Genomic DNA, 70,342 nt, shown 5'->3' with positions numbered 1-70,342 from the left:
AGTAACCCGGGAAACGATAAAAGAAATCAACCGGTTACCAAAAGTAGAAGCTATACAAGCGATCATAGAAATTGCCTCCCCTAAAAAGTACATTAGGGGCACCCAAGGCAATCAAATGAACGTAAAATGTAAGCTTACTACACTAGATACTCTCCAAACAGAAATAGTTGAAGCATTATTGGATAGTGGACGCACGGGGAGTTGCATCGACTCCCAATTTGTAAAAGACAAAAAATATGAGACAAAAAGGATACCTAGACCTATTCCAGTTTATAACGCAGATGGAACTCTTAACAGAAACAGAGCCATCAGTGAATTTATAATGCTACTCATGGAAATTGATGGTCACATCGAAAAGATACATCTAGCCGTAACCAATCTGGGTAACGGAAAAATGTTTCTAGGACATGAATGGCTAAGCAAACACAATCCAAAGATAGATTGGAAAGAGTCAAAGTTAACCTTCAAAAGAGATGTCCTGAAGAATGTAACCCAAGAATCCGAATCTCTGATCCAGAGGAAGATCCAGAAATATTCTTCGAAGAACTTGAAGCGGAAGAGAGAATGATACAGGTGAATCTCCAGAATTTCGAAGATGCCACGATCGACGATCAATATTACCACATTAGAGCTCAAGGCACAATGGCACAGAAGCTGGCTGAAGCCGCAGGCAAAGATCGAAAAGAAGGAGGATTTAAAAAGATAGTACCAGAACACCTTCATCAATACAAAGACATATTCGATAAAAAGGAGTTTGATACATTACCTGAAAGAAGACAATGGGATCACGCAATCGAACTAGTACCGGGAGATCACTCCCTAGATTGCAAGATCTACCCATTAGCAAAAGGAGAACAAGAAGAACTAGATGCATTCTTAAAAGAAAATCTAGAATTGGGACAGATAAGACCATCAAAATCCCCATTTGCATCACCCTTCTTCTTTATAAAAAAGAAAGATGGAAAGCTAAGACCAGTTCAAGATTATAGGAAGTTAAATGATATCACTATAAAAAACAGATATCCACTTCCACTGATCGGAGAACTCATGGACAAGTGGAGTGGAGCTAAATACTTCACAAAACTAGATGTAAGATGGGGATATAACAATATCTGAATAAAAGAAGGAGATGAACCAAAAGCGGCATTTAGATCGAATTGGGGGTTATTCAAACCATTAGTCATGTTCTTCGGACTGACAAACTCCCCTGCCACGTTCCAGACAATGATGAACACGCTCTTTAGAGAGTTGATAGACGAAGGATTAGTTATCATATATCTGGATGATATCATGATATTCACAAAAGATATAGAAATGCACAGAGCAACGACGCGACGTGTATTGGAAATCCTGAGAAAAACCATCTCTATCTTAAACCAGAGAAATGCGATTTCGAACAAACAGAAGTAGAATATCTGGGACTGATCATCTCAGAAAACGAGATTCGCATGGATCCAGTGAAAGTAGAAGGAATTAGCAAATGGCCAGAATGCAAAAATAAAAAAGACATACAAGCATTTTTGGGCTTTGTAAATTTCTACAGAAGGTTCATAGAGGGCTTCGGGGAAGTAGCCAAACCATTGACCAAGTTAACGGGAAAAAAGGACTTCATTTGGGGAAATGAACAACACAAAGCATTTAACAACTTGAAACAACGCGTAGCGTCTGCCCAAGTGTTAGCTCTCCCAGTACCACATGGCCAATACAAAGTAGAAGCAGACAGTAGTGACTTCGCAATGGGTGCGGTCTTATCACAAAGACAAAAAGATGACTGGAAGCCAATTGCATATCTCTCCAAAGCGTTGAATCCCACAGAACACAATTACGAGATCTATGACAAAGAACTTCTCGCCATCATGACGGCACTTAACAAATGGAGACATTACTTAATAGATGCGGAGGAAGAGTTTAGTTTGAGATATGGACAGATCATCAAAATCTGTTGTATTTCAAAGAACCAAAGAAGTTGAACAGGAGACAGGCATGGTGGATGACAGAGTTAAGCCAGTATCATTTTACGATACACCATATGCCTGGAAGGAAGCATATAAAGGCAGATCTGCTCTCGAGATGATCAGATCATAACAAAGGAGAGAACGATAATGAGGATATCATATTGTTAGATGAGAAACTATTTGCACGAATGACCCTCTCATCAGAACAAAGACAAGTAATTGCGGACAGTCAAGAAGAGGAATTAGTAATTTCAAAATGGATCCTAAAAAGGAAAGGGAACATAGATGATTTGATAAAAAAGATGAAAGGAAAGATAGAGAGGAGAGAGGATGGATGGTTCGAGGAAGAAGGCTACATAGTGTTCAAAGGCAGGATCTACGTACCAAAAGATGCCAAATTAAGGGAAGAGATTATCAGACGGAACCATGACTCTACCACTGCAGGTCATCCAGGAAGATATAAAACAAAAGAGTTAATCACTTGACAATACTGGTGGCCTTACATGGACAGAGATATCACGAGATATGTAGATGGATGCGAAGTCTGCCAAAGAACCAAGACAGACCACAAAAAGAAAGCAGCACCGCTCCATCCAAACAAAATTCCGGACAAACCTTGGCAGATCATATCGGTAGATCTGATCGGACCACTACCAGAATCAAACAGATATAACATGATAATGTTAGTAGTAGATCAATTTACAAAAATGATCAAGGTAATTCCCACACAAATGGAGATCACATCAGAAGGAGTAGCACGACTATTTAGAGATCACGTATTCAGAAACCATGGCATACCCAAAAAGATCATCTCTGATCAGGGACCGCAATTTGTTTCTAAATTCATGAAAGATCTACATACGCTTCTTCAGATAAAGGCAAATCCATCAACGGCATGGCACCCACAAACAGATGGACAAACAGAGAGGATCAATCAAGAGATAGAGCAGTATCTCAGGATCTTCATAAATCATAAACAAGATGATTGGGCGGAATGGCTTACCTTAGCAGAATTCTCATATAACAACAAACAACATTCTGCAACAGGATATAGCCCATTCTATCTAAATCATGGACACCATCCGAGAACACAGGAAGTAGTGAAAGTGGAGGTAAAAAACGAAAATGCGGAAGATTTTGTAAAAAGAATGACAGAGACGAGAAAGAAAGCAGAAGAGTCATTGCAAAAAGCAGCTGAACAGATGAAAAAACAGTATGACAAAAAGAAAAGAGAGGCAGTGGAATACAAAGTAGGAGATAAGGTATACATGGAAGCAACCAATATCTCAACAGATCGACCAGCTAAAAAACTGGATGATAAGAGACACGGCTCATTTGAAATTCTGGAAAAAATAGGCGAATCAGCCTACAAACTAGCACTACCACCAACATGGCGACCTATTCGTCCAGTCTTCAATGAAGTAAAGCTTACACCATACAAAGAACCACAATTCCCTTCTCAACAAAGACCCAAACCGATACCACCGGTGATAGTGGACAAGAAGAATACGAAGTCGAAGAAGTTTTAGACTCACATCTCAAAAAAGGAAAGTTAGAATATCTAGTACATTGGAAAAACTATCCAAAAGAGGAACGCACATGGGAACCCGAACGACACCTAACCAACTCACCAGACAAAGTGAAAACATTTCACAATAACAACCCTAATGCACCCCGACGGATACGATTCCAACTACACTTCCAACCTTTCGAAAACTTTACAACGACAAGAGTCCGAAAACAATTGTTCAACTGGGAAAACGGAAAGATGGACCCTTACTTTTGAGACGAAAGTCTTAAAGAGGGGGTAATGTCACGACTTGAGTCAGAGCACTAGTTTCTTTTTTCATTTTTCTTTCATTCTTCTTTTATATCTGATCATGTGACAAACATGAGACAAGAACACAAGATCAGTAATTAGTCACGTGACAAAGCCTAGACTATAACGTAAGACATCGGTAAGCGCCTCATGGCTACTGCATGTCGCATCAGTCAGCATCTCATGGCTGACCTTCAGAAATGTATATATACCAGCACTCATGTACATACTTTCTTCAGTTGTTGATTACTTCTTAATCCAGTACTTGACACTACTTGTTGATCTTCGAGACTTGTCCCTCCGTTAACTCGGTATAGGGGATATGAATCTTACAATAATCTGGATTGCAACTGATGGCACCAACAGAAGCCAAACACCAAGCCAAAAAGCTCAGTAGAGCCTTGGAAAAACTCTACAAACATCATGAAAAACCATATAGCTATATAGCTAGGCAAATTACTATACCAGCTATAACAGCGTCATCTGGGCTTTGAAATACTATATGCAACTATAGCACCAGCTATAGGAGTCAATATTGAGCTTTACAGGTACAGTAGTAAGGCCACATGTATATGAGCTATGAGAGTTGATTTTGAGCTATAGCAGCTGTAGGTCAGTAATTTACTAAAATGTTAATTGTTTACCGTATACTCCAGGAATCTTATGTATGAGTCCAATTATTTAATAAAAGTGATTTCAACATCAAAAACATTACTTATTGTCTGATTACCAGGTAATATATCTATGGTTTCTCTCATAGCTGCCTATAGTGCTATATAGCTGGACTCTATCTATGACCACTCTCATAGTTTACTAATAGTTGTGAAAATAGTCAAAGACTAATTGTCGGAATATTACTTAGTTGTGTTATAGAAAGTACTTTATCAGGTAACTGCTTATTTCAAAGTTCATAAATACAAGGCAGCTTACACCAACAACTTATCAGAAATTTCACTGAGTCCAAAAGTGATTATATATAGTATATGGTTTATTATTTTGTGTAAGCCTACATAGTGTAGTGGATAAGTACTCTGGTATGTATATACTTAAGTAGTAAGCTCAAAAAAGCGGTTAATATGTGGTTGTGGGTTCAATTCCCACAGCTGGCAAGTTTTTTGCTGTCAGCCACAGTCTTGCTATATGAACTATAGGAGCTATAGACTATAAGCAGCTATCAGAGCTGGTGGACTTGTCTACACCAACTATATCAGCTATACCAGCTATCAAAGCCTTTGTAGATATATAAGGGCTATAATAACTATTTGGGGTTTTCCTGATGAAGATAATGTTGTCCTGGAAGAGCATGAGTACAGGGGCGGTGTTAGCTTCATCAAATATATGAAAAAAAAATTGTTCCTTGCTGGTGGGTATTCCATTTGAAGGATGACTCTACTACTGACTCATCTGTTGGCATGCACAAAAAAGCAACCGCAAACACTTGCGTTCAATGTAACAAAGGAATTTAGATAATTAATGCAATCTCAGAATCTCTAAGATGGGCAGAAAGGAACCAGGAAGGTGAGTATCCCTCTAAATTCTTTACCTGTGTTCCTGAAATTGACATCACATAGATTGTATGCCTGTCCCACTCTGGGAAGACACTCTGACAAACAAAAGTGAAGAAGACTTTGAGGAGCATTCCAAGGAAGACCTTCAATAGACTTGGGAGGTTTTGAATGAACATAAACTAGACCATTACATTTTTAGTGAAAACCGATCAGCTGAATTAGAGTATGAGAGATGGACAATGCTGCAGTTCAGGACCAAGGCAGTGTTGATTTATTAAGGACTCATAGATAGGGAAAAACAATTGCATGTTACTCATTGACTAATTGTCACGATCGTACCCATGTGACTCATCTTTTTTATCTAATCGCGAGATAGAGACTATTATCTCACCTAATCTAATCTCTCTTTGATCTTATCTTATCTAGTAATCACGGACACATTAGTAATACTCATTACCAATCAGCCTCACGCATTACACATGTTACTTACCAATACGCTACGTCATACCTCACCGTAACCTCATGCCTTCTTCTATATAACTAGCACGATATCCATGTACATACCCCAGTTGTAGATTTACTCTTATACTTGCTTGTCAGACACTTGTTGTGATTTAAGTCCTACGCTGCTCGGGTTACCGGCATAACAGCTAGGGTCTTTACATAATCTACAACTTGGAACGACACCTGTTGATGAGCAAAAGCACAGCTATCCTAATCATCACCCTATTCCCTCTCATCGCAATCATACTCTTTGGCATTGCCAAACTCTACGTCTATATCACTAAACCAACCATCATCACACCTATCACCCGACCATCTACCATTGTTTCATTTTTCCCTGCCAACGTCTCACCCACAGAGTCGTTTGTCGATATCCCCCTCACTCCCCCTTCCAACCCTTTAGCTAGAACCCTTGACGGCGTGGAGCTGTGAGGCAACGATAAACTATAACAAAAACTAAACCTATCTCCTTCTGCACTTGCAGGGAGTAAGGGTTCAATGAGCTTGAGGTCGACAGACACTAGCAAATATAGCGAGTAGAGGACTTTGAGAGGTAAGCTTCAAAGGTTCTTGTTGAGGAGTTAAGCGGGTAAATTCAGTAATAGAAAGCTAAGGAGCTATACATGAATAGATACGGCTTTATATAGGGAACTGTCCGTTCCTCAGACCGAAAGGAGAATATACGAAAAGTGGTCTGAGGAATTAATCAACCAATAAGAAAAAGGGAGAGTAACTATCGTACGACTCCTGACTTGATTAATCAGCAGGTGAGAGACTTGTACTAATAATAGAAGATTGTCACGCGTGGTCAGGAACCGTATCCTCATGATGAGGTACGATTCTAGATAAGGCGTTATTAGTATTACCAGGCTTTACTGGGGCTTGGAGCTGGTTGGCGAGATGCCTACTACCAGTCCCTACCCAGTGTGCTGGCTGGCTGGGAACGATGCCCAGTCTCTGATCTGTGATATAAAATGGTAACGATGGTTAAGAAAGCCTGTGAGGGCTATGAGAAGTAGAACGGCAAACGATACCTCTAGCCCTAGAGCCAGAGGCGTAATGGGAAAAGTGTTCGAGAACCAAGACATAGCGAAGATAAAGAAATAATAAAATGGTCCTTACATTACCCCCCCCTTTTATATTCTTGTCCCAAGAATCTTAGCGCCGCAGTCCGTGAAGCGGTTTGTGATCCAGTCGAAGAGGCGGGGTTTTTCGGTTGTAGTAGTGAAATTTTCGTAAGGACGAAATCGTAAAGCGGCGGAGGCGATGACACGTGGGGCGGCAGGGTGTTTGCGGTGGAAGGTGGTAATAAGCGAGGGGGAATTTTTTAAATGGTGATCGGGTTCCCACGTCCTCTCCGTGATCGGGTATCCCTTCCAATGGACGAAGTAATCGAGCTTAGCCCCTTTGAGTTTAGTGGGCCGAGAAGCGATGATTTCTTTGGCTTCGTATTCGACTGCGCCATCAACTTGGATCGGCGGAGGTTTCGAGGTACGAGGTTGATTGGGGAACTCCGGCGTGTGATACGGTGATAAGAGGATTTCGTTGAATACGGGATGGATCGCCTTCCAGGATCTAGGGACGTCAAGGAGATAAGCGGATGGGCCGACTTTTGCTTTTACCGTAAACGGGCCAAATCGTTTGTCATCTAACTTCTTCATCGGTCGATCGGTGGAGATATGAGTTCCCTCTAACCACACCTTATCTCCTTTGTGATATTCTCGTGCTTCCGTGCGTTTCCGGTCATAGTACTTTTTGAGGTTTTGATTCGCAAGTAATAATGATTGCCGAGTTTGCTCGTGTAGTTTCGTCATAGAGGTTGCGAAATCTTCGGCAGCTTGCGATCGCCCGGAAGGCTTCTGACCGGTTCCTTTACGAGGGTGAGAACCATAATTTACAAAGAAGGGGGTCTGATTGGTTGCGGAGTGAAGATGATTGTTGTATGTGAATTCGGCAATGGCTAGCCAATCAGCCCAATCGTCTTGTCGGTGATTAATGAACGTGCGTAGGTAATGTTCCAGGTCTTGATTGATTCGTTCGGACTGCCCGTCAGTTTGGGGATGGTAACCTGTTGACAGACCAGGTTCAATCCCAAGGGTTTGATAGAAGTCTTTGGTGAAGTTCGACATGAATTGAGGTCCCCTATCCGATATAATCTTTTCCGGGATGCCGTGTAGTCGTATAACCGAATCTCGTAGTTGTTTGGCGTAGCCTAACAAATCGAGAGTGACGTGTGTTGGTACGAAGTGAGCCATTTTCGAGAATCTGTCAACAAAAACCTGGATAGCGTCGTATCCGTTTGACTCTGGTAATGCTCCGATGAGATCCGTCGTAATTATCTGCCAAGGACGATCAGGGATTGGGTTGGGATGGAGGGGAGCATGCGGCTTTTGGCGATGCGACTTTGTTCTCTGACATATCTCGCATCCTGCGACATATTTCCTGATATCTCTCCTTAGGCTAGGCCACCAGAAAGATCGGTTTACTCCTTCGTGCGTCTTTCTTTCTCCTGGGTGTCCGCTGAGGCTTGTGTCATGTTCTTCTTCGATAATACGTGCCCTCAACTTTGGATCTTGGGGTACGTAGATTTTGTTTTCGAAGGACCCTAACGTCAACTCGTCTTCTTTCTCATTTCCTATCCAGACGATTCCGTCTCGTTTCTTCCAAACTTTTGGATCTTCTTTCAACTTCCTTACTACGTAATCGTCTAGTTTGTGCTGCGAAGCTAGCAGCTCGTCCAGGTAGTGTTCTTCTAACACGTCCTCCATAGTATAAATGTTTGCTTCCGCGAGCTGAGGTAGAAGGACCTGTCCTTCGTTGTCTCTCTCGCCTCTCGGATGGTCTACTCTTCGGCTAAGTAGGTCCGCTTTCGTGTTCGCCGAGCCTTTCACATGCTCTAGCTTGAAATCGTATCTCGCTAGTGTGTCCATCCACCTAGCTTGTCGTCTGTTTACTTTCTGGGGGTCTCGGAAGTAGGTGAGGTTCTGATGGTCGGTGAATATGGTGAACTGGTGTTTAGCTCCCATGAGGAGGTGTCGCCATTCTTCTAACGCATGCATTACCGCTAGCATCTCTTTATCCCAGATAGCGTAATTTCTCTCTGCAGGGTTCATCGACTTTGACAGGAATGCGACTGGTCTCCATTTCTCTTCTTGCTGCTGGGATAACACCGCTCCTGTGGCATAGTTGGAGGCGTCGCATTCAACTTTGAATGGATCTTCGTCGTTAGGGATTGCGAGTGTGGGCGAGGTGGTGATTGTTTTTTTGAGAACGTCAAATGCTCGTTGCTGGTCTTCAGCCCATTCCCAGTCTACCTTTCCGGTGAGAATCGTCAGCGGTTTGGCAATCTTTCCATAGTCCCTGATGAATCGTCTGTAAAAGTTCGAAAACCCTAGGAACGACTGTAATTCCTTTTTGGTTCGCGGTATCGGCCATTCTGCAACTGCCTGTACTTTTAGCGGGTCCATGCGAATCGTATCATGGGAGATGATCATTCCCAGATATTCATCTTCTTTCTTTTCAAACTCGCATTTCTCTGGTTTGAGATATAATTGATTGTCTGCGAGTATCTGAAGGACTTTGGATACAATCTTCCTGTGTTCTTCTAACGAGTCGGTGAATATCATGATGTCGTCGAGGTATACAATAACTGATCCTTCGTTGATTAGGTCCCGGAGAAGTCGGTCCATCATTGTCTGAAAGGTGGCTGGGGAGTTCGTGAGTCCGAAGAACATAACCAGAGGTTCGAACAGTCCTCTGTTAGTTCTGAAGGCGGCCTTGTGCTCATCTCCTTCTTTGATTCGAACATTATTATATCCCCAACGGACATCCAGCTTGGTGAAGAATCTCGCTCCTTTGAGTCGGTTTATCAATTCTGAAATGAGGGGTAACGTATATCGGTTTTTAATCGTGAGGGCGTTGAGTTTCCGATAGTCTTGTACCGGTCTGAGAGATCCGTCTTTTTTCTTGATAAAGAAGAACGGGGATGCGTAAGGGGATTTCGATACTCTGATCCTCCCTGTCTCCAGGTTTTCTTTCAAGAATTCGTCAAGATGAATTTGTTCGTCTCGGTTAAGTGGATACGTTTTACAGTCTAGACCTTTGGCTTCTGGTAGGAGTTCAATTGCGTGGTCCCAGACTCGTCGTGGGGGTAGTTTGTCAAATGACGCTTTTGTGAATACTGGCTCGAAATGATGATAAAACGGGGGAACGACGTCTCTGAATGTGAGTGTTGACTTTGCTCGTTCTGATTCTTCCGCAATCTGTTGGCTTTTGGTCTGAGATACGTTGCTTTCGACGGAAATTTTGTCAATCCTGCTCTGTAAGTCTACAGCGATGACTCTATCTCCGTCTTCAGGGTGATACTCCGTATCATCAGAAGGGTACGTGATGGTGTTGGTTTGCCAGTTGATGTTGGGATTCGTGCGTCGTAGCCAGTCATGTCCTAATAAAATTCTGGCCTCTCTTTGTCCAGTGACCAGGAAGTCCATTAATTCCGTGCGACCTGCCACAGTTAGGCGAAGTGTCACATATTCTGTTAAAGGTCCAGTGCGATTCTTGGTTCCATCGGCGTTTGAGACAATAACACGAGTTGGCAGTGGTTTTGTGGAAATGTTGTGTTGCCGAACAAAGGCTTCGTCAATGATAGAATCTGTGCATCCTGAATCTATCAAAACTGGTATGACATGCGTCTGGTGATCGTCGATAGTGGATAATTGACATTGTAGCGAGAGTTTGTGTTGATGAGATGGGGGGAGGGATGCGAAGTCTTTGATCACATTCAATTGCTCTACGATATACTCTTCATCGTGTTGCTTGAGTAAATTGATTGTGTCCGTCGTGATGTGTGGGTAACACTGGGGTGAGGCCCAGTTCCGAACCAATGCTTTGGCTCTTTCTTCTTTCTGGTCTTTAATTCGTCGAGCCAACCATTCCGCTGAATGTGGCTTAGCATACTTCTCGGCACGTGGGTTTTGGGAAACATGTTTTGATTTATCAGTTACAAATACATTTTCCGAACTGTGCTTACTGGTCAGAGAGTTCGTGCTTACTCCTGACCTTCGAGAAAATCCTTCGTCTTCGTCTCCTCCTGGGTTGTGGTTGCTTCTCTAGCTGCAACTTTCTTCAGAGGGCAGTTCCTTGCGATATGACCCGGCTGGCCACATCCGTAACATAACCTGAACCGACTCTGTCGGTCTGTATCCATGGGTACGCCTTGTCCGGGGAATACACCTCTCTGAGGTTGATCCTCGAACCTTCTTGCATACTGATTCGTCTGGGGTCTCGCCATCTGCTGTGGCTGCGGCTGTTGCACATGCTGGTGCGTATACGTCTGTTGTCTATAGATAGGTCGCGACGGCTGCGTGACTTCTCTCTTTCGTCTTTCGTCTAACTGAAACTCTTCTCTTCGTGCCTCCCATGCGTAGGCTTGCGTTTTCCACTCAGCAAACGTTTTTGGTAGGTCTTTCTGGATGATGACGAAATCACAGATTCGAGAGTGAAGATTCTTTTTGAGAATACGATTGATCACGTCGAAGTGAGTGGTAGCGTCATATCCGGCCTTGTCCATGAGCGTTGTGAAATGGCTAAAGAATTCGTCGCAATGCTTATTCTCCTGCTTGTATGTCTCGATCTCGTTTACCGCCTGCGATCTTTCGTTTGGATTCCCGAATACTTGGGCTAGATCGGTTAGGACGGTCGAGAGAGTCGGCCATACGGGGGTAGTTGCGTCGAGAGCTTTGGTAAGCACGTTTTCTTTCCAGGCTTTTACTGTCGACGTTCCTTGGTCGCTGATCTTGGATAGGAGGTAAATGAGCTTCGTCTTCTCGTCTGGAAAGTAGGATGCGTAGGCGGTTAAGTACAACTGTAGTGCTTGGCGCCATGCTATGAATCGTTCCTTCTCTCCTTTGAATTCGAAGGGTTCTGCTGCGAGAGTTACTTTGCCGTGTAACTGCGTGGGGTTAGACATGGATGAGGGTTTTGGAGGAATTGGAGGTGGAGGTGGGCGTGTAGGTGGTAGTGGTAGGGTTTGTCTGGGTGGAGTCTCCGGTTCTATGGACGGTCTTGGGTTTCGATATTCGGAAAACACTTTGAAGGATTGAAACGAGGTTTATTTAGTTCGAATCGTAATCAAACTCGTCACTCCAATCGTTAGAAGTAAATCCAAAAATATTCTCTTCTTCTTCCAAATCTCTTTCTACCTGTGAGCTAGTGGTAGAATTACTGTCCAAGTTTGAGGTTGTTTCGTCTGGTGAGGGGGTCCTTTCTATGAGAACGTTTCCTTGGATCAACGAGGATACGGGAGGGATATAAGAGAAATTTCCGTGGGTCAGATGGTACCCTGGTTTATACTGCGAGTAGACTCTGTTGTTTTCTCGAATAAGCACTCCCCAGAACTCGGTGTTGATCTCGGTAACGATGAAACGATCTGTGGGGTGGCGGATGACTAAATCAAAAACTTCTTTTCCGTAGTTTTGGTATTCTCTGAACAATCGACAGACGTTCCTGATCTGTCTTTGTTCCCTTTCCCAATTCCTTCCTTCGAGGATTTCGTGTCCAATTTTAAACACTAGTCTGCGAAATTGCGATATACAGGCTACTATCCTTCGTATTGCGTCGCGGCAGAAAGGGGTGACAACTAATACGTGGACTCCTGTCTTAAGATAATCTCGTGGGTTGAAGGCGTCGTTCTGTTCGGGAGTGAGAGGGACGTCAAAAAAGAATGGTATTTCCCGATAGAACTTGATGAGATCGGTTTCGTAAATTCCAATTCTTGTGAAAAGAAGTTCAAGAGGGGTAGGATTGAATGACGCTGTAACGTATACGTCGATTTTGGATGGTTCGAGATAGGGCGTAAGGAATTCTAGGTAGGGTGCGGAGTAGGGTCGTCGGTGGATGATGATTCCGCAGGGAAGTAGGTAGTGGATTTCTCTCCCGTCCTGTTCTGGTGAGAACGCAAGTTGGGGAGTTTCGACGTAGTTCGGGAGGTGATAGATGCGTGGGGAGATTCCGTCGGATAGTATGAGAAGAGCTGTTTTATGTTCTGCCGCTCGTCGTCTGAGGGCTCGTCTTTCTTCACTGTCGTTCCGACGAGGGGGTTCTAGAATTCTCTGTTCGTAGACTTCGATCGATAGGTGCTCTAGGTGTATCAAATTGAACCTGAACAATTCTCTGGATGCTTGATCGGATTCCCAAAAGCAGGTTTGAGCAGCTGCTGATGCGTACTCGAGTAAGCGCAACGTATTGACGGAGTTGGGAGATTTCAAATGCTAAATCGTCGACGGCTAGAACTAGTCCTTCTAGTTCAGAGATGGGGGAAGAGGTGGCTGATGAGTCTTTGTAGTACTCAGTTTCTGTGTCGCTGTGGGCAGGCTGGGGGTTCGTGGCAGCGTCGACAGGTACTGCAACGTGGAGGTCTCGGTTGTTGAGGGCGCGGTGGAATTCCTCGAGTGAACGTCGTTCTTCGTCCGTTACTAGGCTCTCTCTGATGTTCGACAGTTTGACGATTGTAGAAGTGATCAAAGACGACGGCTAGGGTGAGGACTTGAGCAAGAACAAGTAAGAGTATTACTTCGAGGTGGGTAGGAATGTTGGAGAGGACAACTAGCTAGCTTAGCTAGAAGGCAAGTGGTTGTTTTGGATGGAGAGGAGGACGGTGAATGACAACACGTCCGAGGGATGAAGAAAAAGGTGGGTTAGGGCTATAATGGGTTCAAGCGAGATGGTGCGCTGTGAACGGATTGTAGAGTGAGCTTTCTATTTTGTGAGGCAACGATAAACTATAACAAAAACTAAACCTATCTCCTTCTGCACTTGCAGGGAGTAAGGGTTCAATGAGCTTGAGGTCGACAGACACTAGCAAATATAGCGAGTAGAGGACTTTGAGAGGTAAGCTTCAAAGGTTCTTGTTGAGGAGTTAAGCGGGTAAATTCAGTAATAGAAAGCTAAGGAGCTATACATGAATAGATACGGCTTTATATAGGGAACTGTCCGTTCCTCAGACCGAAAGGAGAATATACGAAAAGTGGTCTGAGGAATTAATCAACCAATAAGAAAAAGGGAGAGTAACTATCGTACGACTCCTGACTTGATTAATCAGCAGGTGAGAGACTTGTACTAATAATAGAAGATTGTCACGCGTGGTCAGGAACCGTATCCTCATGATGAGGTACGATTCTAGATAAGGCGTTATTAGTATTACCAGGCTTTACTGGGGCTTGGAGCTGGTTGGCGAGATGCCTACTACCAGTCCCTACCCAGTGTGCTGGCTGGCTGGGAACGATGCCCAGTCTCTGATCTGTGATATAAAATGGTAACGATGGTTAAGAAAGCCTGTGAGGGCTATGAGAAGTAGAACGGCAAACGATACCTCTAGCCCTAGAGCCAGAGGCGTAATGGGAAAAGTGTTCGAGAACCAAGACATAGCGAAGATAAAGAAATAATAAAATGGTCCTTACAGGAGCCCGATAGGTATTACTTAGTTTAGAAGAGCTTCTTTACCCTTCTGACCAGGCCGCTCACTTGAGTCCGCCAGTTGGAAAAGACCTGCACGCGGTTATTCGCTGGGTATCACTGAGACAACCGTCTGGACCTCAGTTACTATACTTTAGAACACCGATATATCAGAGTAGAATTAGTTACGTACATAGTCAGTGCGGGACAGAAGAGGAACCGCTTGACTAAAGAAGGAAACAGATAGACCGGTTGATCTTACATTAGAAAGTGTCAATCCGACTTATCATCAGGTAACTCTTTTGTATGCAACCTGGGAAATTCGAAGAGTGGCTAGCAGAAGAACACTTCCATTCCGAGAACAGATTAGCTTGGGAAATTTACTTCACATTCCCAGAAATAGAACCGATTAGAACCCGATACCACACCCCCTACCCAGATCATGACGACAGAAACATACGGAGAGTGGCGAGGTCCGCGCGAAGAGCTGGACACACCAGAGATGGGAATGGGAGAATTGTCGGATGCGCTCCCACCCTTAGAGCCACAAGCACCAACATCGAGGGAAGCTGGACTGGAACAGTACGTTCGGACCAGAATAGAACAGGAGCAGAGACGGCTCCACGACCTTTACGAAACGCAGCTGAAAGAGGCGAAAGAAGAAGTCGAAGAATTGCTAGCCAAGCTGAGGTTAGCTACGTCGAATTCTTCTACGTCCGCTCCCGCCGCATCCGCACCCACGCCACCCAGTACGCAGCCGAGACGCGTAGATAGAACGAGAACGGCACTCCAGAAGCCTGAGAACTTCGATGGAGACCGAAAGAAATATAAGGCTTTCCGCGAGGCCTTAATGCTAAACTACGAGGATGATGAGGAGTATTTCGCGGATGACAAGAGAAAGATCGCCTATGTGCTTTCTTTCATGACAGGAGGAGCAGCGGCTGCCTTCAGAACAGAGTGGATGGAGACGAAGATAGAAAAGAGGATGCGAGGAGAAAACCTCAAATCCACTTACGAAAGTTTTGAGTGGTTCACCCACAAAATGGAGACTCGGTTCAAAAATGTTCACGAGCAACTCGCCGCCCGCAATGACATCATGATCTTGCGCCAGGGAAAGAACACGGCAGAGAAGCACTTCGAACATTTCGAAGAACTGAGAAGAGAGGCTAACTACCTCCAAGCAGCCAATGAGGACTTCCTCATTTCGCTCTTACGTAGAAACATGAATGAACCCCTGGTCAATCAGGTGATATACGGCGGCCGAGAGCCAGCCAACTACGAAGAGTGGAAAAAGGAATTGATCCGCATTGACTATTTGTGGCGCCACAGAGAGGCGGAGAAGGAGAGCTTCAGAAGCACGGAGAAAAAGAAGCAAGACGGAGGAGGAAAGACCGAACCAAAGGTCGAAAGAAAGAAGGACGGTAGCGGGTACCTTTATACCCAAGCCGGTGACCCTATGAAGGTCAATAAAGCGGAATATCGACAGAAAGGGCTCTGCTACCGGTGCGGAGAAAAAGGACACCGATCCTTCGAATGCAAAAAGGAGGCGCACGCAAAACCCCAATTCAACGTTAGGGAGTTCTTGCAAAATACGAGTGCGGAAGAAAGAGCAAAGATCCTTCAGGGTTTTTGAAGAGGCCAGCGGTAACACATCAACCGGCTGTGCCTAAAGACAATAGTTTCCATAATAGTTTCTCTTCTTTGTCGATCGAAGATTCCTGCTCGCCCTCTACTGTATATTATACCGATCATGAAAATAAAATTGCATTAGCCAAAGACGCAGCAGATCTAAGATCAAAAAAAAAAGAAACTAAAAAAGATGTGAACCTGAATAGGGAACGGGTTAGAAAGATCCCAGATAAAGAGATTACGGCGCACTCAAAAGAGGAAAGCGCAGTAACTAAAAAAGAATTTGTGAAGGAAGTGACTCAATCGGGTAGCACTTCATTGGAAACAACAGAACCACAGAAAGCAGTGACTCAATTGGGAAGCACTGATGTAACTGATGGTTCGACCAGTTCCAAAGAGGTCAGGAACACCTCTAATAAAAACCTAGACCACAAAGAAAGAAAGAAACTGACAGCGGCATGGACACCACTTTGGGTTGCTGAAAGGTTACGAGACCAAAAGGAAGACAAATCCATTGGTATTCTCAACATCTGGACGCACCAAAAGAGAAGCAAAGAAGTCACAATAGAGACAATACAAGAGTTAAATGCATTAACGCTACACGATGCTGAACTCGCTCTATTAGAGTTACACACCCCAAAGAAATACATTAGGGGAACGCAAGGAAATCAGATGAACATTACTTGCAAACTCACAACTCTTGACACAAACCGATCAACGACGATCGAAGCTCTCTTAGATAGTGGATGCACAGGGAGCTGTATAGACTCAGTGTTCGTAAAAGAACAAGGTTACGAGACAAAGAAGATACCGAGACCAATTCCAGTATATAACACTGATGGCACACTTAACAAAGATGGTGCTATCAAAGAATTTATAGAATTACGGATGAGCATAGAAGACCACGAAGAGAACATTCACTTTGCCGTAACAAGCTTAGGGAGTGGACGCATGTTCCTTGGACATGAGTGGTTAACGAAGCACAATCCCACTATAGACTGGAAGAAGTCGGAGTTGAACTTTGATAGATGCCCGAAAGAATGCAAACGACAGGTTGACTTCCTTGATCCGGAAGAAGACCCTGACACATACTTTTCGGAAGTAGATCGCTCAGATGGGGATCAGCTGATCCAAGTGAATCTAATGAACTACGAAGATACTTCTATTGATGATCACTACTACCATATTAGGGCACAAGGCACAACAGCTCAGAAGCTTGCCGAGGCCGCTGGTAAAGATCAGAAAGAAGGAGGATTCAAGAAGATAGTTCCAAAACACCTTCACGATTACAAAGACGTATTCGATAAGGAATCATTTGATGCACTGCCAGAGAGACGCCAATGGGATCACGCTATAGAACTCATCCCAGGGGACCATACTCTGGACTGCAAATGTTATCCACTGGCTTTAGGTGAACAAGAACAATTAGATACATTCATAAACGAAAATCTCGAATCAGGAAGAATTAGACCTTCCAAATCTCAATTTGCATCCCCGTTCTTCTTCATCAAAAAGAAAGATGGAAAACTCAGACCCGTCCAAGACTATCGGAGATTAAACGATATAACCATCAAAAATAGATATCCGCTACCCTTGATAAATGAACTTGTAGACAAGCTCAGGGGCGCGAAATACTTTACGAAGTTAGATATCAGATGGGGATACAACAACATCCGAATCAAAGACGGAGACGAACACAAAGCAGCCTTCAGAACGAATAGGGGGCTCTTTGAACCATTAGTGATGTTCTTTGGACTCACAAACTCGCCAGCGACATTTCAAACCATGATGAATGTGCTATTCAAAGATTTGATTGATGACGGAAAAGTCGTAATATACCTCGACGACATCATGATTTTCACAAAAACAATTGAAGAACACCGCGCAATGACACGCAGAGTGTTAGATATCTTAAGGAAGAACAACCTTTACCTAAAACCAGAAAAATGCGATTTCGAAGAGACCTCAACAGAGTACTTAGGTCTTATCATTTCAGGAAATGAAATCCGCATGGACCCGGTAAAAGTAAAAGGAATCATGGAATGGCCAGAATGCAAATCAAAGAAAGAAGTACAAGCATTCTTGGGTTTCGTGAACTTCTACAGAAGATTCATAGAAGGCTTTGGGTTGATCGCCAAGCCATTAACGAAATTGACCGGGAAAGTAGAGTTTGTGTGGGGACAGGAACAGATCGACGCTTTTAACGGATTAAAAACCCGTGTCGGATCAACTCCCGTACTCGCCTTACCAACTGATGACGGCCAATTTAAGATAGAAGCTGATAGCAGCGATTATGCTATGGGGGCAGTTCTTTCACAAATGCAAGACGGGAAATGGAAACCGATTGCATATCTCTCAAAAGCGTTAAACCCTACAGAACGCAATTATGAGATCTACGATAAAGAACTTCTCGCTATAATGACTGCGTTAGAAGAATGGAGGCATTATCTCGTTGATGCTAAAGAGGTGTTTGAGATCTGGACAGACCACCAGAATCTTCTCTACTACAAACAACCTCAAAAGCTCAACAGACGACAAGCTAGATGGGTCATGGAATTGAGCAATTACCACTTTACGCTCCATCATATTCCAGGTACCAAACACATCAAAGCAGACCTTCTCTCGAGACGAGCAGATCATGAAAGGGGGGCGGATGACAACGAAGACGTAATCGTTCTAAAAGCAGAACACTTCAGAATGATGATTTCACACACAGAAAGACAACACATGGCAGAGCAATCAGCCGATGTAGTGGAATTATACAAATGGATCTGTAAAAGAATGATGAACGTAGACGAAGTAGCGCGGAAGATGATAGAGAAAGGGGAAGACAGAGAAAAAGGCATATGGATGGAAGACGAGATGTTGATATTCAAAGGAAGGATCTATATTCCCAAAGACGGGAAATTACGAGAACACATCATAAAAGAAAACCATGACTCCACTGTAGCAGGACACCCCGGACAGTATAAAACCAAGGAATTGGTAACTAGATGGTATTGGTGGCCGTACATGGACAGAGACATCCGAAAGTACGTAGAAGGCTGTGAAACGTGTCAACGCACAAAGATTAATCATCAAAAGAAAGCGGCACCGTTACACCCGAATGAAATCCCAACCAGACCATGGGAAATCATTACCACAGACCTAATCGGACCATTACCGGAATCTCTCGGTTACAATATGATACTCGTGGTAGTAGATCGATTCTCGAAGATGATCAAAGTCATGCCGACTTATGATAAAGTGACGTCAGAAGGAGTAGCCAGATTATTTAGAGACAACGTCTTTAGAAATCACGGCATACCGGAAAAGATCATTTCAGATAGAGGACCGCAATACGTCTCTAACTTCATGAAAGATCTCTATAAGCTCCTCGGGATAAAAGGAAATCCCTCGACCGCTTATCATCCTCAGACAGACGGACAGACAGAACGGATAAACCAAGAGATAGAACAGTATCTCAGAATATTCGTCAATCACAAACAAACAGACTGGGCCGAATGGTTACCACTAACGGAATTTTCTTATAACAATAAGTCACACTCTGCAACTGGCTACAGCCCTTTCTTTTTAAATTCAGGACAACATCCGAAAGTCGCAAAAGGAATTAGAAGTACGGTAAAGACAGAGAGTGCGGAGGAGTTTGTGAAGAGAATGGAGGAAACAAGGAAAGAGGCAGAAAAATCGCTGGTAAAAGCAGCAGAAAATATGAAAAAACAATATGACAAAGGAAAGAGAGAGGCGATCGCATACAAAGAAGGAGACAAAGTATATGTTGAAGCAGAACATATAACCACCGATAGACCCGCAAAGAAACTTGACGATAAAAGACACGGACCTTTCCCCATCGAAAAGAAAATAGGCGAAGGAGCCTATAAATTAAAACTTCCTGGACAATGGAAAAACATTCACCCGGTCTTTAACGAAAAGTTACTCACACCCTTCAAAGAACCAGATTTCGAAACTCAAAAGAAACCAAAAACCGCACCACCGGTGATAGTGGAAGGAATCAAAGAATATGAAGTAGAAGAGGTTCTAGACTCACGATTGAAACATGGGAAACTAGAATATTTGGTACATTGGAAAGACTTTCCAAAAGAGGATCGCACGTGGGAACCCGAATCCAACCTAACACACTCACCAAAACTCGTAAAACAGTTTCATGATAAAAACCCTAGTGCACCCCGAAGGATAGAATTTACTCTAAATTACCAACCATTCGAAAACCTCACCATCCCAACTCGTATTCAAAAATCCTTATATAACTGGGAAACCGGAAAGCTAGACTCTCACTTTCGGGACGAAAGTCCTAAGGAGGGGGTAATGTCACGATCGTATCCATCTGACTCATCCTTTTTATCTAATCGCGAGATAGAGACTATTATCTCACCTAATCTAATCTCTCTTTGATCTTATCTTATCTAGTAATCACGTGACACATTAGTAATACTCATTACCAATCAGCCTCACGCATTACACATGTTACTGACCAATACGCTACGTCATACCTCACCGTAACCTCATGCCTTCTTCTATATAACTAGCACGATATCCATGTACATACCCCAGTTGTAGATTTACTCTTATACTTGCTTGTCAGACACTTGTTGTGATTTAAGTCCTACGCTGCTCGGGTTACCGGCATAACAGCTAGGGTCTTTACACTAATCTACTAATTTGCTTCATTTGCATTATACTTGTTTTTCTACATAACTGCAAAGAGTTCACCAACCTTGACTTGTAATTGCAACTGGAGCGACAAGGTTTAGAGTGGGCGTATTCGTGTGAAAATGAATCAGCCTGGTAATACTATTGTCAGATATAAGATATAAATGGGTATTTACAAGCTTGGAAGACATATACAGTCCTACAAGAGATGTAATCTGGAAAGTACATAACCTCACAAGTAATCCTTTCCAATAAAAACAGCGATAATGACTTGGAAGTCAATACAACAAAGCAATGGAGGAAATTGAAGCCTTCTTTGCCTCACAAGAGGCTTTTGGACAAGCCCTGAAGGCAAAGATGTCTCCTCAAAAACCCACAAAACAGTCCACAAGGAAAAATATTTTGCACAGACCACCAGGTAAAGCATCCTCTAAGGAGGAGTTAACCTACCTGAATTCTGTGGCACACAATGGTAAGTCAACAACTTGTGTGGTTCACAAGATCTAGGATCAGATTCAGAATGTTACCTCTTAGAAATCATCGAGGACAATACAGTCAACAAGGGCAGGGGTGAGGTCAGTAGGGGGGTTGAACCTGCAAGTGGTTGTAGGAGAAATGTGGTAAATCCTCACCTACAAACTTGATGTCAGCTGGTTGCCTAATAATCTTCTCAGTCAACTCCTCACAAATCATTCTCCCTGGCGCTTTCTACATCTCACCACAGGAATAAAACAGTAACAACCAGACCAGCTTGCTTCTAATATGTAATTAAAAGGTGGACTCTCAGTTTTCATTTAGCCAAGCTGTTATTTTTTTAGTGTTTAAACAACTATATTTATAACACTTTTACTATGTAATTGTTGATTATTTGTATAAAAGATGTACTAGTTCAATAGTAGTTTAATGTTATTATTTTGAGCTTTAGCTTTAAGTTAATGACATTTGTTAGCTTGCTAATACTTAAAACCCTAGCCACAAACCAGCCTTTGTTATGGTTAATTGTTAGTATTTTGAGTTTCAACTTTGAATCTGTGACATCTGTTAGCTTGCTGATACTGAAAAATGTGGTCACAGAATAGTCACATAACAGTCATATAACAGCAAGTGCAACAAAGGCTGTTTTGTAAGTTAGTGTGATTATTTTATGACTAGGTTTTTGTGTATCAGCAAGCTAATGGATGTCACAAACTCCAAATTGGGATTTAAAATACCAATATTAAATCAATATATATTTTTTACAAATAATAAGTAATTATTTAGTACAACTGTTACAAACATGGGTTTTCAAACACTATAAATATAATAGCTTCACTTTATAGAAGCTAAAAGTCAATCTTTTAGTTACATATTAGGACTAAGCTGGGATGGCTACTACTGTTTTATTCCTGTAGTAATCTGCTTCTTATTGAGGTTTCAACTCATGCCTTGTAACTTCACACTCTATTGCAAGGGAGACTTCAAGTTCCTCTGAGTATCATCTCACTGCCTGGCCAGACGCTCCTTACAGTCCTTTGGTACTATTGTGGCCAACCTATGTTTCTTTTCCCAGAGTGCAGAGAATCTTGGACTCAAAATTGGGACAGTGGAAAGAGAGAATGAGTTAGAACAGGGAGGCAATCAAAACACTCTCAAAGGAATGCAAAGAAGCCTACTCTGTGTGGAACGCAAAGAGGAGAGATCTGGTGAAGTTAATAGCTAATTATGATCGCAACATTTACACCAGGGAAATGTTATTGATCAATAAGGCTTTTCATGTCCATCCCATGTAAACTACAGAATAAGCAAATTGAAAAACCACCAAAGGGTGGAAACACTAACAGAGGAGACAAACAGAACTGGAATCAGGATATGATAGCAAAGGGGAAAGACTAGTCTAATTTACAGAGTAGCAAATGAATATGTTATATAGTAAATGTAGGATTCCAATACTTCTGGCATTCAGAGGTATGATGCAACATGACATCATGTTGTCATGATGTCATTTGTGTGAGCCTAGCTTACACCCTCCCCGTCCCTCTCGTTCAAATATTGCTCATTGATCCAGTTGTCCATGGCCTGACAGTTTTCAAGATCAGCATGTTTTATCCATTCATCATGTTCCGGTGGGTAACCCAGCCATTGAGCAAGATACTGTTTTCCACAGCCAATATAACACTTTTTGGATATGTGGTCAATGAATGATTCTTCTTGACCGCCTGCAGTGAAAACAGGGCCTGAGCGGACAAAGGCCCGGGAGGGGAAAAGGTTGTTGTCATTGGCAACATGGGGTTCAAGAAGGGAAGCGTGGAAGGTAGGGAAGGTGTTTGGGGAATCAGGTAAATCTAGCGCGGCCAGTCCTGAGGTAATATCTAGTCCAGCAAAATTGATAGGTAGCAGTGCTTGTGTCGGATGGGCTAATGTTGAACTTGAAAGGACTTGGTGATTGTAGAAAGTAGTAACTATCAGATATTAAGGTCGTGGGTTCATATTTCAATCCCCGTGTAAAGGAAAGCCTCTTTGCTGTAAAGTGCAGCTTGATATTTTGTATCAAATGGTTGGCTTCAATCAGCGAGATCATAACAATACTCAACGGCAAAGGCAGTCCTGGTTCCATCGTTCGAATGGTTTCTCAGGATCAAAGCAAACTTGGTAGCCTCCAGGAAGATGTAGCCAGATTGGTCTTGTCCCAACAACAGATGTCAGAGAACATATCTAGGATGCGCACTGTCATTCTAAATATTGCCAATAATGTTAGCCGGCTGAGGCGAGAGCAGAATGTTATTTATTCAAGTATCTGCTCTTTTCACGTGTCCGAGTCAAATACATCGAGCATTAAAACCCTTCCAAGTCACAAAGTGTATACAAAGGAATTGCAGTGTTTCCACCATCACAAAACCAAAAAAATTCTGCCAAGGTCATGTAATGCCTCAGCAGGAGCCAGCAGCACCAGCAGAGGCAGGATGATGACACCTATGCCAGACCTTGTATGAAACCTTTTATTGGGAATTCCCATCCATCTGCTGATGATGTGCCATCACAAAAATCAAAAAAAATCTGCTAAGCCTATGTAAACTCTTAGCAGGAGCCAGCAGGCCCAGCAGGTTCCGTAATTGTGACGACATCTATACCAGGGGATGTACAAAAAAAACCTGTTCACTCTCCTCAACTAGCATATTGTATTCTGTGTGATGTCACATTTATTTTCTGTCACCCTTTTATTAAGGTGTTGGAATACATTATATGATTTTATTTACCATTGTTGTTGCCTTAATTGCTTCTATTTGCACACTCATAGGATTATTATATTTTCAAATTCACAGGAGGGATTTGAACTAAAGCCACTCAAAGACTTGACAACTCGAGCGCAATACACAACTTAACCACTTAGCAACAATACCAACTTAGATTCATAGTATAAAATATAATATATACCCTTATTTTAAGATTTCTTAGTTTCTGTAAAGTCATTGCTGAGCATCCTAGAGTGTTGAAGCTGCCAGGAGGGTTTTCTACCCGACCCTCTCTGTTAAATAACCCAAAATTTTCAACTTGAATTCTACTATCAGATTTTACGGATGGCAGCCTGGCAGCTATCGACAACCTCTTGACACCTATGACAATACTGCTCTACCTTGTTTAGGTTACCATCCAAGCCATGTTGTTTGATGCTCTCATACCAGACAACCCAACCACTGTTATATATACATACCATTACGTACAAATACATATATTGTGTCACAGAAAATACACACCTGGGCCATATCATGCAATCTGCTGCTGTGTTGGATATTTGGTCCCTCAGGGCGCGGGAATAGGCATGGGAGAAGGATTCCTTTGGCAAACAAATGCCGTAACAATGTAAATACATGCTTCTTATATAATAAACATATGTAAATATCATGTGAAAGAACAATGGTGGCCACAAAAAGCCGGTTATAATCACAGAGTAAATCTTCGGGCGAAGCTCCGAAGTTCGCTTACGTAATATAATTTCTACATGCTGAACCTGCTATATTCTGCTAATCTATGCCAAACTCATCCAATGAGGGTATCTGTATGCTAATGTTTGCCAAACACCATCAGGCAATAGCAGGAATCAACCGTTTTCCTGATGCGGCACTCAAAGCAGGATAAGATGGGTGACGATATCAGGACAATGATTAATTTGGCCAAAGAGAACCTTGAGACTTTTAACCGCATAACAATAAGCTTGAACTTTACTCATGGTATTTTCCAGATGCTAACATGATTATACAGAACGTTTAGACACATCCGGCCCACATAGTTGGTATGTGCTCTAGCCAAAATTCGCGTTTTTGAAGACTTGTAAGGACACTTGAAATCTCCTCCACACTCTCTTAGAGATCGTAAACCCACTCAGGCTCGAGCAGTGCTGCCACCTTCGATTTTGATCTCAATTTTTCGTAATACAGGACCCGCTCCCAAAGCCATCTTCCAGAGTTGCGTTACTTCGCCCCTGCTGACTGTTAAAGGGACAAGTTAGTGGGAACAGTAGTTGTGACCTGTTTTGCATACGTCGCATATATTGTATCCATGTTCTATTCAGTGCCTCAAGTACAGCAAAGTGAGCCATCCTTGATTTAGCCGCCAATACGAGCAGCAATGCGAAACGAGTCAGCGATGAGAGCGAAAGAAAAGCTATCTAGTATGAACAGCAGATGTGATCTGTTTTGTATACGTCGCGTAGACAGTTCCTAATCCCATTTTTTCCACTCACTTCCAGAAGGCGGCTTCACTTCTACCGGTGCCTTCTTCACATCATTCCAATTTGTACTTAAAGTGGTTCCCCCACTTTCCTGATAGCTCTTCATCATCGCACGTCGCGTGTCCTCATCCGAGTCGGCGAATATCTTCTGGAAGAAAGAGTTGACAGCGCCATCACCTCCCACATTTGGGTCCTCTTCTGACGTCTTCTCTTTTTCACCGGTAAGAATCTGGCTCGTGATCCCCTCCCAGTTCTTTCGCTGCCTGGTAGCGGCAACTGTAGGTGTGGGGGTAAATGTCGCCACGGCTAACAGGGAGAAGGAGAGTTCAATGATGCTGGGACGATGTTTATGAGTGAATTTGGACCGCGCTTACGCTGAGGTGAGTCGCCTGTCAGCTGGCCCCACCGCCCGAGACTCGCTTTGACTAGGCGTATTTCAACTTTGACCTTGCCGACCGTGTAATCACTTTTTTCGGTGTCGATTTCGCCTTTCAGGGGCTGCAGAGACAGCGATTTGGTACCATGCTCGTAAGTCAACTAGAGATAGATAAGATATCCAAATATCAGCATATGAAACCCAGTGAAAGCTAAGTGGCAAGAGGCAAGACCATACCGTGCGTGGCTCAAACTTGACTGTCACTTGTTCGGGATCGGCGCCTCGATCGAAGACGGATATCGTGAGCTTTTCTTCAGTTTCGTAGAACTCGTGTCTTTGCAGTAAAGGTTATGAAGTTGAGATGGTTGAAGAATGTGTAGGGCGACATTTCAGCTCACCTCAGTGCCATCGTGGTTGAAGACGGACGCTGTAAAGGTTTGAGCTGAGCTCATGGCTGGACATATAGTGGAATTTTCTAGTACTGTAGTGTGACACCACGTGCAGCCGCGACTGTACAGGACGATTCCACTTTTAGCAGCTACTCGTACTGGTAGCACAACACACAATCCGTCCATATCTGCATAATCATTGGTAGATAACAAAAGGAGTTTCTACAGTTTGCATACAAATACAACAACTAATACTACATTACTACACCATGTCCGAGACAACATCCTCGACTCCAACCGTGGCATCGGCTTCTTTGCCGTCAGCTTTCACACTGTTAGGTTCAGATATAGCTAGAGAACCGTCCAGAGACGTGGTGGGTATATGCTTTGTGTCCGAAGAGTTTGACAATTGCGGACGACTTGTCTGTATACCCCCTGCCAGTGGATGGTGGGTGCCCAACCACGGTCGCTGCGTTGACAATTTGAGTTTCTGGAGCAGCCGAGTCGTATCTTCAGCCTGAAAAGAATTGTATGTTACCGAACGGACACCATGAGGATTGGAGTTGTCGGATGAGTCGCAATGAAAATCGCGAAGTTGTATAATATCGTCAAGCTCCTGCTCTGGCGAGGGCTGGCCTAGTAGTCCCGCAAGCTCTACATATCCATGAACAGAAGCATACCTAAATATAAATGTAAATATCTTGTTACGTATCGAATAATGGATACATACATAGAACAAATGTTAGATAGCAAGCTTCTCTTTTCCTGAGAAGAAGCCAGCGATGTAAGAACTTCTTTTAGCCTTTCATTTTCATCGGGGCCAAGAAGGCTCAAGTTATATTCGACTAGAAATTTCGATCAGCTTGACGTCGAACTAATATGCATAGAGATAACTCACGGAAACACAGGCATCGACAGCTAAAATGGTATTCTAGTTGAGTACTCGAATTTGAACATTAGAGGGAGATTAAGACTTACATGCGAGCTATGAAGACATCACGAATTTCTTCGCTGCAGTTTGGTAGACTTTTCCCTTCATAATGAAGGTGGTCTAAATTCCCAATGATGATATTAGTCAGGTACGACAAAAGCGTTCACAGACACACCAAAGTAGACTTTGCAGTACAGCCTTCTTAAAAGTATCATCATGCACTTTTTGAACCTTGGCGTGAATGTCGTATCTCTGCGAGTGCTATTGAACTGTTCCAGGACGGTAATGAGGGGATTGCGGGGCAGCATAATATCTTTTAACGTAGAGTTCTCCGCAAGCAGGGAGTGAACGACAGTTGAAGCGCACACATGATCAGCAAAGTCACATAAGACATCAAGATTGAAAATGTGCTTTTCTTGCAAGATTTTCCTTTTCAGTGAAGATATATCAGTTAAGGGATAGCTGGGACGGCATAAAAATCTATGACTCACTCAATAACATGAATTCCGCCGACTATCGAGTATTCGTCATTTTCTAGAAAATCCAGGAGGTCGCGAATAATGATCCAGCTTTCTCCTTCTTTGAGCATCCCTCTCAAAGACGAGAAAGGCGTCCTGCCTTTGTAATGTGAATTGATACCCAGGCTCAACAGGCAATGCGGAGTAACATCCAAGCTCAACTTGGCGACTATTGATGCTGTGGACACGAACAACTCATGAGAAGGGTCCAGAGTGCGAAATATATCATGCAGCCACTGTACGAGAACTTGGAATCCCTTTTGGGCCTCCGGTATGCCACTCATACACAGTTTGACAATGTGTCCTGAGGTATGAGGGGAATGAAGAACCCAATACAAACGGGTGATCCAGTTGCTTATCGATCCTTGTTGTAAGTTTGTGTGTTGACATGTAACGAGAACCAGAACTTACAGGTGTAGCTTCCGCACTTCAGGCCCTTGAACGGATCGAAAAGACGCTAAAGTATCAACCACGAGAACCTGTTGCAAGTGCAGTCGAACGTGAGAATGATATACGCCGTTCACAGCTCCATTGATATTGGTGGCGTAATCTCCTTTTATGTGTGGAGAGGACCGAAGAGATGGCAGCAAAGCCCACTTTCCCTCAAAGGCGGAAGTCTCTTTCACAACTCTCGTCCGTAGTCGGAAAGATAAGACTTCTCGATAGAGTCGTTGAAATTCGGGGATGGATAACATATATCTATTGTCGCCAATTTGAGAGTTAATTGAGGCGCTGTGTTTGCATTTGGAGTGCAGGAGAGTGCCCCCTGGAATGATGATCATCCTATCCGATGTGACAGAAAAATTAAAGAGTTTCTGAAGGTGAGGGGAGCGATATGGATCTTCGCTGTGTACAGCATCCCGAAGAAGTTTAGCATAGATTAAAAAAAAGTCTAAGCGTGCCGCAACTTCCGTCGCCTGGAGGGGGTCAACCAGTGTCTCTGCGAGTGCGGCATCGAGGCTGTGTAACGATACAGCAATGTTGTTCTCAGCCAGCTTCTGTCCAAGATGTAACAATGAAACGGAATCTTGGCAGACCATCGCTTTGAACATGGTGATCTATTGGTTTGCAGGGATGAGTAGGGAAAATAATTGATTCGCAAATGAGTTACCTCGTCATTTTCCTCTGTTTCCCCTGGCTCGACATGTAATTGGTTGTACATATCTAACAAGACTCGAACAGCGTCTTTATCAGAATTTGCTGTCCCGAATGACATATGTCGCCATAGACAATGTACTATGCATTCTCTAGCCTTGCATGTCGAGTAGGAACTGCCCGCATCTTCAATGAAAAGCTGAATTGCCTCCAGGTATCGGCCTTTCACCAAATGGAGTTCTGCGGCATCCGCAAACTTTCCCATTCTACACAGTAAGGTTATACGAGGCGCTTCCAGATCGTACTTTGCCATGAAGGACAGTGCCTCATCTTCGCCTTTGAAGAGTTTCATAGCTTCACTGAATTATTGCCCGTCAGCCTCATGCATCCGCAATGAAATAAGACTCACTCAAGCTGGTTCTTCTTGAGGTAATAAATTTTTGAGGCGTGGATGATTTGAATAACAACAGCTCGCTCCATTTGCACCTTATGCATATTGATGATTTCAAGGGCTTCGTGGAACTTGCCTATATCTTCGCAATGTAGCGCAGCACGTGTATATTCAGTTGCATCTAGAAAAGCTTCAACTGCTCTTGCATCATGGCCGCTGTGTACAAAGCACTCCCCGGCTGCCTTCAAATACGCGTGCTCCTCGTTAGTTGTGTTAGAAGAAGACACGCAGTGAATGAATTTTTCAGCTGGAGCCTTGAAATATTCTGAGTGCTGTGGGTGGCTCTGCGGGTTGGCCTCAGCTAGTTTCCGAAGATGATAAGCATGTGCGACGTCCCCTTCTCGTGACAGGCCAGCCTTCTTAAAACAGTGCCATGCCTGAGTGTAGAGGTTTTTTTCAAAAAATTTCCAGCCTGATTTCCCCCAGTCCTCTGGAGTAGAATGAACAGCCAGCTGAGCGATATCTACGCCTCGTGTACAAATTTCAACGAGATCAAGGGTTTTCCAGATAACCTAATGACATTCCCTTAATTCATATTCGGAAATTAGCATGTATAACTCGCACACCTTCATAGGCTCTGCTTTTACCGAGCTATCAACTATCCACAAGTTGTTTCGCGCACGAGTGATGGCGACATATAAAAACTTAAGCTAATCAGGAGAAAATAGGAACCTGAAAATAAAACAGAAGTAGTGCCTTTACCTCGCTGCACACACCGGCATGTCGTAGTTCATCGAATCTTGGTGCTGATATCGATAAATTTTCTTCAAGCGAGTTGAGAAGGACCCGGAATTGAGAAAGATCAACAGACGAGTCTCTGAAAAAATTGTAAAGCAAGACCTGACGTTGATAATAATTAGTACTAGAGGTAGTTGTATATATTATCACACCAACGTCATCAAATTCGGACCCTTTGCTGTCGTACAACGTCCTTTGAAACAGTTAGTGAGAATAAAAACTCTGAGCGTAGATCGACGTACATAACTAATCCCATGTTCTTAATCTCACTGGGCAGCTGTTCCCTGGCAGCGTCATTACGGACGAGGATACCTATATAATCTGTCAAGAAGGAGAGTGATTGTACGCAATATGTCTTACACTGTCGTGCGCCGAGTTCAATCTCGGTGCCACTATAATTACATGATAGACAGTGAGATCCGATTAACATCCGCCCAAATTTAAATTTCATACCTGTTCGTGGAGAAGAAATGGTCAAATTCAACAGAATTCTCGTTCTCTCCCGTAAAAAAGATGGGTTTCGCGCCATCAACCAGTCCTTTTTCATCAGGAAGAACATCTATCGCGTCAGGAAAGAACTGCGTGATAAGTGATACAACCGATTGTGCGCATTCCACGATACCACTATGAGATCGATAGTTGACAGCAAGCTGGAAGGTGCGGGGTGGAATTGGAGCGCGAAGTACTTCATTGATTTGTCGGTAGTACTCCTATAATTCAAAGCGCCTTAGTTGTGAAGGAATAGGTCAGCACGACACTAACCTCTGCTCGGTACAGCATTGCCTTTAAAGAATTGAAATTAAACGCGCTTCCAACAGAAATAGCCTGATCGTAGCGTGCAGCGTTCAGATAGCCATCAGTGTTTAAGTGCAAATATAATCTCGTAGATAACCACCTGTGCTGTGTCTCCTGCCCAAAACATACCCTCCGGGTTTTTGCAGAGTGCCCGAAGTACTATGGTCACGTATTCATGTTTACTTTTCAACGACACACACCGATTGGGAAACTCACACAAGGCATCGATTAAAAGGTTGTCCTGAACTTCATCGACGTACCTGTAAAACGGTAAATCATCGAGACCATAAAATAGCGAAGACATACAGATAGTCGATCCGCTGCCCTGGTAGTCCGTCTTTAGATATGAAATCTAACAATGTATGACATCTCATAGGTGCGTTATCAGTATAGATGCAGAAGATAGGTCAAGGCAACTCACCTGTCAGCAGCATCACGTACACCTTGCTGCTGCTTCCATTTCTGATAATGTTCGAATAGTTCATAAACTGGACCTCGTTGCAATGCAAAAGTCGATTGCGATCGATGGCTAAACTTTATATATGTGTCCACGTCGAGGTACCGCTCTGGCATGGAAAGAGATTCCTCTGAACCCTTGATAACACCTGTGTTGTTCCTCAATTACTACATCAGCATAAATGCATGCAGGGTCACGCGCACCAATGAATTCGCTAAAAACCAAAGAGGGTTCTAGGGTAGATAAGATGTCATCCAACGATTGAATATGAATAAATGGATTCATACCTAGGCCTTTTTTCAGCAGCTGTGGGAGATGACGCCAACAGTGCTGCAGAAAATCATCAAAAGTTATTGTGGAATGATCAATGTCACTCTTTAATCGTGAAAAGCGAGTTTCTCGGTCAGGATACTGATTGGTGCCATTCTGCGAGGTCATCGCATCAGCTTCCAGCAGTGCACAAAGCTATGAAATAAGAGTTTATAGTTTATCTCAGCGACGGTAGTCACGAGAGAGCTTGCTCACGCGATCAAACGTGACAAACAGAGGAAAGTGCTCATCCTGGAGGAGACTGAAGCTCGAGGGAAGGTCACTGCGCCAGTCGATTTCATCAATGTTAATGAGTTCCTTCTCGCGTTGCGATGAAATATGATCCATTTCTGCTAGTTCCTTCGCTGACAAACCCTGTAATGCCAACGATTCCATCAATTTGGTAAAGTATTCATTCACTTTCCCAGCTAAAACGCGCGAACGCGTGACAAAAACTTGGCGTGGTTTCGCCATTGTATCAGCATGGAGTTCCCACAATCGTTCCATACCGAGCATTTTGAAAAGCATCGTCGTAGTTTTGCTATCAATAGACGTTAATCAGGCAGATGGGACAAAGCCACAAACTTATATAAAGACGTACCCGGTCCCGCTGCGGCCTATCACAAAAGACGATGAAGTGTGCTCGATGATTTCATTTTCTTTTGGGCTACATCACGAACGAGTTAGTATATAGAAAAGTCACAAGCCAGAATTGCTGAGACTAACGATACCGCAAAGACATGAGCCACATCACGATCAGCGACAATACCTATGAAAGGCGACATTTAATGACCTGCTGATTGCCAAAGGCGAATGTTACAAACTGTTCAACAGCTCCTAGGATTGAAAGCATGTTAGAAAACAGAAACGGAATGAAAGCCTTAAACATGCGTACTTGAGATAAAATGTATAGTTTATCCCCCCTGTCAGCACGATATGATCAACAGTAATCATCTGCAAAAATATAACAAACATACATCAACAGGGAATTTAGCTAGAACATAGTTATCAGCAGTTACACCCAAATACGATATACGAAACTAGAACGCTCACCTCCTCCCAGTGCTCTTCAGGAATAGCTAACATCGGTGACACAGTTGCCTTTCCTACTGTCTCTTGGGGAGGGAAAGATGCCGGCAAAACGATATTATTTGGCGCATGACTGGGTTCCTTTTGTAACGTACAGCTAAAAACCGTAATTCAGTATGAAAATGCGAAGACGAAGTTCGGATGAAATACCGAAGTTTATACTCCTTTCCTTGTTTGGCGAGGTGATATGATACCGAGTTCCATAGACGATCGTCCATCTGGGCATGTGTATATATACCAAAAATTCGAATCACTGTTGAATAAGGCTCAAGAAGGAGGCAAAGGCACAAAATACTGGAAATCCCTAACCTTGTTGCTCGAACTATATTAAGTGATCAGATGATATTCAGATCACAAGATAAAAAAGGACTGACATCATTGTCATATCTTTGTCTACAATCGATATGATACTGAGGAACAGCGATGAGTATAATTTTGTAAGTCTGATACTAAACCGGCGAAACTTACTACTAGACGCTTATCGCGAGTCATTTTCGCTTCATAGATAGGGACACCAGCGCCAGCGCCTCCTAGCCTTTTCTGATTATCGTTTGAGAAATGTCCGTTCGATAGTTCCCTACACATGCAAACAATCAATGGGAGATATTCACAACTAGCCCTTGCTCAAACGACAAACTTGATCTTTTTGATAATGATGGCAAATGATTTTCTATCTTGCCGACGGGCTTCTCGTAGGTCACCATTCGCGCGAGAAGACACCCATATCTGCCACTCTCCAAAGCCAGTAGCGTTCTCGAAATACAATGCTGCTTTCAGAGGCTGAACGTACGGATGAGCAGAGTCTATTTCGTCTGCGGGTTTGGAGGTGTCGTCCGAGTCGGTGATATCAGTTTGAATTGAGGGACGAGCCCGCGATATATTCCTCAGCTTAGGACGAATGTAACTCTGATACAAGACACCGCAAAGCAGTGGTCGTCTCAGGATATCAAGGTAATACTGTCAACAAGTGCCGATGAACCAATGAGGCACTGATATTGCAGAGATCCGCACCTGCAAAATCCTTTCTTGATCTTTCAGGAGACTTGAAGCCAGGGCGTAGCCTTCTTCGCGGGAGTTGGGAACGTCGACTTTCGCAGCTTGAAAAAGTGTCACGTCTGTGGCGAGATTATCGACGCCACGCTTGCCTTTGTTCAGATGACGCCGATTTCTTTGAGGCTTTCCAGCAGATCTTTCACGGGTTTGCTCAGAAGAGGCTCCCGGACCGCCTGTGAATGCAAGGGAAGGGATAGCATCCAGGACAGGATGCACCAATTGCACCGACCGACGACATTCAACTAGATTGGAAGGCTCGTCGGCCGGATACACTAAGAACAATAAAGAGAGTGAAAGCTGTGAAAGGATCTTAGCGTGGATGGACCCTGTGAATTCTTTGGGATTTGATGGATAGCAATCCACTATCCATTGGCGTAGAAATCTGTAGCTATCGTCGCTCATCGCTATACAGTACAAGTGATCAGTAGATCTATAGGGGTATCTATTGAACACTGCTTGCCTGAGACAACCAACTCAAAAAGATGAACATGAGAAAGTAGGCATTCCGCCAACACACCAATGCTCCTTCCATCAAGGAGGCTCTCGAATATTTCCACCGATTGATTCAGAGCATCCCCCGAGGCCAGCCGTTGTTGGTCGAATATAGACATATCCAAGCCCCATCGAGCTGGAGAAACATTGTCAGTATTGTAGGGCATGTAGATTTCTGAGCAGTCGAATTTTTAGGTCCTGGTGGTTTGAGTGGGAGAAGGGTTATAACTTAGATACACAAAGATTCAACGTGTTTATGCCAGTGGGCGCCCACAGTTGCCAAAATAGTCGTTGTTGTTGCGCCGGCCTAGAATGAGCAGGAAAGAAAAGTAAGAAAAGAAAAACAACTCAAGGCGCCAAATTGATGGATTCTGCAATGGATCTTCCTAGTCCGATGAACCACATTGTATTAAATTCAGTTGTACAATAGTTGGCGGTATCCTGTTTCCATAGAGAGTCATTATCGTCAAATTCGAAGAGTGCCGACAGAAGCTGGGAGAAAAGACCTTTAAAAAACTTGTAACGAAGCACACACAGCAAGAACAGTATTCGCCTGTCACTAACAGAGTCTAAGCAGACTCGGACGTTGCGATGCAGGAATCTCAGGGATTGTTTGACTGTGTTTCTTCTGCATAAGTCCTCCATAGCTGGTAACGTCAGTTATGACCCAGGGCCACTTTCGTCGTGTGCTTATATCGTTTTTGGAGATGATATAAGGAGTGGTTTGAGCGAAATGACATTAGTGCTGCAACATTTTGCACTGACAGTTCGAGTCTGACAGCAAAAATTAAGAATTTCAGGTAAAGCGTGTGATGTGTGACGGTACGCGACTATGTCTCGTGATCGACGTCACTCTGCCACCGTGACGCACTGTTATCCTGATTCTTGTCTTTCACTGGCACTTGTTGGCGACAAACGATCCTTTCTTCCCACTTTTTCTTTCTTTTCTTTTTGGCAGGATCACAACAGATAGGTTGCTTGACCCACAGTATATACCACCGTTTCTCAAATATCCTGGACCTGCTGAACCTGAGTCCGAGCCTGAGTCAACGGCAGTACAGCACGACCGACCTACTGTATTATTTCCAAGATGGCCATAACGTCGTATTGTGGAAGACAGCTTTTTATGGTATGTTCTGTGCTATGATTATTTGACATGTATACATCTGCTCAACTATTTGATGCACTCAGATACACCGCCTCCTGCTGTTACGCGATTCCTCCATTTTTAAGGACATATTCTCTTTCCCTGCATGGCATTCTGACGACTGTGCCTTTACTTGCGAAAGGTCATCCGACGGAAATCCCATTTACTCCCTGGCAACACCGTAAAGCATTTAAGGTCCCTTCTATGGGTAATTACGCTTTGTGAGTCATATAGAAAGCTTATGTACTCTTCTTTTTGGGATTCACCCATTATAAAAGACTAGCTGAAATATCAGTACGGAACGGACATATACGGTACATGCGATGTTCGTTCACTCATTATTATCTCTGAAATAACCAGCAACTACCACTCCTTCGCATACTGGTTGTATCTCGACATGGGCCAATATCTGGAAGAAAATGTGTGCTTCAGCTGGAAAATAAATGTGGACATTATTCGGAGTATGGGAGTAGCTGTATCGCCTCTTGACCGAAAATGTTACAAGGTCACTGCTCGTGCCGCATATGATCGACAGCACACCTTACTTGACTGGATGGAGTGTAATCAATTTATTGATTGTGTGGTTATATGTATTACTTATACCAATCAATTGAATGGTGTATTGAATACAATCACGACTGGTAGAAGTCCAGGATTGTCTCGTCAGTAACAATGCTATTCCTCAGCCTTATGAACATTCTAAGGAGTTGAGGTAGCGCTCTTTCGGACTTGGTTCGTTGCAATCATTTAAACAGTCTTACAATTTTACTACACGTTAATGCACATATGGTGAGAGATACATGATACAAGGTAGCAGCAACCCCATGCGTAGTAACCTTGCTTATTCTTCAAGTTCCACAACTCAACTCCTTATGCAACCGGCACGCGCGGCTTGAACCTCAACGTCGCCGCTGGACACGACACAAACTTGTCACTCCTTATTCCTAGGTTACCGAAGGCAGAAACCTCAAATTGCTCGATGATCTGGAAGAGGCAGACCTTAACCATCTTGTCACCAAAGTACTGGCCAACGCATTTTCGAGGACCCATGCCAAAGCGCCAGAGCGAGTAACGGTAGTCAGATGGAGACAGAACCTCGAAGCGGTCGGGTCTGTACACATGGGCGTCCTTGCCCCAAATCGGCGCCGTGCGATTGATCGTGAAAGCATCGATGATAATGGAGCTATATGTCGGAAGGTAGTAGCCACCGAGCATCTTCGGCTCATGAAGCACTTCGGGTAAAGCAAAGTCTGGTAGCTATCAATGAGTGATGCTCGACACAATATGATGTACTGAACATACATAGGACAGGATGAAGTCTGGCTGCCTCGAGACAGCAGTAGTGTAACCACGTGTCTGTTTTCACCGTATATGCGGTGAGCCGTTCGCTCCTATTGGTCCCTAGCTTCTCATCTTTTAGCACCCTCTGGATTTCGTCGAAAAGGCGAGCTTGGTAGTCTGGGTTCTGAGCAATAAGCGTGACTACCCAAGAAACGGACATAGTTGCGCCGTCTATAAAAGATGTGAGCTTTTCTTTTCATCATTAAAAGTAACCTGCACTTACCGAAGTTTGTGAAAAGAATTTCATCCACAGTATGACTGAATTCGTCAAAGGTCATAGCTCCTGACTGCATGAGTTCATACATAGTAGACACGGCATTTGAAATCCCTTTCTGCAGATCAAAATACTGCTGTGAACCTCTGAATACACATTTCACGATGTAAATAATTTACCTCCACTGTTTGTTTTGATACACGGTGCAGAAGCTTCGCCCAATTCTCCTGGAACCAGAGATTGTCCCGGTTGGCTTTCGTTGGCAAGTGTGATACAAGTTTCCACTGGTGGATCTTGCCGACCAGGAAAGCGTTCGCCATGATACGCTCATGAACTTTGTTGAGACCGTAAAGCTCTTGGAAAAGCTAGGAGAAGGGCGGGGTAAGCGTTCATAGTCAGAAATTGAGTCATATGTCGAAAAGTTCACACCTCCTCGTCAAGCATTTCTCCGAACAGCCTCCTTGCAATCATCTTGAACGGCAACTCGGACTGAAGCTCTGCTGACTCAATGATGAAGCCCTTTTCGTTCGTGGGATCACGCTTGGCGATGGGCAACATGGGGAGGACATTGATCCAATTTGTAGTATCTATCAGCATCGACGGTACGGAATCCTTGGTCATCGCTGCGGTCCAGTGAGGGTCGGTGTGCAAACGGAGCCGTTTCCAGTCGTCTCTGTCCAAAAATCCGACACTCTTGCCAAGAACTTTGCCCATGTAGACACCGAAGGAAGTGTTGATAGTCTTGAGATGGACTCTGGAGTCACCCGAATAGAGCCTACGGACATCATCAGGATCCGTAACGACACTGGTATTAATATTAGCGCGTTTCTTGTGGCTGACTTATACTGGACACATACAACTCAGGTATCGAACCACAAAATATCCGATAAAGAGAGCCATATTGTTTACGCCACTTAACAGCGAGGGTAGATCTTTAGGCAGAGTATGGTCTATGAGTACTCAATAAAAAGCTATGGTCTTTCTTACCCGTGCGAGAATCGATTGAATCGCGTATCTTCCCAGGGACCAGGAATGACACCTTTTCCTTCACCTTTCATATAACCGCAGTTGTAAATAAAAATCTAAACAAAGCATTAGCACAAGGTGTCAACAGTAGAGGAACAGAGTCTACCTTGATGTAACGCAGCACGTCGTCACCAAAGTAGTAAAGGAAGGTGACCGTGCTTGCACAGGCCACTGTCAAGAGTGCATTGGAGGAGGTCAATATGTCGAACATCCTTGCTGTTCAGAGGTGAAAACAGTGGGTGCGATGAGGAGTATTAGAAATGGCCAGCTTTAATATAACGAAGATGACCGTCTCTTCGAATGCGAACATCAGAGTCACGGGACCTAATCTAAACGCCCCAAGTCATGAGGCATTGCTTAGAACTTAGACGAAGGAAGGGCTCCTCAGATGGCGTCCATGGAACCGTAACTCCTTCAGTCCAGACACGCGTTTGCAAGTTCGCAAAGACTACGATCACCGGTGTCAGTAATCAACACATCTCATCAGGAAGATAGTTACTATCAAGTGGGGTTCGCCCCTATCACTAACCGAGGCTACGGAAGCGGATAAAGTGTCAAAATATAACTGAATAGAAAGCCTGAGCGCCTGAGAAAGCTCGGTTACGTCAAATGCCACCGAGGTAAGAAAAATGATACTTACCACAGAAGTAAAATGGAGCCTTGGCTAGAGCACAATGCGGTCCAAAGATAGCTGAGAAAAACCAAGAGCATTATGTCGCATTTGTTCTATTTGGCGATAATTGATTACCACTTATCAAATATCCCAACAAAGAGGAAGAGTAGTAGTTCGAGGATAAGATTAACCATACTATTCCGAAAACTAGCCAACTCCTGAGTGTACCGACGAGCTGGAACCAAAAACTTGTGAAGAAGAATGCTGCGCCTTCGAGGCCTCCGTTATTATTGGCCTCCGTGGAATATGGAACAATAATTCGTGGAGCGAGGAAATTGGAATAAGAACCAAATCTCACGTCATTATCTGCATTGGCATCAAGTATCAGCACTTTTTTACAAAACATATGACATTGCCCAAAATGCTAACTTTGATTCACATAGCCGATTTTATTCTTTGAACAAAAGTACTCCGCTACTTAATTCTTCTGAGAATTTGATTCTCCATACAATCATTTCACCGAGGGAGAAAAAGGGGTCAACCAGACTAGCGAGCCCAAGTATAACCAAAAGGTGCGGGCTTCTGCCCTTGATCTGTCATCTCTGAGACCTGTCGGCCAACAATAACTGGAAACTCCAAATAGGCATGCATGCAAGTGTGCAGCCGCGTGCTCGTGGTACCTGTGTCGTTTACGGAAAACGCAGCATCTCGAAATGCGTTCTCCGCGTTAGCGCCTATCGCGTCGCGAACATACTCCCCTATAACATCATATCCGTCGCGCTGCTCGGGGAGGGAGAAAGGGTACTGCTTGTGCTGACCGAAGAAGTGCATGAATGCGCGAGAGAAATTGTGCTCGGCGACAGATTTCATATGTTCGATATATACTTGGCAGCCCTCGTCGTTGTGTGGTGCATTACTTCCTAAACGATCTTGGTTGAGGTCGACTAGACGGTCGTAGAAATCGCTGAGTGATCCGTCGGTCGAGTTAGAGATATAGATGAAGTGAGGGACATGGGCCCATTTCTCAGAAAGAACACTCTCCAGCGGCACATGCTGGATGGAGAACCAGTCCGACTCTCCCAGCGAAAAAATACGGTCTGAACCAGCGTAAGAATTCCATGCAGCTAAGTTAGCTTTGACACGGTAAAAGGTGTTATGATAGCCTTCGATTAATGGTCAGAATAAGCATTGATTAATTGAACCAAAAGGTCTCGCCTTCTGAGCAAAAACGTCTGACAAGCAACAGAATGGGAGTGCCGCTCGCAAACCATTCTGCACGAATGGGAAGTATAGACGTATAAGAAGCCACGCAAGATATGTAGCGGGAGCTGGTAATAGTGGACCTCTTAATCAAACTGTACGTGATGTCAGCGCATATAATAATATCAAGCCAAGACAGAGACTTGCCTGTGAGTAGACTTTGAGAGCAGCATATCTGCGGAAAGCTTGCAGACCCAGTTTGCAGTGAGCTGGGACAGGTACGACTGCATCTTCTCGTGGTCCTTGACAAGCATCAATTTCTTCGTGCGGTCCACCGCATTGATCGTGATCTCTGGAGCTTTTTCCAGAATTTGTGCTTCAGCTTCGGCGTAGATGGCAGTAGGATTGGTGCGTGCACGAATATATGCTGGTGGTCCAGGCTCTAAATACATCTCTTTCTTGAGAGAGAGAAGACGCGAAATGGTGAGAAAGCGTAAGACCATGGTGCGATCCTTCAAGTCCCACTCGTCAACTTCGACTGCGCGATATTTGCGCTTTGACGGAGAATTGGGAGCGGGGGCATTGTCGGAGCTTGCAGACTGCTTGGCAGAGAAATAGTCGCGGGAGGCTCCCAGCGTCTCTGAGGCAAGTCGGACAGCCTCAGGCAGATTGACTTGTTCCTTCTCGTTCAGAACAGTCGAAGGAGGGAGACCGTCGGGGGTTGCGAGGGATTCGTCACTGTAGTCGGAGGTAGATGTAGATGTATCATCGAGAAGAGCCATGAACTTGTCGCCATCGATTTTATCAAACACTCTTGCTTCTGTCAAAGTAGAAGCAGGACTAAGGTCGAGACCACGAAGGCGACCCTTTCTAGCACGAATATTTGCCAAAAGAACAACCGCTTTGTCTGTGGAGTCACGGACAGCGTCGACGACAAGCTCCATCCACTCAACATTTCCAGGAGTGCGAGCATACTCCATGAGCTCCCACAACATCTGGGCGCGCATGTGGCACGAACAGTCGCCTACATGCGCATCGAATACTCCTAAGTATTCGCTGCTACCTTCAACGCTCTGAGTGCCAGCTGCAGAGAGTAACGTAGTGAGCGCCATCTCGATGGCGTGCATCCCATGTATATACTTAATCACGATAGAAGGTAGTTCATTGACTGGTACGAGTTTTCCTAGGTTTGAGAAAAGAATAGTTGCAGCCATGGCGTTTCGAGTGAAGTTGAAGGCAAAGCTGATTTCGACTGCATACAATAGGTAAGGGAGGTTAGACTCGAGCGTCACTAGTGTTGTGACAACGCACCAGTACAAAATGTGTAAAGGCTTGTATGAAAGACACAGGTTAGCGTGGTGCATTCAAGCGTGACGATGTTTCCAACCCTGATTGTTCCCGTTTAATTCGATTTCGATTTCGGTCAGAAGGATCATTATCAATACCCATACCATGTAAACTGGCACAGCATGGCGTCGATTCAGGTTTCCCCATTTGCAGTTTGCAAGTAGAGCGGTAGAGACCCGCTTGACCCGCATCTTGTGCGAGTAGGCGATAGACTACGGTCATATGGCCAGCTTCCAAGACAATCATGTGGCAGATGACTTGCGATCAGTGGACTAGTGCTTTGAACAGTAGACCAATTCATAACGTAAGTAGACAGAAGTTTCAGCACACCATTAGTGAGCACGAATGGTCATCCGAGGATGAGCATGATGCCGAGATACGAGGGAGTGAAAATATCTCCAAATGGACAGAGGATACACTTTTCACATGGAAAACTGTGGTGTGTCGGCTATGAGCAATGCTTGACCAAAGACTAGGTAATTATTAGAAACTTGACGGTCTTCGGCGTTGGTACTAGCAGATATTTTAGAATTTCGTGGTTCTCTTCAAAAACAATCTACAAGTTGGATGCTGGCAAAACACTCACCGTGTTGGACAATTCCAAGCATCTCGCTGGATGGGATAATATTGCAGAAAGAGGTGTCTATACTACCAGACAAACAGTGTATGGAGAGGATAACAGAACGAGCAATGATGAATTGCAGTCATCACCCGAGTCGGATCTCGGACTCGCTGAGCATCTCCGACTCGGCTAATTCTTCTCAGGTTTGTCGCTCACCACCATCCCATCTATACAATGACCGTCATTATCTACTCGACCAGACCTCTCTCTGGCAACCATCCAAGCGGTCGGTCCCTCCAGTAGCCAACAAGCTTGTATTTAGCACCCAGATTTTTATGTCCTCGGGCTAATTCCTGTTCTAATCATTTGCTTTTATCCCTTTTGGCGGTGCTTTCAGATCAGAACCAGAGCGGCACGGAGAATCTGCATTCGATGCTATGGTCTATACACCTCACTACATATTGTCGATGGAGTAATCTACACTTGGGTATATTTCCGCGTTCTAGATTCTCATGATAAAAAAGGTGAACTCCGTTGTACGAGCGCTCGTATCAAAAGGCACTCATAATCGAGGGAACATTCACGCATCTACAAGCTTCGCCAACAAGGCCAATCTATCGTGGGAGGATGATGTAGCTCGGCTACAAAGTATGAACTATGTAGACGAGGCTCCAACAGTGCTCGGCGCTTTCGTTCGATGATAGGAGTGGCTGTCACCCTCACATACGGCCCTATGTTCTCGCATAGGTTGGATAGCGACGCACAAAAAACCTGAAGCTCCACGCACAAAGGTAAACGGCAGAATGGAAGCAGAATTGTAAGTAAAGTTCAGTCGTCGCGTGTACGAACCTCCTTCCTATTATAGCTGATTGGCCCCAAAGATACTTTGTTCGTTGTGTTGAAAAGAGTCGCCAAGCGGTGGACCACTCCTCTGGGCGTCAATTTGACATTTCTAGAAAGTCTGCGATAAAAGGCTACTGGAGGTTGTGCGTTACTCGTTTAAAAGGCAGTTATCAGGTCGGCTGCAGTCTTCCTCTCTACATCCGCGGTGGTCATGGGATTCACTGCATAGAATGAGCACATATAAATTATTGAGTACGAAGTCAAGTGTGTGTCTCCTGATAATCTTCCATCGCATACAGTCTGACTCCGCAGCTCAGGAGGCACAGCCTAGACACAGCCCCACCCGTCGTAAAAAAAAGTCTCCCTAAGCCAACAACGAACGATCTCCACGAGTTCCTGTAATAGCCAGCACGGACCAGTAGTTGGAGAATCACTGACCATCAGTGATCATTTCATAGGTATAGGTCCACCTTTAGAAGTGCTGCAAAAGTCGCCGTGTTTTCTTGCGGAGCACTTGCTCACTAACCCCTTATGTACTCTGCCATCATTTCATGACCACGTCCGACCGAAAGACTGGTTGTACCTTAATACGAAGAACATGGCTTTTGCCAGACAGGAGGGGAAACGAGAAAGGCAATGGCCTTATTCAAGAACTGATCGCCGCAGTCAAAGTATCTGGGCTCATTCGCAGGATACCGCCTTTAGGACAGTACTGGGTAAGGGTAATGTGTTCTATAACCATCGCCTTCAGTTTCTTATCTAACAACCACTACATACGCACTAACGCCAACCCAGATGGGTTTCTCGCTGCCCATTGGGACATCAACAGTAAGCAACTTTTCTTTGATGAGGCTGAGGGCACCTATGGCATATCGTTAATACCTGAAGCATAAGTGTCACAGTACTCCGCCCCACTAGTTGCACCTCTGTTAGATTAGTTATGCGACTCGGAGATCCTTTCGATTGATACACAATTTGTGTTTGATCTTCATCTGGTGGGGTCGGTAACAAGCAGAGGGTATGTTGGATCTGGATTGCGCGCTCGAACGCACGTTGGTCGCTCCTAATGCGAGGGTATCTTTTTCGATTACAGTCTCACACCTACCACTATGACCGCAAAACAACACAATAAGCACACTAATAAAACCCAAGGAAGATAATCAAGACCATACACCGAGCTGATGATAAACAGAAGACAAATCTCCCTGGGGACTGATTCAATTAAGTTGGACAAATGTTCCAGAGCTGATTGGGAGAAAGGTCGGTCAAGATGTCCGTTTCTTCCATTCCAAAAGTCATTACCGTTGTCCAAGAACCACGGAGCCTTTGAGTGCGGACATGCTCAAGTGGCATTGAGAGAGACCGTGGGGGAGTGCCGTGGGGGAGTGAGCATCAACGAACCGACTTCCCGATCTCCAAGGGCATCACCAGGCATTGCCCATATTAATTGTTTCGTTCTGTAAGATGGGGTTAAAATCAGCGCTGAACCCAAACGAAAGGGGGTATTCCTCAGCATGATCGGATGGAGTAACAGATGGGCTCTTCGGAATATTTTGGCACGTGTATTGATTACTTGAATTTACCGCTCAGAATTTACCGCTCAAGATTGAAGTTTACTACATAAGATTACCTTCATACAGCCACAAAGAGCTTGCGACTACATTGAAAGCGGGCAAGGCCAAAAAAGAATGATCCTGCGAGGGCCATGATTCCCTGCCAGTGGAACTGTCAACTGGAAGCCCCGTCGCACAACTAACATTGAAACACCCACCGTGTATAAAATAAGGTGTTGGAAATTCTCGCGGTCTTGAGTCTTCACGAAGATACCGCCAATAGGTGAGCCTGCAAGCGCGCCGGTCGAGAGAAAGGCGAAGAGGATACCTATCCGCGCACCAATTTTCTCGATGGGAGTTATCGCTGCGACGCAGCCCTATGTGGAGATCATTGTTATGAGTGGATTCGAACACTTGCGGAGAAGACGTACTGCAAGTAGCGTGAAGAATGGGCCCGAGGCAAAGCCATATAAGACAGAAAAGACTATCTCGTTCGTGCGTGAGATTGAGGTGTACCAGAGAGCGAGAACGAGAATGCCGCTAATAGCAGTGAAAGCCGTCATTGTATTGAACCTGGATAGGAAAGCATTTCAATCAGACTGGTAGCCTTGCAATGTAAGAGTTTGAGCTACCTTCCCCATTTATCCGCAACAAGCCCAGGAAGAATGCGACCGAATATTGAAAGGGCGCAGATAATGGCAAGTAGATATGCTGAGATGCTTGAAGGGCCATTCATGGCCGTCGAGTACTCTGCAATATAAAAGTAAGGATTGAAAACGCTGAACGTGCTAAACCAGGCGCCAATTGCAAAGGTCGTGAATCGTAGATCCCGGAATGCGCCAAAATCGAGAACCTTGAATAAACTGTTGGGCAAAGGTTTGCTTGAACGACAAGTTTTGATGGTGAATGTTGCAATAGTATAGCAGACAAATACAATGAGTGCACAAACGCGCACGGTCCATGCTATGTAATTGGGGTTAGAGTGATGAACGAGAAGTTCGTAGAAAAGATAGTTCTTACCAAAGCCAATCTTTGGTAAGAGTTTGTTGATCATGATTGGAAACACAATACCGCTAACACCAGAACCAGCAACTACAAAACCCAATGCAAATGCAGCACGCCGCTTGAACCAATGCCCAATAACAGCCATCGAAGGATAAAAGCTAGTAGAAATCGAAATTGTCAGCATGGTCGCACAAACTCGAAGATGTGATCCGTGTTCACTTGCCTGAATGCTGCTCCACCATTTAGCAGGATCGCCTCTGTCAAGTACTGCTGCCAGATACGGTGAGGTTGTGTGATAGACAACATGCACAGCGCAAAGACCATAACAAGTCCGCTGGCTGGGATCAGATAGCGCGGTCCATATGCATCAAATATTGGGCCTACCCAGGCGCCAACTATACGAGCGATCAATTGAATAAATTACTAGAGCCAAGAGCAAGACTGGGCTTACGGAAATAGAGAACAAAGACTTGTAGTGCACCGATCATGGTTATGAGCGTGGGGGAGTAATTAGATAAGTAGTCATCCGTGTAGAAAACATTGAATTCGCCAAAAGCGTTGATGAGTCTAGTATAGCTGTCTCCTCAACCAAGGACTAAGTTTGAGTATGCGTTACATACGTACCCAAGTGTGCAGAAGTACACTAGAAAACATCCGAAGACGCTGAGCCATGCCTGTATTCCGCCATCTGGAGGCACTTCGAGTTCTGGAAGCCTTTCGGTTACAGGTTCAAGTTGCTTTTCGGCGTCCGAGCCTTGAGTAGAAGAATCGAGGTTGAGCGTGCTAACGTTTGGACTAACGACTGTAGGGGAGCTTGAAGTAGTTTCCAAAGTCATGAGAGAACGTGATTGAAAGCAAAAAAATCAAAGGTTAAACCGACGATTGTCACAGTACACTTGAGGGGTGAACTTGATTTTCTAGCCGCATTACGGCAATTTAAGCCAATAATCCTTGTCAGCGTCTCCACGATGCCCCAAAGATGTTCCCACAGAGTTTACATGGACCATCAGAGACTGACGGTTATCTATCGACCCTGTGCACTGGGGGATTCTCGGAGGTGTAGTATACTAGTGCTAAATTGAGGACATTGCCCCAACTCCCGGCTTCAGTCTCAGACGATTTACCTTCTAGGGAGTCCCGGCCCGCCAAGTATTATTCTAATTCTTGCGGCGTTGGCTAGCCCCATGCATTGGTAGGATCCAAAAGTAGACCATTTGGCAGGGATTTCCTATTTGGTATCAATATAGAGTGATCTGCCTATTTATCCACATATGTACATGGTCATGTGGTTGGCATCACAGAGACGGAGTAAGGACTTGCACCACGGGCATGAAAGGGTTCCAGCCAAGCCGGGAGAGGTATGATTCGTACACAAACAGCATAATTTCAGCCACCTGGCTGGGATACTTCAAATATTATAAATATATACTTTGTGATAGATTAACTAAAATTTTACCAATGTTTTGAGGAATAGCTGGGATGGTTTGTGCCCAGTTTGAGGCTGACATGTTGCTGGTTCTTTATAAACTAAAATTTTACCAATGTTTTGAGAAATAGCTGGGATGGTTCGTGCCAGACACATTGCTAGTTCTTTGAAAAGTCAGCAGCTCAGCCAATATGTCACGATCGTATCCATCTGACTCATCCTTTTTATCTAATCGCGAGATAGAGACTATTATCTCACCTAATCTAATCTCTCTTTGATCTTATCTTATCTAGTAATCACGTGACACATTAGTAATACTCATTACCAATCAGCCTCACGCATTACACATGTTACTGACCAATACGCTACGTCATACCTCACCGTAGCCTCATGCTTTCTTCTATATAACTAGCACGATATCCATGTACATACCCCAGTTGTAGATTTACTCTTATACTTGCTTGTCCAACACTTGTTGTGTGATTTAAGTCCTACGCTGCTCGGGTTACCGGCATAACAGCTAGGGTCTTTACATAATCTACAACTTTGAACGACACCTGTTGATGAGCAAAAGCACAGCTATCCTAATCATCACCCTATTCCCTCTCATCGCAATCATACTCTTTGGCATTGCCAAACTCTACGTCTATATCACTAAACCAACCATCATCACACCTATCACCCGACCATCTACCATTGTTTCATTTTTCCCTGCCAACGTCTCACCCACAGAGTCGTTTGTCGATATCCCCCTCACTCCCCCTTCCAACCCTGTAGCTAGAACCCTTGACGGCGTGGAGCCCGATAGGTATTACTTAGTTTAGAAAACTTCTTTACCCTTCTGACCAGGCCGCTCACTTGAGTCCGCCAGTTGGAAAAGACCTGCACGCGGTTATTCGCTGGGTATCACTGAGACAACCGTTCGGACCTCAGTTACTATACTTTAGAACACCGATATATCAGATAGAATTAGTTACATACATAGTCAGTGCGGGACAGAAGAGGAACCGCTTGACTAAAGAAGGAAACAGATAGACCGGTTGATCTTACATTAGAAAGTGTTGATCCGACTTATCATCGGGAAACTCTTTTGTATGCAACCTGGGAAATTCGAAGAGTGGTTAGCAGAAGAACACTTTCACTCCGAGAACAGATTAGCTTGGGAAATTTACTTTACATTCCCAGAAATAGAACCGATCAGAACCCGCTACCACACCCCCTACCCAGATCATGACGACAGAAGCATTCGGAGAGTGGCGAGGTCCGCGCGAAGAGCCGGACACATCAGAGATAGGAATGGGAGAATTGTCAGGTGCACTCCCACCGTTGGAACCACGAGCACCAACATCGCAGGAAGCTGGACTGGAACAGTACATTCAGACCAGAATAGAACAGGAGCAGAGACGGCTCCACGATCTTTACGAAACGCAGCTGAAAGAGGCGAAAGAAGAAGTCGAAGAATTGCTAGCCAAGCTGAGGTTAGCTACGTCGAATTCTTCTACGTCCGCTCCCGCCGCATCCGCACCCACGCCACCCAGTACGCAGCCGAGACGCGTAGATAGAACGAGAACGGCACTCCAGAAGCCTGAGAACTTCGATGGAGACCGAAAGAAGTACAAGGCTTTCCGCGAGGCCTTAATGCTAAACTACGAGGATGACGAGGAGTACTTCGCGGATGACAAAAGAAAGATCGCCTATGTGCTTTCTTTTATGACAGGAGGAGCAGCGGCTGCCTTCAGAACGGAGTGGATGGAGACAAAGATAGAGAAGAGGATGCGAGGAGAAAACCTCAAATCCACTTACGAGAGTTTCGAGTGGTTTGCCACTAAGATGGAGACTCGGTTCAAGAACGTTCACGAGCAACTCGCCGCCCGCAATGATATTATGATCTTGCGCCAGGGAAAGAACACGGCAGAGAAGCACTTCGAACATTTCGAAGAACTGAGGAGGGAGGCTAACTACCTCCAAGCAGCCAATGAGGACTTCCTCATTTCGCTCTTACGTAGAAACATGAATGAACCCCTGGTCAATCAGGTAATATACGGCGGCCGGGAGCCAGCCAACTACGAAGAGTGGAAAAAGGAGTTGATCCGCATTGACTACTTATGGCGACACAGAGAGGCGGAGAAGGAGAGCTTCAGAAGCACGGAGAAAAAGAAGCAAGATGGAGGAGGAAAGACCGAGCCAAAGGTCGAGAGAAAGAAGGACGGTAGCGGGTACCTTTATACCCAAGCCGGTGACCCAATGAAGGTCGACAAAGCGGAGTACCGACAGAAAGGGCTCTGCTACCGGTGCGGAGAAAAAGGACACCGATCCTTCGAATGTAAAAAAGAAGCGCACGCGAAACCCCAATTCAACGTTAGGGAGTTCTTGCCAAAGATGAGTGCGGAAGAAAGAGCAAAGATCCTTCAGGGTTTTTGAAGAGGCCAGCGGTAACACATCAACCGACTGTGCCTAAGGACAAAAGTTTCATAAATAGTTTCTCTTCTTTGTCGATCGAAGATTCCTGCTCACCGTCTACTGTATATGATACCGATCATGAAAATGAAATTGCATTAGCCAAAGACGCAGCAGATCTAAGATCGAAAGAAAAAGAAACTAAAAAAGATGTGAACCTGAATAGGGAACGGGTTGGAAAGATCCCAAACAAAGAGATTACGGCGCACTCAGAAGAGAAAAGCGCAGTAACTAAAAAAGAATTTGTGAAGGAAGTGACTCAATCGGGCAGCACTTCATTGGAAACAACAGAACCACAGAAAGCAGTGACTCAATTGGGAAGCACTGATGTAACTGATGGTTCGACCAGTTCCAAAGAGGTCAGGAACACCTCTAATAAAAACCTAGACCACAAAGAGAGAAAGAGACTGACAGCGGCATGGACGCCACTATGGGTTGCTGAAAGATTACGAGACCAAAAGGAAGACAGATCCATTGGTATTCTCAACATCTGGACGCACCAAAAGAGAAGCAGAGAAGTTACAATAGAGACGATACAAGAGTTAAATGCATTAACGCTACACGATGCTGAACTCGCTCTATCAGAGTTACACACCCCAAAGAAATACATTAGGGGAACGCAAGGAAATCAGATGAACATTACTTGCAAACTCACAACTCTTGACACAAACCGATCAACGACGATCGAAGCTCTCTTAGATAGTGGATGCACAGGGAGCTGCATAGACTCAGTGTTCGTAAAAGAACAAGGTTACGAGACAAAGAAGATACCGAGACCAATTCCAGTATATAACACTGATGGCACACTTAACAAAGATGGTGCTATCAAAGAATTTATAGAATTACGGATGAGCATAGAAGACCACGAAGAGAACATTCACTTTGCCGTAACAAGCTTAGGGAGTGGACGCATGTTCCTTGGACATGAGTGGTTAACGAAGCACAATCCCACTATAGACTGGAAGAAGTCGGAGTTGAACTTTGATAGATGCCCGAAAGAATGCAAACGACAGGTTGACTTCCTTGATCCGGAAGAAGACCCTGACACATACTTTTCGGAAGTAGATCGCTCAGATGGGGATCAGCTGATCCAAGTGAATCTAATGAACTACGAAGATACTTCTATTGATGATCACTACTACCATATTAGGGCACAAGGCACAACAGCTCAGAAGCTTGCTGAGGCCGCTGGTAAAGATCAGAAAGAAGGAGGATTCAAGAAGATAGTTCCAAAACACCTTCACGATTACAAAGACGTATTCGATAAGGAATCATTTGATGCACTGCCAGAGAGACACCAATGGGATCACGCTATAGAACTCATCCCAGGGGACCATACTCTGGACTGCAAATGTTATCCACTGGCTTTAGGTGAACAAGAACAATTAGATACATTCATAAACGAAAATCTCGAATCAGGAAGAATTAGACCTTCCAAATCTCAATTTGCATCCCCGTTCTTCTTCATCAAAAAGAAAGATGGAAAACTCAGACCCGTCCAAGACTATCGGAGATTAAACGATATAACCATCAAAAATAGATATCCGCTACCCTTGATAAATGAACTTGTAGACAAGCTCAGGGGCGCGAAATACTTTACGAAGTTAGATATCAGATGGGGATACAACAACATCCGAATCAAAGACGGAGACGAACACAAAGCAGCCTTCAGAACGAATAGGGGGCTCTTTGAACCATTAGTGATGTTCTTTGGACTCACAAACTCGCCAGCGACATTTCAAACCATGATGAATGTGCTATTCAAAGATTTGATTGATGACGGAAAAGTCGTAATATACCTCGACGACATCATGATTTTCACAAAAACAATTGAAGAACACCGCGCAATGACACGCAGAGTGTTAGATATCTTAAGGAAGAACAACCTTTACCTAAAACCAGAAAAATGCGATTTCGAAGAGACCTCAACAGAGTACTTAGGTCTTATCATTTCAGAAAATGAAATCCGCATGGACCCGGTAAAAGTAAAAGGAATCATGGAATGGCCAGAATGCAAATCAAAGAAAGAAGTACAAGCATTCTTGGGTTTCGTGAACTTCTACAGAAGATTCATAGAAGGCTTTGGGTTGATCGCCAAGCCATTAACGAAATTGACCGGGAAAGTAGAGTTTGTGTGGGGACAGGAACAGATCGACGCTTTTAACGGATTAAAAACCCGTGTCGGATCAACTCCCGTACTCGCCTTACCAACTGATGACGGCCAATTTAAGATAGAAGCTGATAGCAGCGATTATGCTATGGGGGCAGTTCTTTCACAAATGCAAGACGGGAAATGGAAACCGATTGCATATCTCTCAAAAGCGTTAAACCCTACAGAACGCAATTATGAGATCTACGATAAAGAACTTCTCGCTATAATGACTGCGTTAGAAGAATGGAGGCATTATCTCGTTGATGCTAAAGAGGTGTTTGAGATCTGGACAGACCACCAGAATCTTCTCTACTACAAACAACCTCAAAAGCTCAACAGACGACAAGCTAGATGGGTCATGGAATTGAGCAATTACCACTTTACGCTCCATCATATTCCAGGTACCAAATACATCAAAGCAGACCTTCTCTCGAGACGAGCAGATCATGAAAGGGGGGCGGATGACAACGAAGACATAATCGTTCTAAAAGCAGAACACTTCAGAATGATGATTTCACACACAGAAAGACAACGCATGGCAGAGCAATCAGCCGATGCAGTGGAATTATACAAATGGATCTGTAAAAGAATGATGAACGTAGACGAAGTAGCGCGGAAGATGATAGAGAAAGGGGAAGACAGAGAAAAAGGCATATGGATGGAAGATGAGATGTTGATATTCAAAGGAAGGATCTATATTCCCAAAGACGGGAAATTACGAGAACACATCATAAAAGAAAACCATGACTCCACTGTAGCAGGACACCCCAGACAGTATAAAACCAAGGAATTGGTAACTAGATGGTATTGGTGGCCGTACATGGACAGAGACATCCGAAAGTACGTAGAAGGCTGTGAAACGTGTCAACGCACAAAGATTAATCATCAAAAGAAAGCGGCACCGTTACACCCGAATGAAATCCCAACCAGACCATGGGAAATCATTACCACAGACCTAATCGGACCATTACCGGAATCTCTCGGTTACAATATGATACTCGTGGTAGTAGATCGATTCTCGAAGATGATCAAAGTCATGCCGACTTATGATAAAGTGACGTCAGAAGGAGTAGCCAGATTATTTAGAGACAACGTCTTTAGAAATCACGGCATACCGGAAAAGATCATTTCAGATAGAGGACCGCAATACGTCTCTAACTTCATGAAAGATCTCTATAAGCTCCTCGGGATAAAAGGAAATCCCTCGACCGCTTATCATCCTCAGACAGACGGACAGACAGAACGGATAAACCAAGAGATAGAACAGTATCTCAGAATATTCGTCAATCACAAACAAACAGACTGGGCCGAATGGTTACCACTAGCGGAATTTTCTTATAACAATAAGTCACACTCTGCAACTGGCTACAGCCCTTTCTTTTTAAATTCAGGACAACATCCGAAAGTCGCAAAAGGAATTAGAAGTACGGTAAAGACAGAGAGTGCGGAGGAGTTTGTGAAGAGGATGGAGGAAACAAGGAAAGAGGCAGAAAAATCGCTGGTAAAAGCAGCAGAAAATATGAAAAAACAATATGACAAAGGAAAGAGAGAGGCGATCGCATACAAAGAAGGAGACAAAGTATATGTTGAAGCAGAACATATAACCACCGATAGACCCGCAAAGAAACTTGACGATAAAAGACACGGACCTTTCCCCATCGAAAAGAAAATAGGCGAAGGAGCCTATAAATTAAAACTTCCTGGACAATGGAAAAACATTCACCCGGTCTTTAACGAAAAGTTACTCACACCCTTCAAAGAACCAGATTTCGAAACTCAAAAGAAACCAAAAACCGCACCACCGGTGATAGTGGAAGGAATCAAAGAATATGAAGTAGAAGAGGTTCTAGACTCACGATTGAAACGTGGGAAACTAGAATATTTGGTACATTGGAAAGACTTTCCAAAAGAGGATCGCACGTGGGAACCCGAATCCAACCTAACACACTCACCAAAACTCGTAAAACAGTTTCATGATAAAAACCCTAGTGCACCCCGAAGGATAGAATTTACTTTAAATTACCAACCATTCGAAAACCTCACCATTCCAACTCGTATTTGAAAATCTTTATATAACTGGGAAACCGGAAAGCTAGACTCTCACTTTCGGGACGAAAGTCCTAAGGAGGGGGTAATGTCACGATCGTATCCATCTGACTCATCCTTTTTATCTAATCGCGAGATAGAGACTATTATCTCACCTAATCTAATCTCTCTTTGATCTTATCTTATCTAGTAATCACGTGACACATTAGTAATACTCATTACCAATCAGCCTCACGCATTACACATGTTACTGACCAATACGCTACGTCATACCTCACCGTAGCCTCATGCTTTCTTCTATATAACTAGCACGATATCCATGTACATACCCCAGTTGTAGATTTACTCTTATACTTGCTTGTCCAACACTTGTTGTGTGATTTAAGTCCTACGCTGCTCGGGTTACCGGCATAACAGCTAGGGTCTTTACACAATACAAACCTAGTTTATAAAGAACCAGCAACATGTCAGCCTCAAACTGGGCACAAACCCTCACAGCTATTTCTCAAAATATCGGTAAAATTTTAGTTAATCTATCACAAAGTATATATTTATAATATTTGAAGTATTCCAGAGGTGGCTGAAATTATGCTGTTTGTGTACGAATCATACCTCTCCCAGCTTGGCTGGAACCCTTTCATGCCCATGGTGCTTGGGCAAGGAAAACCAAAAGTCATGGGGGTACAACTGCATTGCATAAATATGGTAATAGCCCCTAATACCAGTCCATTAACCTATTATCCTTGTAAACCAGAATGGCTGCATCAGGAAATCACATATTTGTTTTTTCCTGTCTAAAAGTGTCTTGAGCATTATTTAAGACAGATTAAGACGTCACTTGCCTAAGGCAAATCAGAAGGTCCAAATTCTTGACAGGTTCTTAGAATGGTCTTATCTAGTCTTATTCATATCCACAAGGCTGATTAAGACAAAACTCAACACAAGCTGCATTGATGACAAACAAGTCTGTAAAGACAAAACAAACCAAACCAAACTCAAAGAACACAAGACAGCAAAGGATCATTAAGAAGTTAAGAATATAGGCAACAAGAAGACAATTAAAATGCTACTAAAGTCCTTTCAGATAGCAACTTGAAATCAGGTAAATGACAATATGCATGTGTTGGGTGATGAGCTGGCAAAAGTAATTATTTCTAGTGAATGAAAAGAAAGACTAATGGTTTAATCAGTATGGTGTATCTCTAGGTATGATAGTATTAATCTTACCTCAGTCTTGTAAATAGAGACTGAGGTCAAAATAGTAATGAGTGAAATGCTAAGTACAAGTTGAAGAAAGTCCAAATTGGGAAGGAGTTTCATGCGTGTCAAGAAGGACATGTGCAAAGTGGAATAGAGTTTGATGGTTGTAGTTCATGGTCATACTCTTATCTACCTCAATATTGGGTACCTGTGTAAGACATTAGAACTAGATAATAATAGTGTAAAAGCAAGTCATACTCTTATCTACCTCAACATTGGGTACCTGTGTAAAATGTTAGTACTAGATAATAATAGTGTAAAAGCAGAAATACAGAACCTAAATATCCAAAATAAGTGCACAAAGGCCCTCCTCACCACTATCATTTGAAGTTATATTGTTGCGCTTTGGGTCAGACTTCATATAGTTGAGAGACTTGATAAATATATCCTCAAGGATGTTAGTAATAAGCGCTTTGATGGAAGTGAGGTAAAGGTTTTAAGAAATCAATACTGAAGCATAATAAGTAAATGAAGATGTGAAAAAGACTGTATTTACTAACCTCAGTTTTGTGCAATACAAACTGAGGTGTAACTATTCTAGAAACCAGCATAAAACTGAGAAGGAAGAGTCCGAGTTTTTGAATCCCAATGGGGAAACATTTTCCCATAACTATAGGGTGAAAAGTCGGACTGTAAATGAATTATCTAGTACTTGAAATATTAGCGTAGGCTCAAATAAACTGTTGAATCATGAAAATGATATATTGAGTATATAGAAATATGCCTACACCCTTCCTTGAGCCGAGCGTAGTGGCAAACTCTCCATGAACCGGCTCAGTTTTACTTTTTGAAGCGGTTTGGTTAGCATATCCGCAGGCATTTGGTCCGTGGGACAATAGGTGACATTGATGTCACGGCATTCCACGACATCACAGATGTAGTGATAGCGTATATCAATATGTTTGGTGCGTGGGTGGAACATGTTGTTTTTGGTTAGGACGATGGCACTCTGGTTGTCAGAGTAGAGTGTGGTGGGGCCTGGCGGGGGTGTTCCAGTGATATCAGTGAGTAATCTGCGCAACCAGGTAGCTTTTTTTGCAGCATGGGTGAGTGCTATATATTCAGCCTCAGTTGTTGATAGGGCAATTACTGATTGTTTCTTTGCACTCCAGGAGATTGTTGCCCCTTCATACTGGAAGGCGTAGCTGCAAATTGAGTGTTGATGGGTTTGAGATGCCCAGTCGCTGTCAGTGTATCCGATTAGGCCATTGTTTGTGGCTGTAAAGGTGAGTTTTGTCTCCGTCGTGCCTTTGACATAACAAATAATTTTCTTGACAGCTTCCCAGTGTATTTGGGCAGGATTCTGACAGAATTGCGATACAATGGATACGGCAAATGCGATGTCTGGGCGGGTGGAGGTGGCAAGGTACATTAGCTTTCCTATAGCTTTGCGATAAGGTACATTGGCCATTTCTTCTTTTTCATTTGATTTCTCCGGGCACTGATCTTTGTGTAGTGGGATGCTATGATCCATTGGCGTGGTGGATGGTTAAGCATTGTCCATTCAAAAGGTCGAAACAATGGTGTTGATATATGCTCTTTGCAAGAGCGATATGGTTCTGGCCTCCCTGTCTCGTTCTATCTCGATGCCTAGGAGCCAGTGTATTTCACCAAGGTCAGATATTTCATACTCTTGTTTCAGTCCTTTCTTAAACATTTCTATTGCAGACTTGGAGTTGCCTGTGACTGTCATATCGTCTACTGATACACCGACAACCATTTTTACAGCTTCTGACTTCTTGTAGAAAACAGCGTGGTCATAGGATGATTGCGTGGATCCAAGATTTACAAACATTTTGGTGAGCTTTCCATACCATTTCAATCCCGCTTGTTTTAACCTGTATATGCCTTTTCGTACCTTGCAGATCATGCCCTTCTGAAAGGATCTAGGATATCCTGGGGGTAGGTGCATGTATACGTCTTCATCAAGGTCTGCATTGAGATATGTGGATTTGATGTTGACCTGGTGGATTTCCCAGTCGTTTGCATTGGCATGCGCGAGTATGATACGGTGGGACGTGATTTTGGCCACTGCGAAGTAAGTTTCCAAGTAATCCATACCGTATTTTTGTGAGTTGCCATTGGCTACTAGTCTGACTTTGTAGTGTTCTACTGACCCATCAGCAGTTCACTTGATCTTGGTCACAGAGTGACTGTTGATCACATTGACACCTGGTGGGCGAGGTACTAGGTCCCAGGTGTGTAGCTTTTTAAGTTGGTCTAGTTCATTGCTGACTGCTTGATGCCAGTGTTTGGCATCTGGTCCTTTCAGAGCGACATGTAGAGGTGGACTATCTTTGTCCGCAATGGTCGCTGCAAGGGCGTATGGACAAGGTGAGTTGTCTTGCTCATTTTCAAAGGCTATTGATGTGTTTAGAGTGGTTTTGCCTTTGTGTAGAGACTTGTAGTAACCTGTAGGTTTCTCGGCAGCAGCACATCTTGGTCTGGGTTCGCTAGGTTCTATGTCAGGAGAGGTTTGTGAAGGAATGCGATGCGGGTTGATCGTGTTTGGTGAGTTATCAATACTCATTTCTTTTCGAGATGACTCGCGTGCATTAGCAGGTGATATAGGTCTGGTGTTGAGGCTATAATTGCGCTTGACACTGACCATTCTCTTATCAGACCAATATACCCTTATACCCTTACTTTGGGTGTCAAAGCCTATAAACCGGCCCTCCTTACTTCGTACATCTAATTTCCCAGCTGTCTCGTCTTTGATGTGTACATATTGACCAAATTGATGTAGGTTGAATAGAATGTGTTTTGATCCACATGCCATCTCATAAGGTGTCTTTCTATTTAGTGCCTTGGTGAGTGTTCAATTGCAAATCCAGTTAGCGTGACTGATAGCCTCGCTCCACAGACTTTTGGGCAATCCTGCAGAGATTAGCATGCTCCATGCTATCTCTGTCAGGGTGCGGTTCAGTCTTTTGGCTGTTCTGTTTTGTTGTGGGAAGTCGTGTACTGTGAGTTTACGTTCGGTACCACAGTTCTCGAGGTGAATGGTCATTTCATCACTCATGAATTCTCCACCACAATTAGACCTGATTACTTTGATTTTAGCTCCATCTTTTTGGGTATTGAGCCATGCCTCGAATTTCTGATATGCAACTAGAGTATTGCTTTTGTGGGCTAAGAAGCGGACATGTGTTTCTCTCAAGTGGTCATCAGTGAGAGTGAGCATATAGTGTTTCCCTGTTAGGTCCTGTACTGATGCTGGGCCCTATAGATCCCTGTGTATTTGTTCACCATACAATTTGGCGCGGGTGTAGGAGACCTTAGGAAACAGCTTTCTGTTCACTTTGGCCTTAGCGCACACTTCGCAGAATTCACTCAGGGTAGTAGTCTCCAGTTTTACTCCTTTTATCATCCCAGATGAAATCATCTTGGTTAACATTTGCGGAGACACATGTCCCATGCATTCATGTAGACGATCCATTGTTATTGAGACTGATTTGTCCATTTTTTCTCGCTTCTTGGGCTTGGTGGGCAGTTATTGCATTTTCTAGTTGATAAAGCCCTTTTTTCATAGGTATTTGAGCGATTATGCAATTTCTCGGACATGGGGAGATGATTTGACAAGTTCCCTTTTCGATATGGATTGCGTGGCCAGTCTTTTCAATCTGACTGATGGATATGAGAATTGAGGACATGTTTGGTGCATATAGCACCCTCTTCAATAGGAGTTTCGTATGACGTGTTCCGTTTGGCATCTTTAGGATCATATCTCCTTCTCCTACAGCTTGGAGTGGGATATCTCCAGCTGTCTTAATGGGCTGAGGCTTTATGGGTTTTAGATTGACGAATAGGTTGGGATCTGGGCAGAAATGTCTGCTTGCACCGGAGTCTATTAAGACTTGGTAGTTGGTGTGAGTTGTCGTTTTCTGCGAGTCTATGTTGCCAACTGATGCCATTAGGACGTAGAGATCTTCATCTGAGCTCTCATTCGTGTCTGCTTTAGTTGCCATTTGGGTTTTATTAGTGGCTGGTATGTCATCTTTTCCCTTATTATCATCTTTATTCTTATCTTTTTCGTTCTTCTTTTATCCTTCTTTAGTCTCTTATCCGGTTTTTGACAGTCTTTTCCAATATGCCCAATTTTGCCGCAGTTGTAGCAGGTGCAAGTTTTGCGCCTTTGTTCTGATTGGGCTGATAGTGCCGAGTTCAAGGCTTTACTATTGTCAGGCCTTGACATAGCAGTTTGTTGGGCATATTTGTTGTAGATTTGGGTGACGAGGACGTCAGGAAGAAAAGGGTTGCCAATTGATTCATAGGTTACGGTTAAAGATGATAGGAAGTTTCTATAGGATAAGGGGAGTGATGTTATCATCATAAAGACAAAGTCATCATCCGAGACTGGGCCTCCCATGTCTGCAAGAAGCATGCGGAAGTGGAGCATTTCGTCTATGTAAGTCTTCACATTGTCTTTCTCTCTGCATTGAAGATTTTGTAGCTTTCTTCTAGTGTCCGTTATTACAACTTTGCTTTTGGATTCGTGGTAACCACATAGTCCCTTCCATAATAGGGCAGCAGTGAGCAGTGAGGTTGGCTCCCTTTGCTCACATACAGACATAAACTGTGGATGGAATGGTCATGACTATTTGATATTTTGTGGCAGCTTCTCTTCTGCGATACGTGTCGCATAATTCTTCATTGCTCGAGATATCTTTCTTGGTAGCTGTAGTACCATCTGCTTTAGTCACTGAGCGATCATCGTGGTAGGTGAATTCTTCTGGCTTTGTGACTAGCCTTTGAGATGACAATATAGTCCTCTTGCATCTATATTAGCCAACATAGTTTCCTTATATGTGGCCCAGTTTGTTCCCTTTTTGTCGAGTTTTACCATGCCTGATGTCAACATGGTACCTATTGTTAGGGAAGAATCTGTGATATCTTGTGGGCTCATAACCTCTAAGAAATCAATACTGAAGCATAATAAGTAAATGAAGATGTGAAAAAGACTGTATTTACTAACCTCAGTTTTGTGCAATACAAACTGAGGTGTAACTATCCTAGAAACGAGCATAAAAATGAGAATGAAAAGTCCGAAGTTTTGAATCCCAATGGGGAATCATTTTCCCATAAATATAGGGTGAAAAGTCGGACTGTGAATGAAGTATCTAGTACTTGAAGTATTAGTGTAGGCTCAAATAAACTGTTGAATCATGAAAATAATATATTGAGTATATAGAAATATGCCTACAAAGGTTTGTTGCAGCTCCCCAGTTACTGACAGAAAAATGGCCATGCAAAGTCAACTGTTTGCCTGTGCTTTTGTTGAACTTTGCAATTGGCTTAACAAGACCCTTGCACTTAGGATCACTTGTTGAAGGATATGTGGCCAGTTTCCATGACATCTCTGTTCAATTGAGAACTTCTGGGAAGTGTCTAGCCACTTGCTGAGAGCTAACAGGGACAGAACTAGAGTCCAGTATGAGCAACTATATTATCAGAGAGTACAGAATGTGTACAGTACCTAGAGTCCAGTATGAGTAACTAAAGAATAGGAATACTGGACTCTGCAATACTAGTCCGAAATTTTGTAAACAAAGGTCAACAAATCAGCCACAAAGGCGAAATTATAGAATGCTCAGTGAATACTGAACAATACAGCAAAAAGAATAAAGAGGAAAGTGATTTAGAAAGAAGGGAAAATAGATAGCACAACTAGGTGCAGAATCACCAAAACTAATAATCTCCTTCAGGCTCCATTTGGTTAGAACCTGCTCAACCTAGAAAACAAATGAGAAACAAGTTAAGAAAAAACAGATGCACTTACAGCAGCTGCAGATAGTGCAAGAGTGTAACAACCAAGAGTTAGTTACTCTGGTGCACAACTCAGACAAGCAAAAGAGTAATCTATTGAGGTTTATATACTACTACAGAGTGTTTGTACATGTGTACTATACAGTTGATGGGGGCAGTGGCTGATGATGTCATAGGGCACAGCCCGTGTGACCAGCTCTACTGCGTGAGATACTTGTAGCTAAGATAAGAAAAGCAGTGCAGCACGAGAAAGTGAAAGTCTGAACAAAAGGAAGTGCCGTGTGGCGCAAGTGTGTGAAAACTTTGAGAAAGAAAGTTAGAACAGAGAAAGGGAATTGTAAGTCCAAAAATTGTGTATCGTAACACTACCCCCCTCTAAGGCTCGACCTCCAGGCGAGACCAAGTACCGGAGGTAGTAGTTAAATTTTTGGGCATAGGTTGAAAAAGGGAATTAAAAAGATCTAACCAGACCAGGTCACTGACATTGTAGTCAGGGCCTTAGAGCGTCTACGCTCTGCCCTGTCTTTCATCTGCTCTGCAGTCTTGAATAGCGCCTTGCATGTCTCGTTGTCATGCACCAAAGTTGATTGGTAGCATGGACAGGTGTCAATAATGAAGTGAATATTCAAAAAGACTCGCCTTGCGCCACACAGGCACAGTGCCACGTGGAATAGTAATTAATATTGCCTTTTTTGAACTTGTGGCTGATCAGCACCACCTCTATTAGGCAATCCAGTCACGCTCACCTTTGCTTTTCCATTCAGTACTTTCCGTGTTTCGGCATTTCGGCAAATTTTTGGGTCGCTACTGGCTACACATTGCATTGCGCCCTCGCTTTTGTTGTTTCCTTCACTTCCCTTCCTCATCTTCTTTGCTCCCCCACCATTTCTGATGTAACCACTTCCTATCCACTTCCGTCGCCGATCCATTGACTACCACGTGCCACTGCTGATATCAGCAAAGCCCCGATGGCCAGTCCAAATAGGGCAACAGGTCCATCTTCATGATGTCGATCTGCCATCATATACTATCAAAACATTGGTCGCTCGTCTTGCCTGGTTGGAGCGTGGGTGGGTAGTTTTTGAACTGGAGAAGGTTCATCCCCTTGTGTTGCCCATGTTCATTGCTGTCCCATTCACTTGGGTACACTTATCTTTTGTCCATCGTCTTCGCTACAGCTACACCTACCACACACTGCCTGGGACTCACTTGTTCCAAATTGGGACTACTCCTCTCCCTCCCTCGTTTGACCAGGTGGTCCAACACAACCAGTCCATTGGTAAGGCCATGGAACTGTCGGATTTGGACTAGGTGGTGGACCGGTGGCTCCAGTTTCTTTTTCTTCAGCAGAACATTCATTTACAGTGCGATTGTTTTTGATTTTTGAATCATTTTTATGGACACATATTTTTTAGAATACCTGACTGACAATAAAGGAACTGTGTTGATACTGATAGTGTTTTGCCTTGCCTTTTTTTTTACTGCATCTTCCCATGACATCATGATTTTCCTGCTCTCTTTGTGCTATTGGACTTTACTTTATGGCTGTACAAACCTGTGACATTACTCACAGCATTTATTGTTCTATCCCTTTCTTTTCTTTTTTTGACAATCTTATCCTGTACTACCTACGCAGGATTCGTCAGCGTACATTCCTTCCTTCATATTCTTTCTCATTCTTTTTGCACAGCTATACTGTGCATAGCCTACTTCTCTTTTACTATATAAACCCCTGTATTTTACCTTGTAAAAAAAACAGAACAAGAACTCCAATCCAGACTTTTTCTCTACTCTCAAGTTCACTACTCTACTACTTGTGATCCAGTGTGGTCACAACACTTCCCACTTCTACCACTGTTAACTGCTGTCATTGTCACTCGTCACTTTTGAAAGTGATTGTCATCCCCTTCGATTAGAGTCCTTCTGAGCACTACAGTTTGTGCGTCAGGAGCCTGCTATCACTGGGAACCTCGTCATATTGTCGTTCTCAAACCTACCTTGTGCTACGATTAGCAAGGTAGTGCTCGTCTATACTCGCCACAAAGCCCCTATCTTTCTATAAATTCAACTATCCCTCCTCCTCAAAACCCACACTCATACACCTCTGGGTTTTACTTTGAAGGATCTTTAAACGTACCACCCCACGAACAACCAGACCACTCCACTGTTCTAGGAGGCAAAGCCCATAAACAAGTTCCGTGGAATCTGGGAGGATTGTGTGTTAGTTTGTTTTTGTGTGTGGTTTTCTAACAACAGTTCTCATCATCGACAACGGCCTTCGAAGCATCTTCTTCTTTGATGCGTACATTATTGTACCCCCATCTGAGATCCATCTTTGTCAAGATCTTGGCGCCAGCCAATTTGTCTACTAGCTAACTGATCAAAGGCAGCGGATACGCGTTTTTGACCGTGTACTCATTTAAGTAACAATAGTCCATAATCATACACTTTTTACCATCCTTTTCTGGAATGAAGAATACCAGGGATGTCATATAACCCTTACTAAGCTGTTCATCTATGGAACTAGAAACCTCATCTCTTTCTGGAGTAGAGAGGGGAATCATGTGTCCTTTTCTCAGTTTGAACGTGTCCTTCAAATCTATAGCATGGTCCCAAGGCTTAGCCTCTGGAAAGTGCTCTGATTTGTGTTTAGAAAAGACTTTCCAGAAGTCATGGTACTCTGGAGGCACCAGCCTCTTAATCTCTTCCTCGGTTTTTACCATGTCATTGTCATTGTCAATCTTGTCTAAAGATCTGAGGTTGGTATAAACATGACCAGCGTTTATCCGTTCATTAAGCTCAGTTTGATGGATGCAACTAGGCTTACCCAAGTCATTACACTCTTGAGGGAAACGTGACAATGTGACAACCCCTGTCTGCCAGTCAATCTCAGGATTGCGTTTAAATAGCCAGGTCCAGCCCAAGATTAAATTAATCTTCCCTAGTTGTTACGATCTCTATTGGACATTTAAGGACTACTCATTTCCTTTTACTCATCGGTTATACCATCGGACCGATAACTCATTTCCTTCACGTACACTTCCTGTTAGTTTTGGTGATTCTGCACCTTTGTGCTACCTATATATTTTCATTCCTTTCTCTATCTATTCTTCTATCATTCACTATTGATTGTGTTCTCTATTATTTCGCCTTTGTGGCTGCTTTGTTTACCTTTGTTTACAAAACTTCGGACAGTATTGCAGAGTCCAATGCTTCCTATTCTCTAGTTACTCACATTGGACTCTAGGTACTGTATACCTGTCATACTCTCTAATAATAAAGTTACTCACATTGGACTCTAGTTCCAGTCCCTGATTGCTCTCAGCAAGTGGCTAGACACTTCCTTCAAGCTTTGTTCTTAATAGGTTATGAGCCCTGTGCTCTAGCCATCTTCCTGACCTCATATCTCACCATCCAAGCATCCTACTGCTTATCCATCGTAACCATTGTCTTCTGGGACTCTTATTATCTCATCCATCACCTCAGATTACTCTGATCTCATCTTGATCTCCAACAACAACTCCTTGTTGCAAGTTACCCCCATTTTGGACGCTTTTTTGGTCTTATCTGCACCATATCTCGCCCAATCCTTATCTGATCACCCTGTAACTTCTACCATCGTCTTCTACGGCCTAAATAACCCTAGGAGACCTGTCAGAGCGGTTGGATTTGAGCTGGATCTTTCTGTGAGCCTTCATCATCATTTGATCACCTTTTGGCCCCCTATTCCATATCTCCACATCCTGTGCTCGGATCTTGGCCCTATTTGAGCCATCTACTACCCTATACTATTGCACTTTACACCCTCAATTTGGGGGCAATCCATCCACTCCATCATCCTCTGTGAAGTTCGCATCTTTGGCACTTTCACCCCTATTGGACTCCTATTGCATATCTCCACATCCTGTGCTTCACTTCTTGTGATATTTGGGCCATCTATTACTCTATAAAAACGTTCCCTATACCTCTGATTTGGTGGCAATCCATCCATCTTATCTGTCTCTGCATCAATTTCGACTTTTTGCCCTATTTTTCGCTTTTTGGCATATCTGGTGTGTGCATAAAGCTCCAATCTTCTCTACTCTGTCCATTATTAGATAGAACAAGCCTATAGACTGTGAAGCTCGCCTGCATTGCCTCAGTTTGCTGTTGCCTAGAGCCTCTCTCAGTCTGCGGTGTTTGGGGAGCTTAAGTCACTTTGTTGACTCATATACAAGCCCTATTAACCAACACTGTCTCGAGGCGATTTCTCTGTTAATATCAGTGTGGAATTGAAAGGGGAACACAGGCGTAACCCTGTAGCAGCACTAGGAAGCCTTAGCACCCTCCTGGATCGCTTTTGGACGCTTTTTGGACCCTATTTGGACCTATCCTTGCGCTTTCTGACCCTCTCCATATCCTCTCTCTACCGCCTCACCATCTTATCTGCTCGCCTCCTACTCTTGCCCATTGTCTTTGCCACTATTCCATCGCCTATAGCCGTCTCCTACATCATTTATCATTGCTCTATTGTCTTATACAACACCCATCATGTCTGACTCTGATCCCAAGTTCCATCCCTTGTCTGGCACTAACTACCCCCAGTGGAGTGGTGAAATGCAAGCTTGGTTGATGACCAAGGGACTGTGGAGGCTCGTCTCTGGCGCTGAAAAGTGTCCTGGGACTGAAGCTGAAGCAATAGAGAAATGGGAGTTGAGAGCTGAAAAGGCTGCTGGTGCATTATATCTCAATGTCACCAAAGAGCAGCGCATCCATCTTGATGGCATCATTGATGATCCTGTCAAGATCTGGGAGAAACTGGCAATTGTGCACGTCTCTAAGAAGCCTGGGACGAGATTTAATGCCTATGACGACTTCTTCTCTATCAGAAAGAAGGAGGACGAGTCCCTGCAGTCTCTCATGACCAGAATTGACGAAGGCATGCATCAGATTCAAAATCTTCGTCCTACTGGCTTCTCATTGTCTGAATTAGACGATGAATTGACATGCATGGCCATGATTAGGGCACTTCCTGATCAATATGCCCACTTCACTTCATCTCTACTACTTCTGGGCACCTTGGACAAGACCCAGCTCAGGGATGCTTTCCTTGCTGAAGAGGTCAATCGCCGTCGTCGTGCTGAAGTCGATTCTGCCTTGCATTCTTCGTCTACCACTGCCAATAGCACCTGCACCCATCCTAACTGCCATCATTGCAACCAATCCACCACCTCTACTCGCATTCAGTGTGATTTCTGTGGTTTACTTGGTCATACCCAAGACAAATGCCACAGATACATTGCTAGTCGCCAACAGGCAGTGGAGGGTGCTAAGAATCGCTACAAGCGTGGCAATAAGGCTCAGGCAGGCTCCAGCAACTCTCAGAATACCTCTCAGCAGCCCAAATCTTCGCCCAACAATGCCAATTCATCTACTGTGGTCACTGAATCAGCTGGGAATGCAAGTCTTCGTTCCATTCATCCCTCTGATCCTCATTGCCCTCTCCAACTTGATGCTGACATTGATTGGAATGCAGACACAGGCGCCACTTCTCATATGACACCTCATCGTCATTGGATGCACCACTATACCCCATATCGTGTGCCAATCAAGCTGGCTGATCACACTGTTGTCTATTCAGCTGGTGTTGGTACTGTGGTGTTTAATCCTGTGATGAATGGCAAAGTGGCTAGGGCTGTGGAATTCTCTAGAGTGCTCCATGTACCAGATCTTCGAAATAATCTCCTCTCAGTCTTGTATTTAACTCGTCAAAGTGGTTTCAATGTCACTATTTCGTCTCATTCCATGTCCTTTATGCGTGACAACACTCTCTTGTTCACTGCAACTATCAATGACAACAATGCAGCATTCCTTGATGGATCTACTGCTGCTTGTGTTGAATTGGGACATTTTACTGCAACTATACCACTTGATTTGATGCTCTGGCATCGCAGATTGGCTCACCACCATCATGCTGATGTCAAGAGACTGATACAGAGAGATCTGGTCACTGGGCTTACACTGGAATCCAAGGCTACTCCTGATCCTGTCTGTGAACCGTGCTTGTCTGGCAAGATGCATGCCAATCCATTCCCCTCATCTGATACTCGCTCTGCTCATCCTTTGGACCTCATCCATTCTGATGTACACCAAGTTTCTTCCCCCACATTCTCTGGTTATCGCTACTGGGTCACCTTCATTGACGATCACAGTCGATTCCGTGTTGTTGTGCCTCTCAAGGCCAAGTCAGATGTCTTTGATGCTTTCAAGAGATTCAAGGCTTATGCTGAGACTCAATTGGAGCGTAAAATCAAGGCTCTGCGCGATGACAAAGGGGGAGAGTACATGTCCAAGGAATTTGAGCAATTCACAGATGACCATGGGATTGTCAGACAGCATACCACCAGGAATTGTCCTCAGCAGAATGGTGTGGCAGAGCGAGCAAACAGACTTCTGACTGAGCGTATCACTGCCATGTTATCAGAGTCTGCATTGCCTAACAGCTTCTGGGGTGAATGTCTGTCCGCTTTGGTGCATGTCTGGAACAGGTGTCCCACTGATGCAGTGGCCCATGCCACTCCATTTGAGTTGTGGTATGGACGCAAGCCTGACATGTCTCACCTTCGCATTTGGGGCTGCACTGCCTATGTGCATGTGCAAAAGAACAAAAGAGGCGTCTTTGGCTCTCATATGGAGAAATGTGTGTTCATTGGTTACCCTGAGGGGTACAAGGGATGGAAATTCTACAATCCTACCACCAAGCGCACTGTTATCTCTGAGAGAGCTGATTTTGATGAGCGCTACTTCCCTGGCTTGAAAAGGTCTTCTGACAATGTCCCGCCTCCACCTCCCACTCCACCTTCGCTATCCATGCCATTGGGCCTGATTGAGGATGTCCCTGCACCAGGTCCAGGGGGAGATATGGGCCCACCAGCTGCGCTTCAGCAGCCTCAACCATTGCCTGACAATGGGCCTCATTTGGACCTTGATGCAAAACCACCTGTGAATCAACCTCCTGAGCTTCCAAATCACCCTCCTCATCGCTCACCTTCTCCTGACTTGCCTATTGCACTGAGACGCCCTGTAAGGGCTAGGAGACCACCTAGACCATGGTGGCTTCAACACAGACAACCTACTCCTACCATTAAGAGTGATGACAGTGATTCTGAGGCAGTTGATGATGAAGTGGCACACTTTGGAGACTCTGCTGAGCCTAGGTCATTTGCAGATGCAATGAAGCGTCCTGATGCAGATAAATGGAGAGAGGCAGCCATGGAAGAGCTTCAAGCTCATGAGCGCAATGGTACTTGGTCACTAGTGGAACTACCTCCTGGAGTCAAGGCTATTGGTGGCAAGTGGGTCTTCAAGATCAAGCGCAACTCAGATGGCACTGTTGAGCGCTACAAGGCCAGATATGTGGCCAAAGGTTATAACCAGTGCCCTGGCTTTGATTTCCTCGAAATATTTGCACCTACTGTCCGCATATCATCCATCAGAGTTGTCCTTGCCATTGCAGCCATCCACAACCTCCATTTGCGCTCCATTGACATTTCCCATACATTCCTGAATGGAGTCATGGATGTCAAGGTCTACATGCATCAGCCAGAGGGATTCCATCAGGGTCCTCGCAATCTTGTTTGCCAGTTGGACAAGGCCATCTATGGGACAAAGCAGGGAGGCAGAATGTGGAACCAGAAGATGCACACTGTGCTTGAAAAACTCGGATTCAAGCGTACTTATTCAGACTCTGCCATCTATGTCTTTAACAGAGCTGATGTGCGCATTATCCTGCCTGTCTTTGTTGATGACATGACACTGGCATCCACTTCTACTTCTGCACTTGACCAAGCTGTCAAGGACCTCTCCCTGCACTTTAAGCTTCGTGATCTTGGCCCTACTTCTTACCTACTTGGCATTTCCATCACTAGAGACCTAAGTAATTGCACCATCTCCCTCTCCCAACATCAGTACACTCTGGACATTCTGGAGCGCTTTGGCATGAAGGACTGCAAGCCTGTGTCCACTCCCATGGATCCTGGTTTGCGCCTCACCAAGGACATGTCTCCCAAAACATCCAGTGATGCTGCTTTGATGAAGGACATTCCCTACCTTGCTGCTGTTGGTGCTCTGATGTATCTGGCCACTACCACTCGTCCTGACATTGCCTACACTGTTGGAGTCCTTGCCAGATATAACTCTAATCCTGGTCTTACTCACTGGAGCGCTGTCAAGCACTTGTTCCGCTACTTGCAAGGCACCCTTGATCATTCCCTTGTCCTTGGTCCTGATCCCAATTCCACTGAACTCTTCACCACTTTCTCTGATGCTGATCATGGTGGTGACAAGGACTCTGGTCGTTCTACTGGTGCCTATATTGTCAAGATGGGATCTGGTGCTGTCTCCTGGAGCTCCAAGCTTCAGAACATTGTTGCTCTGTCCACCACTGAAGCAGAATACATTGCTGCTGTTGAGGCTGGCAAAGAGATTTGCTGGATGCGAAATTTGTTGAAGGAAATGGGCTATCCTATCACCTCTCCTTCCACCCTTCATATTGACAACCAATCTGCCATCTCTGTATCCAAGAACCCTGAGCACCATGGTCGGATGAAACACCTTGATCTGCGATGGCATTGGTTGAGAGATGTTGTTGACTCTGGGCAGATTGCTCCTACCTTTGTTCCCACTGCTGAAATGCCTGCAGACTTGTTGACCAAGGCTCTTGCCAAGCCTAAAGTGGAAGTGTTCAGGAAGATGATGGGACTTATTAGATCAGGGGGGAGCTGATGCTTGGGAGGTGCAGCATCAGGGGGGAGTGTTAGTTTTGGTGATTCTGCACCTTTGTGCTACCTATATATTTTCATTCCTTTCTCTATCTATTCTTCTATCATTCACTATTGATTGTGTTCTCTATTATTTCGCCTTTGTGGCTGCTTTGTTTACCTTTGTTTACAAAACTTCGGACAGCATTGCAGAGTCCAATGCTTCCTATTCTCTAGTTACTCATATTGGACTCTAGGTACTGTATACCTGTCATACTCTCTAATAATAAAGTTACTCACATTGGACTCTAGTTCCAGTCCCTGATTGCTCTCAGCAAGTGGCTAGACACTTCCTTCAAGCTTTGTTCTTAATACTTCCGTCCCTCTCGCATTCACAGTACCTATTATAGTACTTAGTCCTCAACGGACGGACCTGCCCTAGATAGGACCTAACTCCTATCACCGATTCCTTTCCATCATAAATACCATGTAACAGCAGTAGTATTCTCCAATACAATTCTACGCAGTTTACGCTTACAAAGCTAGACTCCTAAGATCAGACTTCTACTCAGAAGAAGACCAACTCTCGTTGGAAGACCTCTACTCAGAACTACGTTCTCGAACTTGTCTTTGGATAAGTCTCTTTATAAAAACCTCGACGAACCCTCAGACTTTGTTAAGCACTTCGTGCGTAACACTAGTTGGGTAGCTTCGGTAGTGACCCGTTCTCTGTGTCCTTGGTACTCAACAACAAAAGAACATTTGTGTGTAATGCAGCCACCCGCATTAAGTGTACCATCAATGTTATAGACACATCTAATTTTACAAGGGGGAGTCCAATTTGCTCCGCCCAGACCTGATCTATGAAGATTCCGTTAGCGCCTGAATCAAGCAGTGCACTGTTTGGGTGTACTATGCCCCGGGCAAGGTTTTCCACACCAACGTCTGAACAAATCTCCTTTTGGTATAAATAAGTGCGCATCAGCACACGCCTTGGGATGTCTGTAGAAAGTGGCTCCGAAGAAGAGGAAGAAGAAGAAACATGTTTTTCTACTTTAGGATTTTCTATATTTTTATTTTTATTTTTACCAGAATCAAGCACCCTAGTATTTGTCTCGCTGGGGCCACACTCCAAGGGAGACGCTGGTGCAGCGGTGGTATCATAAATATTACAATCACATTTCTTCATACAAGTACATACTTCAGATAACAAATTTGGAAATTTATTTACAAACTGGGGAGCCATCCCCGTCTTTCCTTTATTGCTCGTGCAACACCCTGGAGCAGGGGCCACTTTGTCGTGGTTTACTTCATTGTTCATAGGAGTGAAGGCACCCAAGTGACCTAAGCTCTGAACTCTTTTCCCTGAGCCTTCATTTCAGCAGCCTGCTGATTGTAGAAGAAGGCCCGGATTTCGTTGTATGAACGACCGGCCAGAGTATTGAGCTGATTGTCCGGCTTTTCAGTTTCTAATTGGCGCGCCTGGCGCCCTTGATTATTTTTTTATTGGGCGGCCTGCACCCCGTTTCTGCAATCTTGGGACATGTGTCCCTCTTGGCCACAGTTGTAACAGTTGCCCTTGAATCTGCGCATCTGTCCGCCTTGGACCTCGCCGATATCCATAGAAGCACCCTGTCCTGGCTGCAGCCCGAACAGCTTGAACCCGTGAGAATGTTGTTTATTTTGGTTTGATGACCCAGGGCTCCTCTGG

General features: G+C 44.0%; 14 protein-coding genes across 14 annotated transcripts in view; 5 read left to right on the top strand and 9 right to left on the bottom strand.

Annotated features, from left to right (window-relative positions):
• Nucleotides 1-6,382: 6,382 nt before the first annotated feature.
• Nucleotides 6,383-6,918, bottom strand: SERLADRAFT_402740 (uncharacterized protein; the record flags this gene model as incomplete). Its single annotated transcript, XM_007323975.1, has 1 exon — nt 6,383-6,918. The coding sequence occupies one exon, from the start codon at nt 6,872-6,874 to the stop codon at nt 6,704-6,706; it is 171 nt and encodes a 56-aa protein (XP_007324037.1).
• Nucleotides 6,919-10,788: 3,870 nt separating this feature from the next.
• On the bottom strand, nt 10,789-11,426 carry SERLADRAFT_402737 (uncharacterized protein; the record flags this gene model as incomplete). Its single annotated transcript, XM_007323974.1, has 1 exon — nt 10,789-11,426. One exon carries the CDS (start codon nt 11,074-11,076, stop codon nt 10,834-10,836), a length of 243 nt encoding a protein of 80 aa, XP_007324036.1.
• A 13,467-nt stretch (nt 11,427-24,893) lies between these two features.
• SERLADRAFT_443362 (uncharacterized protein) lies at nt 24,894-34,102 on the bottom strand (the record flags this gene model as incomplete). The annotated part of the gene is made up of 42 exons (XM_007323973.1): nt 24,894-25,000; nt 25,053-25,175; nt 25,255-25,548; nt 25,617-25,779; nt 25,856-25,952; nt 26,017-26,045; nt 26,276-26,687; nt 26,738-26,852; nt 26,906-26,925; nt 26,986-27,058; nt 27,114-27,367; nt 27,430-27,810; nt 27,868-28,514; nt 28,568-28,910; nt 28,961-29,514; nt 29,569-29,652; nt 29,705-29,842; nt 29,897-29,933; nt 29,983-30,052; nt 30,101-30,132; nt 30,194-30,450; nt 30,503-30,565; nt 30,636-30,694; nt 30,752-30,795; nt 30,842-30,904; nt 30,957-31,140; nt 31,196-31,225; nt 31,280-31,457; nt 31,518-31,842; nt 31,903-31,968; nt 32,028-32,070; nt 32,126-32,138; nt 32,197-32,224; nt 32,279-32,295; nt 32,355-32,487; nt 32,541-32,643; nt 32,700-32,712; nt 32,765-32,800; nt 32,859-32,967; nt 33,028-33,347; nt 33,402-33,847; nt 33,961-34,102. 42 exons carry the CDS (start codon nt 34,100-34,102, stop codon nt 24,894-24,896), a joined length of 6,645 nt encoding a protein of 2,214 aa, XP_007324035.1.
• A 697-nt stretch (nt 34,103-34,799) lies between these two features.
• Nucleotides 34,800-35,245, bottom strand: SERLADRAFT_479723 (uncharacterized protein; the record flags this gene model as incomplete). The annotated part of the gene is made up of 2 exons (XM_007323972.1): nt 34,800-35,071; nt 35,133-35,245. 2 exons carry the CDS (start codon nt 35,243-35,245, stop codon nt 34,828-34,830), a joined length of 357 nt encoding a protein of 118 aa, XP_007324034.1.
• Nucleotides 35,246-35,479: 234 nt separating this feature from the next.
• Nucleotides 35,480-35,752, top strand: SERLADRAFT_374561 (uncharacterized protein; the record flags this gene model as incomplete). Its single annotated transcript, XM_007323971.1, has 1 exon — nt 35,480-35,752. One exon carries the CDS (start codon nt 35,480-35,482, stop codon nt 35,750-35,752), a length of 273 nt encoding a protein of 90 aa, XP_007324033.1.
• Nucleotides 35,753-35,952: 200 nt separating this feature from the next.
• SERLADRAFT_443361 (uncharacterized protein) lies at nt 35,953-37,874 on the bottom strand (the record flags this gene model as incomplete). Its single annotated transcript, XM_007323970.1, has 8 exons — nt 35,953-36,332; nt 36,385-36,594; nt 36,647-36,755; nt 36,817-37,002; nt 37,067-37,442; nt 37,495-37,569; nt 37,625-37,719; nt 37,770-37,874. 8 exons carry the CDS (start codon nt 37,872-37,874, stop codon nt 35,953-35,955), a joined length of 1,536 nt encoding a protein of 511 aa, XP_007324032.1.
• A 1,039-nt stretch (nt 37,875-38,913) lies between these two features.
• SERLADRAFT_402722 (uncharacterized protein) lies at nt 38,914-39,356 on the top strand (the record flags this gene model as incomplete). Its single annotated transcript, XM_007323969.1, has 1 exon — nt 38,914-39,356. A coding segment is annotated over one exon (272 nt), but the record flags the coding sequence as incomplete, so codon positions are not given.
• Nucleotides 39,357-43,447: 4,091 nt separating this feature from the next.
• Nucleotides 43,448-45,839, bottom strand: SERLADRAFT_364080 (uncharacterized protein; the record flags this gene model as incomplete). The annotated part of the gene is made up of 10 exons (XM_007323968.1): nt 43,448-43,473; nt 43,531-43,800; nt 43,859-43,941; nt 44,000-44,158; nt 44,213-44,354; nt 44,414-44,744; nt 44,802-44,944; nt 45,010-45,181; nt 45,238-45,353; nt 45,411-45,839. 8 exons carry the CDS (start codon nt 45,620-45,622, stop codon nt 43,861-43,863), a joined length of 1,356 nt encoding a protein of 451 aa, XP_007324030.1.
• A 936-nt stretch (nt 45,840-46,775) lies between these two features.
• Nucleotides 46,776-47,159, top strand: SERLADRAFT_443358 (uncharacterized protein; the record flags this gene model as incomplete). The annotated part of the gene is made up of 2 exons (XM_007323967.1): nt 46,776-47,020; nt 47,084-47,159. 2 exons carry the CDS (start codon nt 46,776-46,778, stop codon nt 47,157-47,159), a joined length of 321 nt encoding a protein of 106 aa, XP_007324029.1.
• Nucleotides 47,160-60,268: 13,109 nt separating this feature from the next.
• On the bottom strand, nt 60,269-60,454 carry SERLADRAFT_443353 (uncharacterized protein; the record flags this gene model as incomplete). Its single annotated transcript, XM_007323966.1, has 2 exons — nt 60,269-60,371; nt 60,405-60,454. 2 exons carry the CDS (start codon nt 60,452-60,454, stop codon nt 60,269-60,271), a joined length of 153 nt encoding a protein of 50 aa, XP_007324028.1.
• Nucleotides 60,455-64,477: 4,023 nt separating this feature from the next.
• SERLADRAFT_402720 (uncharacterized protein) lies at nt 64,478-64,928 on the top strand (the record flags this gene model as incomplete). Its single annotated transcript, XM_007323965.1, has 1 exon — nt 64,478-64,928. A coding segment is annotated over one exon (198 nt), but the record flags the coding sequence as incomplete, so codon positions are not given.
• A 297-nt stretch (nt 64,929-65,225) lies between these two features.
• SERLADRAFT_402718 (uncharacterized protein) lies at nt 65,226-65,675 on the top strand (the record flags this gene model as incomplete). The annotated part of the gene is made up of 2 exons (XM_007323964.1): nt 65,226-65,332; nt 65,409-65,675. A coding segment is annotated over one exon (185 nt), but the record flags the coding sequence as incomplete, so codon positions are not given.
• A 3,653-nt stretch (nt 65,676-69,328) lies between these two features.
• Nucleotides 69,329-69,820, bottom strand: SERLADRAFT_443350 (uncharacterized protein; the record flags this gene model as incomplete). The annotated part of the gene is made up of 1 exon (XM_007323963.1): nt 69,329-69,820. One exon carries the CDS (start codon nt 69,818-69,820, stop codon nt 69,329-69,331), a length of 492 nt encoding a protein of 163 aa, XP_007324025.1.
• Nucleotides 69,821-69,975: 155 nt separating this feature from the next.
• Nucleotides 69,976-70,342, bottom strand: part of SERLADRAFT_443349 (uncharacterized protein) — a gene marked incomplete at both ends in the record, with an annotated part of 1,062 nt that continues 695 nt past the window's right edge. Inside the window, 2 exons of the mRNA XM_007323962.1 lie at nt 69,976-70,113; nt 70,153-70,342. The exon at nt 70,153-70,342 is cut by the window's right edge and continues 473 nt beyond it. Of these exons, the coding sequence (XP_007324024.1) occupies nt 69,976-70,113; nt 70,153-70,342 (328 nt within the window). The remainder of the gene's footprint in view (nt 70,114-70,152) is intronic.

The sequence above is a fragment of the Serpula lacrymans genome (assembly GCF_000218685.1).
Source record: "Serpula lacrymans var. lacrymans S7.9 unplaced genomic scaffold SERLAscaffold_17, whole genome shotgun sequence".
NCBI classification, from domain to species: domain Eukaryota; kingdom Fungi; phylum Basidiomycota; class Agaricomycetes; order Boletales; family Serpulaceae; genus Serpula; species Serpula lacrymans.
This window is presented reverse-complemented; position numbering and strand designations above follow the sequence as displayed.